Consider the following 60,948-nt stretch of genomic DNA (forward strand, 5'->3'; position numbering starts at 1 on the left):
ACCCTCGAAACGGTATTTATGGGGAAAAATCGTGTAAAAACAATTTTCCAACGAATCTGCTAAAGTTCTGTTCACCCGAAAGAATAAAAGAGTGAACTAGAGAGAGAGAGAGAAAAAAAAAGAATACGCAAGCGTGGTTTAAAATGAAGAAATTCCCAAGTGCTTGATACAACAAAATCCTGTGTTGATAGATAAACCAGGTTAGCTCGGGACGGCTCACTCCCCCTCTAAGCGGGTGGTTGTTTGATTACCTTCTCTTCCACCACCCACCACCTCCCACTGGGGGGGGGGGGGGAGGGGAAACCGTTGCGAAGGGTGCGTGGTTTCGGCGTAAAGTAATAAAATTCGATCCCTTTAAGGGTTGCCGCTCTTGCGAAGCTAATCGCCAAAAGGGTCGACACCCAATCTATATTCAATCATTTCTTCTCATTTCGAAGTCAACAGCCGCCTGTCCTCCCTCCTTCCTCCTTCCTTCCTCCTCCATCACCCCCCACCCGCAGCTCATCACCAGCTCATGCCGGCAAACGCGCCATCTTTGCCGTTTTCACTAGATTATCGCTGACATGAAAGATTCGCCCCCGTGCTCCGTGCGCGACAGTTGTTTGCATATCGCCCTCGTCCTTTCGAAAGGGCGAGAACGCTTCGAGAACGCAAACACCCTCACACACCCACACCCTCGCTGGCACCACCCCCAACACCACCAGAGGGTGTGCGCCAAAGCGACCACTAAAAGGTCCCGAGTGGGTCGTGAAATTTGTTACCACCCACCCCCACGATAAGGGTTTACGAGTTTCCGTGCTTTTCCGCACGGTTTTCTGCACGAACTTCCCTCCGTTTTTCGTTCCTGACCCGTGCGGGTGGTGGCCCTTCGCTTCGGCAAAATATTGTGAACAAGCTAAAGCCCAGGCGCGAGTTTCCCGAGAACCTATTGTTACCTGAAAATTAATTGGCGGTAAAAAGGCTGGCCTATTGCCGTGCCGGGATGGTGCTGGTTGGCGTTTTTTTTTCTGTGTGTCTCCATTTTTCTTCTTCCCTTCTCGAACGATTTAATGACAAAACCATCACGCGGAAAGGTACGCTAAAGGATCCCTAAGGTGATGGATGGGCTTGTTGACTGTGGGCCGTATTTAATAATGAGAAATTATCAATCATCCTTCGCTCACCGCAGCATATTCTTCCTTGCGCCGCCTACGCAAACAGGCGCCCTTTTTCCGCGATTTTCCGGGCACTTCCATTCGTCGGGTGAACTGTTTTGTCAGGTAGAGGTCACAAACAAACGCACAACTCGAGTGAGCTTCTCTCGAGGGATCTGTCGAAGCTAATTAGGTAAACACAGCATCTGCGCCACCGGTCTAAGGGTTGGGCAATGTTGTTCCATTTTAAACATTTGTCGTACATCGTTTGGTCCTGGGTTTGGTGGTCGCTTATTTTTCTATTGCAACAGTTGATTTTCCGCGAACACAACACACGGTTTTGCTTCACCAGAACTCGATTAGAGATGTCAATTTCGGTTTGGCGAATATTTTAGGCATAGCAATCAGCGTGTGGGCTTATGTTTTGCGCTTGAATCGTTCAGTAGAAAACGCTGAACGTCGTGTAATGAATTCCATTCGAAAATAATTGGATACACACGCGCAGGGATTTCCTAGTGGGTTTTTTTTCCTTCTTCGAGCTCTATTAGTAGGCATCCGAAGAGCGAGACAACGCTGCAGTGAGTGCATTTGTGACTAAGAACAACCACTCGGCATGTAAAAATCGATCGACCTTTCCGGTGCTCCGGATGTTCCTGCCGGTGTTCGTATATTAAAAATTCAGTCCCATTCCTCGGTCCCAGTGGGGCGCGTTTTATTTTCGCTATAGGCACGTTCGTCCCACCGAATCAATATTTGCCTCTAAATATTGCAAAGCAGGTGGGGGCTTTCTTCTGCTCGATTGCGACGGCACCTGGCCGTTAATCCGGTGGAGAAAAAAAAACCTCCGTCAGGATGTCGACATGCAAGCCAACGGAACCGGCTTGAGCCAACGGAGTGTGTGGCTTGAGCAAGGACGATTTTTTTTTGCTGCCTTTTATTGGTGCCTATCCTTCCATTTCTTAGGCCGGAGACGGATTTTACAGCAGCACACCTCACCGTTGTGGATTTGGCAACCACGAGCGTGATTACGATTCGTTCGTGATGCGTTTCAAGTTGGTTGCCATCGCGCTTCCTGGCGAGCCGCGAGAAGTGGATCAATATTGATAAATTGATTTTCGATTGATTTTCCAAGCCAAACGTTCTGGCTGTTTCGCGAGCCCCACGTCAGCGCGTTGTGAAACAAATCCGTCCGATTGATTTCCAGCCCAGGTTCGCGGAACGGAACGGATGGGTTGGGTTTTTTGATTTATTTCTTTCGATCTCAAAACAAGCCCACTGGCCAGTACGTGGGTAATTGCACTGGGCTGCGCTTTGTACGACACCGCGCACACCTCCGTCCGGCAACTTCAATCAATCATTATGCTTAGGGTGGAAAGCTCACCGAAAGGAAAATCGATCGGCGGTGAAATAATCGATGCCCAACGGCAGCATAATCGCTCTCAGACGGTTTAGCTAAACAGGCGAAAATGGTTCGCCAGGTTTGCGACTACTGGGCCCCTTTGGTGTTACCGAGCCGTGTCGGCAAGCACATCGCATTAATGTATGCAGTCCATTAACCGAATCCGGTGCATTCCGTTTCTCATTGCATTTAGGGTGAAGCGAACGTGCTCTCGGCCATTGAACGGCGATCGAATGGATGGTGCGTTGGAGGTGGAATTTAACCACCAGGATGCCGGAATGGGCCTCTTCTAAGGGTGATCTTGCTGTCCCTAGTGGACGCGCATAGGAACATTGCGTAATGCAAGCGCAAAATGCTTAGCCGCAAGCCCGCTTAGGAGACGACGAGATCTCATCTCTTCGCAGGGCGACTCGGAGACTCAATTTACGAGGTGCCACTTTTCACAACCGCGCCACCCGGTGACAAATGGCGTGTGTTTTTTTTTCGTCTCCTGCCCTTACCCACATACACACACACACACAGAACTGACCCTGACCCAGAACGGTGGTGGTACACCAACTAGGCAGACGAGCTCGGACACCTCGTGGGGTGCAGACCCCGATATGGTTTTGGCCAACAGAACGCACGTGCCTTGGACCGTGTATGGTACCTGCGATGGCAAGAAAAAGGGCCCCTGACGCTACTGTTTGCGGTAGAGACGATCAACGTGAGAAGATTCCACCCTGATTTGATCTGATCGCTGTACGGTGGCAATCTCCAGTGTCGCGTATGTCACTAGTGCACGTACATGAGTGCGGTGTTCGCTTCTTTAAGCTGTTAGTTTCGTCACATCACGCGATAGGACCTTCGGTGCTTGTTAGAAGTAAAACGAACTTGGAGGCTACAGCTGGAAATTGAGCCTTTTGGAAGCTGGAAGATATACGCCTTTATATGTTAGGCTTTTGGAATGATAATTTTCACTATTTCTTATCTTTTACCAATCGTATAAACTGGTGAATTCAAGACTAAATCTACTGTACCTAATTGAATAATATATTTCTATCAATATATGAGCTATATATGAGAAATAAATCTATTTTAGAGGTAAAAATATGAGAGATGAATCTATATAATAAAACAGTAAAACAAAATTCCACCAGAATTATGTATTTAAAAAGATTGTTTTAGTATGAGATGAGCATAAACTGAAGCAGCCCGCAAATGCTGACCCTTTCAATAAGTTATTACACCAAAGAGACATCGAATATATTGCTGACGTAGACTCGTTTCCAAACCGGCAGATAAAGCGTGTAACCGAGCTTTAAGACGGATGTAATCTGACGGCAAAATAACAAAAAATAAGTACCTAACTAACATCTCAATTCGCTTTGCTCCGTAGTCCTCCTCGGAGGGTCTCAAAAGCACCCATCCGGCAGCAAACGTCCACCCGAACGGTCTTGCAGTGGAAAATGCAAGCGAAGAAAAAAAAAACACCAGCCACCCATAAATTGCGCCACGCAATGTGTCTTCCGCGAAAGGAAATGTACTGCCGGCTCCGGATGGGCTCGTTTTCCGCGCGCTCTAGAAGGAAAACCCTCAGCCGATTCCGTGTGTCACATGCGACGTGTGCCGTTCGCGCCACCACTAACAAACTCCCGTCCAAACCGCCATTACATCGTAATGCATATTTATGTTAATGTCTTCCGGTGGCAACATAAAAATGACTAATGTGAACCAAACGGTCCAAATGCAACCCAGAGCAAGCGGTCGTGGTGGAATTTTCCACGCGGTGGAAAACTCATTTCGGGCCTGTCATTCACCGCGATCGATTAGCGTTGCGACGGATCGACACTCGGCAGGTGGAATTAACTCCAAGCACGCCAATCCCACCGATGCACCCGAGTGCATCGATTCCGAATTTCCTTCAGGCGCACGAGTGCGCGCCCGGAAGTCGTTTCCGGTGAATAATTCACCAGCTCGCGACTTGAAGGGTGGGCATCCAGACAAAGCGGCAGCGAGCAGATCCTACAAATTGCTTCATGAATTTGTCATACATTAGCATCGGAACCGCCCTCGTGATCAGGTCCTTGCGCGAGGACTCAACCCGCAGAACACAAATCCATCTCGAGCGTGTCTCGGGAGGTTTTAAATCCAATTTCAGCTCACCGCACTTCGTGGCGCATTCTTGGTTCGGCTGGTTTGGCTGTGCCCGGTTTTGTTCGTTTTATTGGGTCTTCTTTATTGGCGCACACGAAGCGGAAGAAAGTGATGCTTTACGGCCCAGCAGTGTCCATCTTGTCTCGTGATGTAATTTACATTCCAACCGGGTACGAGTCTCAGAAGCACATTGACTGGCAGGTGTTTCGTTCGTGAGACGGAAAATCAACGACTCTGCGAGTCAGATAAGACGTTACATTCACGCTCCCGATCCGGATGGCTTCTCAAACATGGCGTATTGGTATCGCAAACCCCTTCGCAGTTAGTCGTCGGAGGTTGGAAGCCCTTTCGCGCCAGCTACCTCACGACCTACCTATGCCAGGGCCTCTGTCACAGACTAGGTCACCATATGAGCGGATGTTCCAGCGTCCGAGCTGGTGTGGAAGGGGCTCGCTCAAGGTTTTCAAGGGCGACCGGTTTCGGACGGGCAAGTCGACAAGCTGATCTCAAGTACACTCGGTTTACCCACTGCTACTCGGTAGTACGCTGGGTGGCCGCAGCTGATCACGGGGGCGCTGTGTGTTTCCGTGGGTTCGCGAGCCCACGACAGGGTGTCGAAGCGTTTCCAGGTCTTTGTGTAGTTGTTTTGAGGCGGAACAGGAGCGTTGGGTGGTTGGAATGTTACCGAAGCCGAGGCATCGGAAGCAGTGCACGGATTTGCATTTTTCATTGCTAGAAGATAAATTATACCGACTTCTAATCGTGACTATTGTGCGGGGTATGGGAATATGTGAACTTGTTTTATATAACATTTCGTTGAAGGTATTTTTCTTTATAAAATATCGTCCTTAGGTAGTGAAGTTTCCTATAAAATTACTTGCAATGATGGCATTCAGCTTAGTGAGTCTGATTAGCTATATGATTTTATTTAAAATGAGGATTTTTTAATTTCAGTCTTATTCTTAATCGAAAGTGTTGAGAATAAAGTCTAGGACCTGATCTTAAAGGGATTCACATACCTAAATTTTTAGATTTACAATAAACTCTCATTCAAAACGTAGATTTATCACGATCACTATTAATACAAGTAGTCGAATTTTATTCAATTTTAAGTCACCTAGTGAAGTTTACGAGGATTTTGCTCCACAAACCAACAACTTCCATCAATCTGTGGTCGGTACACTATTTTTTTGCCTCAATTTAACGCTTAATGAAACATCAATTCCCAATTTCCAAACACAACATACATTCATTGCAATGTCCCTCCCACACAAAGGCAACATAAATTTGCGTGAAATGAAAAAGATGACTGCTTCGGTAGCAATAACTGTTTATCTGCCAACCGCCGGCATGTAGCTGCACCACTCGAACATGTCGTTCAATTGCAGTCTAGTTTCGATGCGCTTCCAAACAACTCCCGGGCCCCTACGCTTGCCCACGTGGAGCTCGGTTTGCGTGACAATTTCAGCGCAAAATCATCGCAATTTCGGGTATACTGCTACAACCCACAGCGGCCACTACGGTGTCAAATGCGCACGAGAATGCATTCGCTTGATTGCACCCGTTCAGGTGTAGAACCGATCTCACAAAGGAACCTCACGTGGCCAAACGTCAATCAGGGAGTGGGATTGTTGTGTGTGTGGCTGTGCACCGTGGTAGGGGGTTTGGCGTTCAAACGTGCGCAAAAGGATCTCAGATAAGATACGCCACCGTAGCGCCACACCACACGTGTGTCGGGGGACATTTTCGGTCGCCGTAGTGCCACCGCTGGCAAATCAGGTCAAGTGTGACTTCTGTGACTTGAAAGTGTAATTATGTTACGCTGGAAGCACATCACGATCACGCTTGCGTTCGGTTTCCCGGCGGCGATGTGCCGCCGTACCGCAAATAATCGCACCGCTTTTGCTGTTGCGTAAAGGCCAAAGCTAGCGTGTGTTTTGGCACCGATGGGTGGTAATGTAAACGTATTTTCAAGCGCGATATCAAAATACCATTAGAAGGATCCTGTGCCCGGACCGACGATTACCGAGATCGGATGGCAATTTGGCTCATTTCGGCGGTTGATTGTGATTGTATGACCTTTTCGCGCGGGGGAGAATTGTTCGCAAAGAGGACACTGCTTATTGCAGGTTTTCGTCAACCGGTGATAATGGCAGGAAATAATAGCTGATAGCAGTTGTGTTCAGAGGAAGGTGAGATCTTCAACAAACCGCCCTACGGAGAGCGGTAAGATGCAGAAGTTCTCGGATTGCGAGGCACTTCGCTTTTGTTGCCATCAGACTACTCGAATCTCGAAATGCAAATCGTGTACAGGTGCCCTTGGTGCACCATTCTGATGGCAAACGGCACCAATAATGTGTTAAATTATATTTCCATCTCATTGCATGCGTAAGGAGTCATCTTCAAGGCAGAACGCATCCCGATGCGGCATTCGAAAGGCGAATGGTGACTAAATCAATTCCAATACCACACTTAACAAGCTTTATGGAAATGCAACGTACTAAATCATTGCATTTATTATGCAACGGATTCGTAGTAGGCGTTGACTTTTATTTTATTTGTCGTGGGAATTTATTTGTAAGGACCTTTCAGTTTACAAGCGTATTTCCGTTTCTGCAATTGTTGTGGCTAAAACACGTTGTACTTTTTTCAGTGAGTTTTTGTACAAGTAATTTTTACGAAAATAAAGCAATACATTTGCTCAACAGTGTATGGATGTCAAATCAAAGAGAAGGAGAAATAATATTGTTTTTTTAAGCCTGTAATCAATATAGTAATAGCGTAACCGTAATCAGATCTTCTCGGTTTTTGTGCCATTGATTTTTGTGCCCGAATCTCAATCCTTACATGACTGGCTGTTAATGCCTTCATTGAATTACGGCCGTAATGCTATCACATGTACATCAAAGATGCCCCATTAATCCGCTGGTGGTTTGAATTGTGAGCTTATTTTGAAGCACTCTTCCCATAACACAGACCGCTCGAGTACCAGCTTCGCTGTTGTTCAATGACGCAACATGACGAAGCTTTTAGCCCAAAGAAGCGCGCTTTTCGAGATTGATTTACCATTTAGCGACGAATTTACCGGCCGGACGTGTCGCTTTGTCTCTCTGGGACGCCCCTGGCCCTTGGCTCCATGGCTCGGCGCTCAAAACCCGCACCCGAAGGCCAAGGAAACCCTGGCCGGGCCGTATATTGTCACACACGGTGAGCTGCAGCCTTAACCTAGCTTGCCTACGCGCGCAATCATCATTTTAGGAATGTTGCAATACCGCTCTCATGCCGCTTATGTCACTGCGCCGGGGTTGCTATTTATTCTTGACATTAAAAGAAGGTAAAAAAAGGCGCACCGATAGCCCTATAGCGACCCGCGAGTGGCCAGGTGAAGATCGAGCCGTTAACTTGAAACAATCCTCGTGCGGCCGAAAAACACACACAAAAACCGGTGCGTCTTCGATGCGAACCGGTGTCAGGGGGAAAAATCATCCGTGGGGGTTGCTGTCGATCAAAAAAGGCACCCCATCATGTTGGGGTTTCATCCCGTTTAATTCACAACCAATTAGTTGTCCGACCAATTCGATCCGATGCCGTGCGTTTCCTTTCCCGAACCGCACGACGGCCAACGAGCGAACGAGAATTAAATAACCGTGGTTGTATCATGTGAGGAGCATTTTTTTTTTCGTTGCTTACTCTCATCTATATTTTCCGCCACGGATGATGGGCCGTTACAGGGCCACACCGTCGACCGTGAAAGATGACCAATGTCAATGTTGCACGTGAATGGAAGCGCTCACGGGCTCTCTAGGGGTCAGCTAATTATGTGTGCTGTTGGCGAATTTTCGTTCTGAAGGCAACCCAAACGACCCACGTGGCTTTAAGGGGCAAACATTAGCAAACCCATGAGCACGTTGTAAGTTGAAGCACTTTTTAGTGAATTAAATCAACGCACACTTAATGCAGGTTTTAATGTAGTTGGAAGTAAAATATTTAACTCGACGGGCCCATCTAAATCGCATCCTTTCAAAGTTTCACTCAACTATTGATTGAAAGCTTTGATGTTTATGAATCGTTTACGTAAATAGTTCATTGAAAGTGCGCTCGTTTGAGCGTCCCGTTTTAATCGGATTCCATACATCCCATGTTGAGGTACCGGGTCCTTAAGTTTCCGTTCAGAAACTGCCCTTGTCGTCCTGAGCACTCAAGGACACGTGCTAACGGATCGTGCAAACGAATTTCCACATCCCAGGCGCCGAGAAGCAACAATGAACCTGTTCCAAAATATACGAACCAAACCCACCCACACAAGGACGGGTGTAAGTGTGCCCGAAGATCCCGGTAGTAACCCGGAAAAAGGGACCTGCAAGCAAAAAAGGGGATGGTTGGTGACGATTGTTTAACAACACGACCAATCTGCGGTTTGCCGAGGCGAGGCGACTTCAAACGAGTGGCATTTTGTTGGAAAATTTATTACCCTGCTTTCTCATCCCCGCGTCCGGAAACTGGCGGAGGAAAAATCCACAAAACCGGCGGTTGTGCGTCAGTTAACGATTTGCACGGGAAGGGCAATAAAGTTGCCAACGGCAGCGCCAGCGAAAGGAAGCCCGGGTGCCCGAAAAGCCAAAGCATTCCCACGTACTGGGTCATGCGCGGGGTAGCCGGCCATTCGCGGGTTATTGGCATCCTTGTGTGGTTACATCCGGAGTCCGGAAGTTGGTGGGATCCTTTCGCAGAGTAGGGCCAGGCGGAAATCGCACCCTAAAGCCACGCGCAGGTGGAACGAGTTTGGGAATCTAAACGAACCGCGGTACCGATAAATCTATTGCCATAAAAATGCCATCAAGCGGGTACCTTGGTGGGGTTGGTGTTTTTTTTTCTTCCGCCAGGACTCTCGCTCCAGGAACGGCTGTAAAACTAAATGCCATTCGGGGGTTTCTTTTTTTTTTTTTTTGGGGAGCCCTCTCGTTACTTTCCATTCCGTATAATCAATTTCATGCGCGAGAAAATGAAAGGTATTATTGTGGGGTAGAACGATCTCGACGGTCGTGCCATTGCTGGGGATCGAGCCACGAATCGAAAGCTCCCAACAATGGCTGGTTGTGCAGCTCTCGTAAAGATTTATTTGTTTTAGAACAATTTCAACCCCGAGCCATCGGTTCTTCTCAACCCTTGCCGAGTATTTTCTAGGACGATCGTTTTACAAAGCTTTTCGCTCAAAGTTGCACCACGATCTCACCAACACTCGTGTAACTCGTCCTTTCCTCTGATTCCTCGCAAGGACCTTCTGGTTGGCTGAGATTTCACGAGCTGTTAACGTGCTTGTTTTGCACACAACATTCCAGTTTCGGCTCTTTGACGAATATTATGACGATTGAGCGCTTCCCACGAAAGTTGCAACCCCCGCGCCATCGAGGGCTGTTTGTTTAGTGCGAAAGGTTCGCCTGGCGGTAGGAATGCTCGGCCCTGACGGGTTGGTTCGAAAATCTAAGGAATTAATCGAACTGCGCTACCGAGCAGAACAAAACCTCTCTCAAAGTCGGCGAGTTGCGGCTTAGGTCGGCGGAAAATACCAAACCAAACAAAAGCCCTTTCCCGGCTTGCAGCATGCCGGGCGGAAGATTTATGCCAAAACGCGCACACACACACATCTTGCGGACTTCACATGCCACCGAGCCGGCGATGAGGGTCCGAAATTGTTGGCTCAATATTTTCCAAAACCCACCCCCCAGCCCGGAGATGAAAACGCAAAAGCAAAACAATAACCGATCCCCCTTTCGGATGGGTTGGGCTAAACGTGAAATCGTGCGGCTTCTCGAGCGCTCGATCGCATAGTTCCGGCCGAACTTGTTAAAAGTTTTGTTTTCCTCCGGCAACTCTCCTTTTCTCCGGGCGAAGCAAGCGCGTCCCAAGCCTCGCAGCAGTGAGTTATGGAGTTTTCAAGGGTATAAAAGCCATCTCTTTTGGGACCCCAAGGCGTGTGGGGTAATGATATGTTTATGCTGGTTGCGAGTCGAGCTCATAATTGGTGCCGGCTAAGAACACGAAACAATGTGCAGCACTCGAAGCGGGAGCAAGCATTTGTTAGTTTTCCATTTCCACCCGGCGCATAATCTAAGCGGCGACTGGGGTATCCTTTTATTTTCTACCACTAATTTCGCTACAATCAAGATCAATTAGCAGAAATAATGGACGTTTCTTGCAGTTGAATCGTACCCAACAGTTCTTACCAACAAACGTGTGCTAAAATACGCCTTCACAATGTTGTTTTCTGTGTTTTTTTTCATTGCTTTCCTTCTCAGGTGATTGATGAGCGAACGGGCCCAAATATAGCCACCGAACGCTGCAGCTCGTCGTGTACGGTAGGTAATTAAAGAGGTACCTTGCACCGATACCAGCGATCCGGTTGATCGCCCACGGAAGAACGCGAACAAAAATAGGAGCCCACCGAAAGCTACGATTAATTAGCATGATCCTTGCGTGTTTGGTCGCTTGCGCAACGTCCTTGCGGTTCGTGACGGGATGCGATTAAAAAGGCGAAAGAAAAATTGGGTAGCGTCACGCGGAGTACGACAAAACAATCGTGATGTGTTTTTGGCAGGAAACCTCGATTTGTTTGAAATAATTTACGAAAACAAAGGCGAAAGGTTTCGCAATTGCTTGTTTTCGATTCTCTGGACGGCGAGTGGAAATGTTCGTGAGGCATTGGGTTGGTGCAAAAGTTGCTGCAGGTGTATGTTGCAGTTAAATGAATCATAGATCCATTTATATGAGCTTTCAATGAATCAAGGATGATTTTGGGGGAATGTTTTTGATGTTTCAAGAAATAGCATCTTTACTCTACAGTTCTAAAGTTCTATAACTATTCGAGTCTAAATCTTACTATATAAATTGGGCGTTAGTTCCTGTCAGGTTTAGCTAATCTTTATTCTCCTTTATTAAACGTCGCTCATCCAAACAATCTTAATAAACAAATCATGCACATACTACGTTATCCTTTACCAAACAAGGTTTACTTGCCTATCCAAAAACAACCCAATACAACCTGAACAACGTAGCGCAAGATGAGCAGCTTGAACGTACGAAATCACGGTCACTCGCAGTAAACCCACCGTACACCCAAAAACGGCGTTAGTTTGGCGTGCTACAACGCTTCCACCGCATTCCAGCAAACCGACGGCGTACACGCGGCATGCCTGGAATAATAATGACCCCCCAACCCAGGCGTACGGAATGACGATTTTACGAAAAGCGGCCTCGACCGCACGCAAACTTTCGATAATGAACGAAGCGCCTGTCTCGGTCCTGCCCTCTAATTTCACCTCTAGACCTTAACTTGCATCTTGCGACCCAGTCACCTTGCGCCTCCATCGACTCCATGTGGCCAAAAGCCAGCTGTCCGATGTTGTTGCGCCCGAGGACGTGTTACCCGAGCGGTGTTGCAATAGTGGCGCCAACGTTACCAAGCTTAACACCCACGAAAGGTATTAGAACTCTTCGAGCAATAGCGCTGACATGCCGCTCGTTCACGTACAACGGGATACGCCAAACGCGCCCGAGCGAGCTCATAAATAGAGCCGTGAACACGTGCCCTTGTCACAGTGTCCACGTGGATGGGGGTGGTGTGCCTGTTGATGAAATTGTATTAGCGTATATCTTCGTCGTTGGTAGACGAACCACGATGAAGGTTTTGTGTTGGTTTTTTTTTCGGAAAGCACACTGGTAGGGTATGGAACGTGGTAAGCTAATTTAAAACGCTTATTTCATTTTGCGGTTGATTGAGCAACGATATCTTGCGGTTAGATGTTGATATTCCAGAAACGGTCATGTTCGTTTGTTGGCCATTACTGGTTTCTTTATTTCAAACACACGCTTTGCGACAACAACGGAGATGTGGATGACTTTTTTTTTGAGATCGGAAAACAGAGATCAATCCCATGTTGGGCACATTTCAATAAAGAATAGCTAGCTCATTCGTTGCCGGTCTTTTGAAGTGATGTTCATTGTTTCAATGACAACACATATTTTTAGTCCACTCGAGTGATGTGTTTCACAAGGCTGGTATTCTTGTAGTTAACCCTGTTACCTAAATAAATGGCCTCGAAAAGAGTTAGTCTGCAATTGCCACATATATCCTTTTATTCAAATCATTCACTATAACAGCTTACAGTTTTATACTTATTTCTATTTTAAATCGTGTAGGATGAATTGAGATTTTGCTACACTAAAAGCTCAATGTTGCCACTCGTAAAACCCAAGGTTGATGGATTTAATTGACCCTCGTTAAACTTGTTCAAATTTTAATTTCGGTCCAAGCAACCGTTGTCTGTTCTTAACCCCGACACGAAATCGAGCCGTTCAACCTGCACTACAAACAGAACCCACTCGCCTACAGCCTACTGTGTTGTGGTAGGAAACAGACCAGCTGCTTCATTTACCTGTGTTTGCTCCTAAGCAAACATTACGTAACAAAACGCCGTTCGATGGTTTAAAATCACCTCACCACGGTAGGAAGTGAACGGCACACGAGAAGATGCGCCTGTTTGACGGTCAAGGTGCTCGCAGGCCACCGATCGATCATTAGCATCCATCTATCACAAACCGGCCGGCTGGTTCACGTCACCACCCCACCAACGGGCGTCTTAATTAATGAACGACAGCACAGCCCGCGTCCCCGGCGGTCCCACACTTAATTACTTCCTTTGTTCTCGCCTCACCACTCGACGATAAACGACACCTTTGGCTTTGCTCGCGGGGTCTAATCGCTGGACACGCGAGATTCTTTCCGCGACACAAAAACGACCAGAAACAGCCACAAACCCTCCTTTTGACGTTAGCAGGGGTTGCATTGTGTCAGCAGGGGTTGCACCTGACTGGTTGGTTGGTTGGTTACTCGCGCACCCACAACCGCATTGTCTCGTACGCAAATCCACTCACTATCTCACGCCGATTTGCACAAAGACACCCGTCCAAGATGCAGCTGCAGGGCTTATATAACGCGCGTCGGTTCGGTGCAGTCGCGTGCGGCCACCTGAACAATGTCGATAAATTAACTCCTCACGTAGCCGGTTCAGGGTCGGCTGGTGATGGCTGCTGCAGGTTGGCCAAAACCGCGACCACGACGTGGCGTTATGATACAATGGCTGGTGATGGCCGATTTTCCTGCCCTCGAAATCGAACGACCGGTTTGGGGTGGGAATTGGTGCAGCAAGAAACAAATCCGCTTCGGATTTAGCTTCCGTTTGTGGCGTCTTAGAGCAACGGTCGATCAGGTCGTCCGTACAATACCTTGACTTGTTTGGAAGCGAGGTAATTAGTTTTGCCCCACATCATGTAATCCGGTAGCCGTCCATCGCCAGCAGGGGATGAATGTTTAAAATTAAATTAGCCACCCTACGGTGGACTGCAATAGGTGGCTTAAATTGCCAAAAGCATGCTTCATTTATTAGCACTTACGAGCGTTCGGGAATGCGCTTTCACACTATGTCTGTGGTAACTTGATCGATCAGCACCATTTTGAATCTCAAGCTCATAGCCTTCCGACGAGTGGTGAGGAAATTAAATTGGAATGCACTTCCCAGGCTACTTTGATGCTCTTCCAAAGCACATCTCGAGCGCGCTGATTTGTAAATTCTAAATTAGCTTCGGAAATCCCAACACCGTAAAACAACCAGCCCTTTTTTTCAATACGTTCTTATACTCCTTTTTGAACCCAACTGGTGTGCATCCTCAGCTGGCATCATTCCTCGAAATCCAACACCAACACACTGTCTAGTGGTCTCGCCTTTTTCACGCAAAAAAAACTGCAATATTCGGCCAACGAACGCCCGGGGTGCCTCGAGCGGTTATTTTATTTACCTCCCAAATTCATCATCAATCACTCGGCCACCTCTAACAGCAGCCCAGTGGCACTGTAAATATTTGAACTGATACCCTGACTGGCGGCAACGTCCACCGGGCTTTTTTTTCCTTCCCCCTTATGCACTTCGATCGACTCCGGAAAGGGTCGATCTCACAGCGCCACAAAAAAAACGGACTCCTCGCGCGGCATTCGAACCAATAGTCGCACCATCCCCGGGAGCGAGCTTTGAAGTGCCTGCGCCATGCGATTGCCGGTTGCGAAAATGTTATCTAGCAAAGTAAACCGACTAACGAGAGCTAGAACGAGAGATGGAGGCGCATTGGGAAGGGTAAAAAAATGGAGTAAAGGATGAGGGAACCAACAAAAAAAGCGCACATGAAAGGGATGTGAATATCAAACACTATCGCGTGGTGTCGTTGGCTGTCGTTGAACGTGGAAACACTTTACCGAAGAACACACCACCATGACCGGGAAAGTGATAGTTGCAGGAAACGAACCAAAGGCAAGCGCACCGACCGTCGGTTGATCCTTCTTTAATGGAAAGATCGGCAGACGTGCCCGCGGAAAAGGAGTGTCATCCCTTTTGCGACGGAATATCGGGTCGTTTTTGCTTGCTGCCGCTGTTGCTGGCTTTCAGTGCTTTCCTTGCGCCTTATAAGTGCACCGAAGGACAAAGAAAAGATGCTCAAGAGCTTGGGTCCATCGGCTTGTACACCGGTGACTTCCCGGCTTGCTTCAGGGCAGCATACTTCATCGGTCCGATCGCTGTGCTGTGGCTGTGGAATGTTCATAAATTTTTAATAATATCCCCAAACAACCGAAACCCCCGGAGCATCCTCCGAGAGCAAACAGGACCGAGCTCGCACCAGCTGCAACCCGGGAAGATGGCTCGGCCCGTTGACACGCTTTCAAGCAACCGGCCAGCAGCAAATGGGCTGCGAAAAACGAACCAAACCCCCGGAACGGTCACATACATCACAGATTTTCACCCAACGCGTCGCGACATTGTCAGTTATGAGCCGAACCAGGGCGGGACCGGATTGTTTGATCTGCGTGATTGAAGCCGATTGGCCCACCGGGTGTCGGTGATTGAGCCGTGGCTGGGTCACGTATCTCTGACCCGACTTGTTGCCGGTGGTGTGTGAGAACGCGCGGAAACGCTCGACTCAGGATTTTGCATCCGTTGGCCGCGTATCGGATTACGTGGCTTTCGTGCGTTGGGTTCTCTTCGTCGGTTTTGGAACCTGTTGGATGGACGATCGGGCAGATGGCACCCGTTCGAACGCCACGTGAGACAGTACCGCGAGGAAATCAATTACCTGCGTGACCGCTGAAGCCGATAAATAGATTTCCAAAGCGCGGCTTGGACCGCTGGAACCGGTTGGGTTGAATTTTGATTTGTTCTTTGACTTTGAGCGGCCCGCGTGTTGCTGCACGCCAAGGTGAAACTGGTTTTTTTTTTAGTTTCGTTTCGTGCATTTGCAGGCCTCCACGGTCGGGGTGTCCATTCAGGCTCCCCGGGAACGCCTGGCAATGACACCGAGAAGTTGCGCTAAACTGCAGCAAAAAGGAGCGAAAGAACAAGCGAAACCGGCTCACTCTGGAAAAGGTGCCCCCGTAGGAAGGAAACTCGCGTTGCAGTCACGGTGCATCGAATGCACCGCCGGTTGTGGGCGTACAGGGTGCAGCGTGCAACCCCCTACTCGAGACCGGTCGTGTTGTGGTTTGGGAGCGGGTTTTTCTCTATTTCTTTTCCTTCGCACACTCCCCTGCGTTTTGCGGCAGTTTTTAGTTGGCGCAGGTGACGGTGGTGTCGCCGGCAGAATGTGGTTTCGATTGGGTGCGATTAGATTTCTGATTTTGTTGCACGCTTCCTTTCGGATTATCGCTTGGACGGGAGGTTCTCTTCTTGTGTTGCTTGCGGGCTCAATTTTGGTTGATAAATTGTACTAACAAAGTAGCCATTGGCAGCACAAAATGGGCGGCAGGACTACGTAATGCGCGCTGTCAAAACATGTGAGGAAATAAATCTCTCTTACTGTCTGTTCGAAAATGATACAAATTAATCTCCCGATTGGTATTACGTCAGTCAAATATGCTTGTGGGTGTAAAAGAAAGACAACCATTCTGTTATGCTTCATACAACATCAAAATCATACAAAAATGGGTCAATAAGTTACCCGGTCTAACTAATTTTTCATAACACATTTGAACTATTCGTTATAACAATTTTGAACCATTTATGACTTAGAACAAAAGCTTTGCGCCCAATATCACACTAAATTTTATTTAAAAAAACCTTCAGAAATGTATCGTTCATTTAACCAAAATTGAGAAAGCTTCGATCATTCTAATGGTAGTAAATTCAAAAATATACATAAGTTTATATAATAAAAGCCGTGAATTAATATTAAAAGTTTGAAAAAATGGGAAAAATCCTTGACATAACTCAATCAGTTACAAAAATAGCGGCACTAGTATGCCAAAGTTTTACAAGTGTTTACCCTAATTCAATTCTAACGGTTGAATAGAGTGCATTCAAACAAAAAATAACACTATTTAAAATATACTTCTCTGCCCCAACGAGGCTCGTTTCAAATTCCGTTAGACAAAAAACAAAAGATCGTTCCAAAACAGCACCCCAGAATTTGAATAGCAAATGGTTTTGTTTTTTTTTGCACTACAGACGTGCTAAATGCAAAATTACGGCTTCATTCTTCTAAATTCATATTTCACACGCATTGTTGCCCTCGGGTTTTGCCGAGGTCCGAAAAATGCCATTTCATAATTTACCACCATTTTTCTGCGTCAAGCAAAAAGCTTAAACTGAAGAAAGCGTTAGAAAAAAAGGCGTCACAAAATCCGACCCGATTATAACATGAATGGCACGGAAATTGTATTTGCCAAAGCGACCGGGCAGTGGCCAGTTTCTATGCTGGCAAGGTTTTTCCTGTGGCAGGAAAATTGCGATTTCGCGAACATAAAACACTGTAAACACCCGGTTTCACATTTTCCACACCCCGGAACGCAAAGCACACCACATTTCAATGATCCGGAAAGGTGCAGACAACCTTCTGCCTGACGGTGGCTCATTCTTGACCCAAATAGACACCTACTACCCGCGAGCCGCTGGTAGCCTTCTGGAAACGACCTTTTGCGAACGCCAAGCGAAAGGGCTACAGCACCGGGCGCGGAAAACGAATGCCGCCCTGTGATTCCATTTTCTAAACCCCCTCCCTTCGCGTTCGCCATCCGGCCGTCGTGCCGATAACCCGAATTTTCTCCAACCCCTCCAGTGCAGCCCAGTGCGGCCATTGCAATTTTCCGGCCCCGGAATCGAAAGTGGGCAATGAGCGTGCGGTGAATCTAACCACCGTTTTGCCACCTTTCGGTCAGCCTGACCGACACCAAAAAGAACACTCATTACAGACAGGTCCGTTCCGCGTGCACGCCTTTCGAAGCCAACAATCAACGCCACACCGGAGGCGTGATTGCCGATCGACGGCACTTTATCCGTACCGCGGGTCACGGAACACCCGGACCCGGACCCGGACCCGATGGCATATGTAAACCTTGTGCGCCCCTTTATCGACCCGACTCGGATGGTCGCCGAATCAGTGGCCGGATGCGCGAAATATCTGCAACGATCAGCCCACCAGCGGTTCCCGTGTGGCAGCGGATGCGGAGTTTGTTAAATTTATTGAATGCATGCAAATTCCGCGGAAAATTCCGCACCCATCTGGTGGGGGGTGGAGGGGTGAGTTCCACCTCCCACCCCCCACCCCCTCCTACTTTTCCTTTCCATCGTCGGGGTGATGGTTCTGCCGCTGCCGGTGAAATATGGCTCGTTCGCACTGCAGTTCGATTTGCGGCCTTCTGGCCGTTGCCTTTCACTTTTTTCCTACTTCTTCTTCTTCTACTTCTTCCCAAAGCCAACCCTATCCGGCCTATGGGGTGGGTTTTCGGGGTTTTCGGGTCGGAAAAATGTCAAGACCATCGCCTGGCGTGCAGTGCGCCCATTCCGTGCTTCCGTGCTGCAGCTCCATCCAGCGTTTTGGGAAGATATTGCGAAAATAAATCACCGAAGTGCAGCGGAAAAGCGGTACGGTGGAAGCCCACCCGGTGGAAAAGCGCCGGCACGCGATGACAAATTGCATTACCTTCCGCGTGGAGCGCGATGCAGCGAGCGAGAGGCTGAAAATTTGGGCATTTCAATTTGATCATTCCAGCGCGAATAGTTCGGCCCTGTTTTTTTTTTTGGTGTGGCATTCGCGAAAGCTTTCACTAATTATCGGGCGAGCTGCGTGCCGGATTGATTTCGGGGGAGAGGCCTGTGGAATGTTGGGAGCAATTTTTATTACCCTCGTTACATGAGCCGATCTGATGAATATCGTGTTGAGATAATTGATTTACGAGTGTCATTCGCAATTAGGTTTGCACAATTGCTGCAAAAACTATCGGATTTGAAGAAAACTGTTCACAATTGGGTTTAGCTTTTTTTGAATGCTTGTAATCTTGTTCTGTACTGAATAGACATGATTCATTTTATCGAACCATTCGACTGTAACTTGAAATGTAATAAAACTCACCCAATGCTATCGAATATTCCGAAAAGCTTTCGCTAGACTTGATGTATAAAGCTCTTCCATCAAAATGAGAGTCAATTTCGCTCCTACCGTTGTTTTGCATCATGATTTTTTATTTGAAAAAATTCTTTCTTGAATGACCAGGACCTGCTCTAAACTTGCTCTAATTTCATCTAAAATTACTTATCACTTCACAAATAATTTCAATAATGCTGCAGTTTATCTGTTTAATTTTTTTTAGTTCATGAGCTTTGACGAGCTTTCAAGAGCTTTTAATCCAAAAACAAAATTAGTGAACTGCTATGAAAAACACTAAAGCAAAGAAAAATTTTTATAATAGTAATAATACATCAAAGGTTACCCTTACATCTTACAATATTATACTTTCGAATTCATCGTCATTCATAACAAAAAATAATTCATTCATTTTATTCCCCGGAAATATGAATACTGCAAATCCGTTTATTCGTGTTGAAAGCTCACCATCGTACGTATAAAGCGGTGTTAAAACATTTTATCGCACATTTGTGTCTTTGCTCTGGGTTTGCACGCAAAATACCATTATCTACCACCTACAGCAGCACGATAAGCAACGCTCACTTTTCACGTAGCCTTTGAAGCGGGACCATACTTTGCGACATATTCTCCCGAAGCCGTCATCAAACAAAACCAGATTGCGAATGATGCAACCGGCGCAATCCGGACTGATCATCAGCACACATCCACGGCGAGCTAATATCAGTAAACCAAGGGCACCACATTACGCCGTCCCAGGAAAGTTCGCTTCCACGCCAAAGCCTCGACAAACAAGCCAACCGGTGGTGATGTCGTGATTTCTACCCTATCTCTATCCCTATCCAGCGCCATCTTCACCCGATGGGCAATCATAAAAGCCACGTATCACGGCCCGTAATCCCATTCTGTCAGCCCGTCCGATCGTAACCTGAGTCAGGCTCGGACGAACGGACCCGATATGCGATTTTGACGACTTTGTATCGCCACTCCCGGGATCTAGCTCGTGCGCCAGCGCCAGGTGACAAGGAGTGCTCGCCCAACGTTCCAAAGCACCCGGCTGACATACTACCATAGACGCCAATTATTATCGCTCGATTTTGTTGCGGAAAAATCGATCCCCAGGACGCGGGATTACACGTGCGTGAGAAATAGCTGCATCGGAAGTCGAACAGGGTGGCCTTGGCGTTTTAGCGCGTAGGGCTCCCACTGCAAACACGAGCGAACGTTACGTTACGTAAGAATTAGAATCGATAGAAGCTATTAAAACCGCGTCCCTTACCCGTTTCATGGGCCGCACACACGTGGCTCTTTGCCACGCGGCTTTAACGGAGAGTGATTTGACAACTACAAAACAACCCCCACTTCGAGGATCCCTTCATTGGTGGGTGGATGAAGGTGGGGTAAATAGCACACCCTTCTTCCTCTGCGCGCACCGCTCGCGTTTGCGGTTAGCGCTTTCGTATGCTAATGATGCGTAATCCGTTTTACCTTTTCCGGTCCCCTAAGGCACCCTCTAAGAACGTTTCCCGGCTGTTGTTGGCTTTCGGGTGAAGCGAACGAAAACGGAAAACTAATTTCCAACCCGACACCCGTCTCTGCGCTTGGCCTCGACACCGGAGGAAATCTCTTTGATTCGTTTTGACGCATTTCCACTCGGTGGCGCACCGGGAATGGGGCCACCACACGGACAAAAGAACCCGGCCGGGGGTCAGATTATGAAATTATTCAATATCGATTGCACGCGACGCCGTGAATGGACACCGGACTGTGTGTGTATCGTGCGCTCTTGCTCACACGGGTCCTTTTGTCGTCGTCGTCGTCGTCGTCGTCGTCGTCGTCGTCAAGCCAAGCAGAATGTTGGGAGGTTGTTGTGGTGGTTTTTTTATGGTCACTTCTCCGATCCAGCGAGGGCGCCAGAATAAGAGCACATTTTTAATAGTAACACGCCGAGCTGATGAGATATTACAGCCGGGATGGTGTAATGGCATTCAAATTGGGTGCCACCCGTGTATGGGAATAGGCAAATTGGACGCGCTGCCACGTTGGCGTGCCATTTCGAAATGCAAATCTCTCGGTACGGGCGCATGATCCAATTGCATTTGTAATGGAGGGAAATTTTGGAGCATAGCCGCGCTTGGTCAACCGAGGGCTTGTCCGATGCCCCGTAATTAGGTGGCTGGAATGAAGCGATCAAATTACTGGCTCACACCGTACGGTGAAAATTTAGCCGAGCATAATTTGATTCGCTATTAATCACGCTCAATTGTGGCGAGAGTTTAAAGATTTTTTGGAGGAAAAAAGCGTTTGCGATCGACAATTGTGGATTGCGTTCTACGTAACCAACTTTGCGCTTGTAAATTGCTAGTTTATGGATTGAAAGGTGTTTGGCAAGTGTTTTCTGCCTATTGCTTGTCAAGTTAACATTAATGACATTCAAAATAAGGCACGCATTGAAGCTCAAATATGTACTAAAGTTGGTATTAAAGCATTCAAAGCTCTACTTTTTGTATGATATGGTATAATCCAGCAGCTCATACATCTTTCTTTCAACGCTAATAAAATAACAGACGTTAATGCAGTTGCAAAATGCCACAAAATCTATGATGGTGATAAGTTTCATTTACATATTACATATTTAATATAAAATATATAAAATACAACTAGACCTAAACCTCACCTACATTTCATTCCATGTTGAAATCTGAGTGCATTTTCTCCCATTTCTAGCCATACTCCAGGCAAATACCATTATTTAAGGGCAATTAGATAGGTTTAGCAGCTTTCGTGACTTGTAGAGGAAAAACGCTGGTGAATAATTGATGAGAAAACCTTCATAAACTCAAAACGATAGAAGTGGCCGCAGGGCTATATACTTAAAGCTAGTAGGTCAAAGGTTAGCTCTACATATTGGAAGCTTTTTTTCTTATTTCGACCAACGAACAAGAAATTCTGATACGATCTTGCGATGGGGACCCCACAACACGTCCCAGGCGATTAGGGAAAATACATAAAATGGCGAAGTAATCGTTATTTATCCTTGAAAATTTATTTTTATAATGAACAGAATACAATTGCTAAAAAACACGTGTTCAAAGCGGAACAGTTTTTGGAGTATTTAAAAATGTGTATTACATTAGTATCATTTTTGTTTCTCACATACAAATGAAGAAATACTTTGATGAAGTGTTTATAAACGGAATAATTTGAATGACATTGATCGCTACTTTGTTCCATTTATGCGATTGCTTATTTGTCATTCCGTCCGAGCCAATCCAAGATGTCCATGTCGCCGCGAAGCCATCGTGCATCGTGTTTTACGTTACTCCGGACACATCAGACCGGCATTTGCGATTCTTCCGGGTCATAAATAAAGCCACATCCAGATCGAATCCGCGGGCAGAGTAGTCAATCCGATTGCTAAACACGAAGCACACAACGCAACAAGTTAAGGCGGTCATGGGACAAAAAGCCAATATCGACCGGTTCGCAATTAGTCGCCCGCACCACGTACGGGTACCGTGCGTGCCAAAAGGGTGGACTTTTGTGGGATCCTAGCAGGGCCTTCCGCCCTATTCCATGTCCGACCTTCGGTTACATTGTAACGGTGACTCGTTTCAAACCCCCGGCTCGAAAAAGGGAAGGCGGCCCGTTTTTATAATTTCATTTAAATTCACGCGCACGAACACGCAATCAGCTGTTTCTTTGGCTCGTGATCGGAAAGATAGATGCCACTGCGATGCATCTCGTTGGTTGGCGAGCTGCACGCCGGTGGTGATGAAATCGGACGGAAACCTTCGAATCAGCCACCGCTCAATCTGCGGCTAAATGCCAACGCGAGCTAAGATGCCACTCGCCGGATCAGGCGCGAGCTTTTATCAGAGCTTTTATCGCTCACTGAGTCGGGGCAATCTCGTTCACGAGACGCTTCAATCAATTCAAGAGCACCATCGGAGGCGCCTGTTGAAACCGTCGTCCATAGCATTGTTTTATAATCAATTTGACTACGAACGCATATCAGATTGAAACAAATTCGTGCAATTCCGCGGCGAATAACGCACTCCACGATTGCGGCCCTTCAGATGGAGGGGCACACTCGAAAGCGCGATTTGTCGGTTGCGCCCGAGTCCGGACAAATTATGCCGCGCTGAAGCAATCGAGTACGATGACGGTACCTCTTGAACCTGCACGAGCTCATCCACCCGGCCAGCCAACCAAAACCAGCCCCATCCGAAGAAGGCAAACCCCAAACCGGCCGACCATTGCGCCAACCATCGCGAACCGGGCCCATGCAAAATTAAATAAAAGTGCAATTTCGACCCACCCCCTACTCGAGCTCAGGAGGGTGGGCTGGTAAATGTCGCACCGGTCAAAACTCGAGACGAGTTTCACGAGCTTGTGCTAGGGCAAATAGCATCAACGTAGGCTTCCTTCTCCGGCCGGTTGCGTTTTGCTACGCAACGCGTTTATGATGGGTCGTTAGGGGGTTGCACGCTGCAGTGCGGCGTTGGATTGCAGCTCGCTTGCATCTGCCCGCGTGCATCGTGCGTGTGCATTTTTAGGAGGGCAAACGTACCGCGTGGGCACGCAGCCGGATAATAAACTGTTCTGTGAAACGGCGTGCGCTATGCGATTAGCGATTGCGGCGTGCCGTTGCAAAATAAGACGGATTGGGTAACGCGTTACATTGGTCTTCAAGAATGTTTCCCGGTAGATAATAACGTACACGAGGCATCTAATGTGCGTTTAAAGCCCAATCCAACGCAATAAGGGGGTTTTTTTTCGTAAGGCAGACTTTGGTTTAATAAATTGTTTTAAGCCAAGAACGAAAGTTGAAATGAGAATGTTTATTTTTTGATCGAAAAATTCCTACCCATTCATCTTCTGCGTCCTACTTGCATTTTTTTATTGCACGACTCCTAAAACAACTCCGGTCGTGATAGCATCAGAAATATAATACATATGTTAGCATCCGCAGAACGGAACACCCTCGACCGTTAACGTAACGTTATTTTAGGCTCTTTTTTTAAGAGTCAACATGATTGAAAGATGTTTGGAAAACAAATTCGAGTCGAGAGATGTTTTCTCAGGTTGGGAAATTGATATCGAGGAGAAAACAATAACTATCTATATTTCATGCATGATTTATGCTCTTTTGTGTAAACATTATCCCTATGAAATAGATGTTTGTAAGTACCAAAATCATTCAACTGCCTATTTTTTCAGTCATCAATTCAGTTCTATTTCCTGTGTAAAAAATATTGTTTTTTAAATCATTTGTTAAGAAATACTGCAGCATTCCAAATGGTGAGATATTCAAACGATGTGAATAGTTTAAATTGACATGACATCATGGCATCATTACAATATGGCTGTCTTAATCAGCATGAGCTAAGCAATCCTTTTTTGATTAAAACATCTACCCTGCCGTTTTTTATTTCCTTGTGTGTAGTCATTACAATGCGCAAACCAAACAGCTGCTAGAGCAAATTCCTTCCAGATGGCGGCAGTTAACGAGGAGCGAAAACAGACGGCGTGCATCGTTTAAATACACACCCTCCGTGTTCCGTGACCGGGCCAGAGACGAAACATTGGCTGGGCTTTAGCTTTTCCACCTGCACCAGGGCTACTGTAAACAAATGGTAGTTCATCTTCCATGCAGTCGCGGAACGCTGCTTAAGGTGTTTATTTTTGCAAGGCAAAGAATGAAAATTTCAACCATAAAATAGAAAGGAATAACGAGGACGACCGGGAACACACTGATTTTTTTTCTCCTATGCTTCACTTTTCATACCGCCTTACTTTGCCAGTGTCACTTTTGCGCAAGGCATTAGAATACTTTCGCCAAAGGAAAGGCACGTCAACTTACCCACCACATTTTGCCATCTTTTGAGCATTACTGGAGGGTTTTTTCTTTGGTTGTTGTTGTTCCGGAACCACCTTGGAACGTATTCTTTTCCGCTGCGCCGAGATGGAAATTATTTTCCTCCAACAATCCGTTACCTGCAGCTGCTCGGCGAAGGATTCATCGGGCTTTATTTGCCCTGTGCCAGCGTGTTTGTCTTACGTTTCGTGCCGATTGTGGAAGATTTTAAATTCAAACAAAAAGATATGGATTATGCGTCGTACGCCGAGCCGAGTTCTCATCAGCGTCAAATTGACGCCGCTGCTCGCGATGGAAGGACTCATTTTCTTTTGCCCGTGTTCAACTGTGGCTCCGTACGTTGAAGGTTACGATAAATCGAGTGTGATTTTTATCACAGCTTCCATTTTATTTCCATTTCTTTGAATTACCGGCATATCCTTCGACTGGGCAAACAGCTCGTCAATGTCGCCGCTCACACATCATTTTGACATGTTTTGTCGGCTTAAAAATCGCACTTATACAACAAAAAATGTACACCACATCGACAGTGTGCGAGCGTACGCTCGATTGTAGCGCTATTGTTTGAGTTGTGTCGCTAATCCACCCAGCAAAAACCACCCCAACCTAATTAACGACCTCCTGAGGGTACCTGAGCGTGGTTCTGATACATAGCTCCACCGGAAGCACGGAAGCACCTCCGCTACTTCCGGGGGTGTTTCCCCCTAATCCGCACCTCGTTTCATCGCACTAAATGCGAAAACATCAAACAGCTCCCGCGGCAAAACCGAGCGCAAAACGATCGCAAGGACGAGAGCAGGTAGTGAATGTGTCCCCCGTTTTTACCAAGCATCATTTGAGGTTAGGTTTCGGGAAAAGAAAAAGCGAACAGGGCCGGGGTACCTTCGCTGCCGGTACCTCCATGGCCGTAAATTATTTCAGCCGATTAAAATCCTCTTCAAATTTTCTTTTCCTCCGCATTTTCCTTCCCCCCCCCCACTCACGGTGCTTTCTCCTGTCCGCTTTGCAACGCCACCGGTGTTTTATCTTCCCGTTCGTTAGCGCCGTATCGCAATTTTCCGAGCCCCTCGTCGGTGGGGAACATCAAAAAACCCACAAAATCTGTTCCACCGAACTCGAACCGCAAGCAGTGCCATGGACCGGGACCGGGGGGGGAAAAGCAATGGCAAAAAAACGACCCCCCCGGTGGGTGGGTGGTATGGCCGGATGCAGGATTTATTCACCACGCCCGCCTCTAGCCAGTGACTCGTCGCCGTTTGACAAATTTAAATTGCATTGTTGGGTTTGGGGAAGCTCCAACGGCCCCAAAAACAGGGCAAGACGGGTGGTTCACTTTCTTCCCACCCACCTTCGGGTGAGCTGCTTTGCCGACGAATAATGACTCACTAAATACCGCCCTTTTTTGTGGGCGGATGTGTGATGCCGCTTTTGCGACGTTCGAACTCGATCGAAATGTTTCTTGAGCAGCGGTGTGAGCTCATTTTAAAGCACCCAGTTTCTCTGTTTAGCGTGAAAAACGATTCACTCAAAAAGCACACTCCTCTCGAGCAGAGGATAAAGTGCTGCTCGCTAATAAGCACATAAACGCACCGTAACTTTCCCGAACTCGAGCCACCCTTTTGTTACCGCAACTTATCCATCCGGCGATGACAAACGAGCGGCGTTTCGTCCTGGCGTTGGGGAAGCTGTGACGGTGGTGGTGGAAAAACCAGGAAATCTTACCGCCACTCGCGCGATCACGTACACCCTGGGACGACTCGCGAACGGTAAATGGGCTTCGGTCGGCCAAAGACGGCGTGTATTCGATGCCCTCAGGGAATGTGTCTTCTGCCGGTTGCATTTTACTACACGTGGGACGTGCCTTCGTTGCGCACGTAGCACTTCCGTAACCGCGCTACCGACGACGACGACGACGACGACGACGTTGCCCATTAGCATGAGGCGTACGCTTCATTTCTACTCTTTTTTTTTCACCGCCACCGGTTGTTAAAGACCTTCGGCTGGCCTTTAAAAGCGTGCTGTGCAATATTAAAGCGCCACTCTCCCTCCTAGATGATGAGCCCGAGTGATGGGCCCGTGTTTTAAAGGATAATAATGAACCGAATCATCCAGTGAATGATGGCAGAAGAAAAAAATGGCGGCACTTCCACACCGGTGGCGGAGCAATGGCCAGACTTGACGCATAAACGAGCGTGTATCGGAAGCGGAAAAGCACCACCGTTGGGTTGCGTTCGGTGCATCGGTGCATTGGCTTGCATTTTAGCGCCACCCACTCCGCCCAATTGTGCTCAGGTGCAGTTGGTACGCGAGCAGGAAACTCCTGTACGGGGTTCCACCCGGCCGCGTGCTACTCATTAAGAGTGTGTGAGACGCCGCGTTAATGGTGGCACTGACCAGCCATCGACCGGTGCTGCAAGCGGGCACGAAAAAGGGGATGTGAGACAATTCACGCAAACTGCAGCTGCGATGCAAAGTACGGCTATGAAAGTGGCATAAATGTGATTGAAGGGGATAAAGACCGGCTCAGTGGCGTTGGAGTTGCTACTGTACGCAACGCTAAAGAGGCTAACGTTTTGTTAAATCACGGCTTTGATTGCGAAAAAAAAGCGACACACACGCAAACGATCATTGTACTGAAGTGCATTTGCTGGATGTACATGAGCTTAGGATAGCGTGAGTTATTTTAATTAACTTTTTTATCTTTTATTTATTTGCAGATTAGTTGAATCGGCCGACGAAAAACGCTATATGTAAGTATAAACGACGCTCTGTTCATATACTATTGATTTGATAGTGGGAATTAAACGCTGCTAAGCAAGAATGCAATATGCAAGAGCTAACCGAGAGGTGAATGATTTGTTATCTGTACAAAATTAAACGCCACAGATCGTAAGGATATTCAAACTCAAACAAGATCGCTTCAATTGAGAGCATTCAAGTTTATTACTCCCGTAAGCGCCTGAAAGGTATGCAATTGTAACACCCTGGTTGACGTCTTTGCTAGCCTGCTGTAAACGAGCTCGAAAACTTGCTGATGCATTCAAGCTAGTGGGCTTTTTTATGGTCGTAAATATGCATTGCCGAGCATTATGTATGCCCAGCAGCATAACACAGCAAGGATAGAGCGAAGGATTCTCCATTAATTTCAATTGCTCTAAAGCTAATTCAACACACACTCACCCTCGGCGGCTGTTTGTTTACAGCATGTAGCACATCAGCTAAATATCCATCCGGGATGGTGTTTGAAATCAATTCTCGCCCTCCCTCCCTCCCCCAGCCGGTGTTTCAATTCAGCAAACACACCCACGTACAAATAACGCTAAATAAGGTGCTTCAGCCGAACCGTCTGTGGTCGGCAATCGATACGAAGAGTACCGGTAAGGAACAGGATACACAACAATGCACCCGCGTACCTTATCTCAACCCCGTGCCCGCGGTCTAATCGACTGTTCGAGTTCTCGGCATTGAGTGTCCGCCTGGTGAATCCCGGGACGTGGCAGCGCACATGCCCGTGAGACGGAAACTTATCACGTACGTGTAGCATGCCGAGTTCTTATTCTGCGGGTGAACGCAAACCGATGATTGCGCAATCGAGCTCAGCCGCGCCTCGCCCTTTGGGGTTGTGCTGAATGCGGGAACCGATCGGGAGACGACCGGGAGGCAATTAAATTATTCAACGGGAGAACCGCAACCGGGGTAGCAAAGTGGGGGGAGAAACAGGGCAGCAACACTGCAACGGACAGGGGCGGGCATCGCTTCCCACGTGCACGTTGCAGCGCATCATGCCTGATGCAACTTTCGACCGTTATTGGGGCATTTCGTTGTGGCCACGACCAACTGCGGCGCTTCGTGTGGGGTTTAGAAGCGGCTTTCTTGCATAATTCTGACGGTTGTACGTTATTCCGTTTGGAATTAGGGATTCGTCTGCTTTCGATACGATCGCACTGCATGAATACTTTGTCATGTAGCCAACGTCAACATCCGATTATATCATTTATGATGGAATTTACTCGCGGCGTTTAAGCGCAATTAATCCACGGCCCAACCGAGCTTTCATCCCTCGGGCGTGAAATTTCCACGCAGCGAGGATCCGCGGCGGGGTGGAATCGTTTAAATTTCCACTCCTACGGACGTCCGTTTCCGTTTCCAACGTCCGATAACCCAAACCGGGGTTGACGAAGGGCTCCCCGTTTGATTCCTCGAGCGTCGATTAGCCTAATTGTTATTCAATTTAATCGCACCACCGAACCGCGGGAAAACATCCCGATACGCGGGCTCAGGGCGTGCGATAACGGGCTTTATCGTGCACCAGCACCAGCAGAACTGTTCCCCAAAAACGAGTCCTTTTTCCCGCGCTGCTCCGTACTCATGCAGGCCTTGATTGATGGGTCGGAATGTGGGCTTTAATTTGCATAAACCAAGTCAACCAGCGTCGTCGCGTCGGTTGCCATTAATGTTCAACATGCCAGCGTTTGCGTATAAATGCATGTTTGCATGCAACCGTGCGCTAGATACGTGCTAGTCAGCGACGAAAAGGACACTGGCCATGCACGTGACGCAAAGCCGAAAAATAGATGCAAATGAGCTGCTTCCTCCCCCGAAACGGAAGCCACCCGCTATGAGGGTGATGTTGCTGGCTGTTGCCTGTCTACAGGCAGGGCTTGAAAGTTTAACCACATCGAGCTCATGTTTCGAGGAAGATCACCGAAGAGCATAATTATAACGCAATTTACTCGACCGCATTCAACGGCACCAGTAGCAGCATCGCCAGCAACGACCGAACGCCTCAAGGGGGCGCCCTATTTGGAGTGAAATTGAATTATTAACTACCGCACAGTACCCGTGCACGGTGGCCGTAATTAAAACGATACCGCCGCCGGCCTGAATGGCATGAAAAAGTTTACGCACGTTAGTGAAGTTTCCGTTTCCGCAGTGAGTCGGTCCGGTGACCTCCAACGAAGTGATCTCGTTGCCGCACAAAACCTGATGCACCTGTGCGGTGGACCCTGAATGTTGGCTCCCGGAAATTCACCTACGGCGGGACACAATGCGAGCGAGCTTATTCGCCGGATTCGGGTTTACTGGGGTCGCCAAACAGTGTTCGAAACTTTTATCATTCCCAGTACCGGTCCCATCTCGAGGCTAGTGCCGGCAAAGGACAACAGGTTATGGCGATGTGGTAGCGAAGCAAAAAAAAAAAAGGCAAAGCGAAAGCAAACAAATTCAATAGTTTTGCGGACGAGCGAGCGGAAAATAGCTCCCTCTCCGAACATCGGTTTCAATGTGATAAGACTGAGTGGGGGCAGAGCTAGGAAAGAATCATGTGTAACTTTTAGCAGCCTTCGAAATTAAGTTATGTGCGGCGAACAGAACAGTTCTGCTCGGTAGAATGGCACTAGATTGTCACGGGCGGTAATTTATAGCGTAGAGTGCTATCTGACCTCAAAACTTCATCTATTCGCCTACGCAAAGTACGTTATCTGATGGTCGGATGAGCCTTTTACCGGGCTTTTGCTGCTAACCGAAACGCTTACCTCCTAAAGCTCCGTGACATTTGCTTGGATGCTCGAAATAAGCATCCAGATGGCCATGGGAATATTTTCCAAGTGAAAACACCATAGCAACCCGTCGAACAGTCAACATAGGGCTTTTGAGGGACCGATACGGTTGAACTTGACCACCGACATGAATTCCACTTGAACGATTTCGTCGAAACCACTCGCAACAGCTGGTACACCACTTGTCTGATCTTGCGAACACGCTGTCCTGAAGACAACCGGCAAGAAGCTGAAGGTTACCGACGTCCCACCGCGAGTTACCGAGTGCGAATACCGCGATTTTCGGTGGTCTCGAACGAAGGCTGCGCCCGCGAATGTTGAGGGCCACAACAAACAGCGCCGGGTCTCGCCACCTTCAGATGACGTCTCGATGATTTATGATCGAGTGGAACGCGCCCGCTCTGACGTAGCGCACTCGAGGAACGCAAGAGAACTGAAGCAGTTGTGTGTGGAAAAAAAAATATACTTTTATTTTATTCATCCTTAAAATCGACGATTCTGGTAGATGGCCTCGCTTGCTCGAGCCGCTGCTAATGACTTTGCGTAAATCCTTATCTGCTAGCTTAACGCGAATAATGAAGCAGTGGATCTCCACTGCATACACACTTAGTTCGACAGATGGCCTGTTGGGGATGATGTGATGACGCGTGCTGCTTAACCGCTACAAGCAAGCCCGTCACGCTCGAAGGACGAGTCCAGCTCGAAGAACTTCTCTTTGATTTCGTGCAGCGTGAAGGCGCGATATTCGCGCTCCCGGGTCGGTTGGCTCTCTTTGGTGTCCCGCTGGCGGTCAGGACCTCGCAGGATCAAATCACGCGTGTGCTCCAGCTGCTGCCGGACACGCCGGCTCGTCGGCATAAGCCGCTGGGCCAGCTCGAGGGCAGCTTCGGCATGGCGTAGAGCCATATCAAACCGCCCGGTCGTGTGCGAGCGCAAATAGAGACAGTGCGCTAGGTAGCCTTCAAGGATGACGGCGTGTGGGCTTGCCATCCCGTACACACGTCCGGTGACATCGAGACACTCCGTGAACGCGGTGATAGCCGGCAGGATTGCGTTCATGCGCAGCAACACGAACCCGTACTGTTGAAGGACATCCGCGTACCGTCGGTGCAGACTTCCGTACTCGGTGCGAGCCCGCCGTACTGCCTGGCTGATCAGCATGTTACCAAGGTCGTGGCGTTCCTTCGCGATGCAGAAAAGTGCGATCAACTGCAGGACATCGATCGCGTCCCCGTTGGCTGGAGCGTTCCCGTCCACGGTTGCCCCGAGAGCTCGCAGAGCCCAGTGATGGCAGCGATCGTAGTCCTGCACGTGGTAGTAATAGCTGCCAAGCTGCAGGTAGGCCTTGACTAGAGGAACCGGCAGTTGTTCGCCGGTGGGATCGCCACCCGGTCCACCGACGAAGGTGAGCAACCGGTCGACGGTGGAGGCCGCTCGTGACGTCAGACAAGCCCCGATTTGGGCACGCAGCAGCCGCACTAAGCACTCCATCTCGAGCTGCAGGCGAGATGTCGCCATGGGCAGCAGTTCGAGCAGTTCGTGGGCGAGTGCGAGCACGTCAGCTCCACACCGGCACCAACCGGCCTCGTACAGATAGTCCCCGAGACGGAGTGATTCTCTCACGCGCGATCTAACCGCATCCGGTTGCCTTTCGGCCAAGGATCCGCCCTTGCGCAACTCGACGCGCAACATATCACAGTAATTGACGGCGAGGTCCTTCAGAACCGCCGGACGATCGCTGACTTGGGCGGCTTCACGCAGACACCGCTCGAGGGTGTCAAAATCGGCCGCATACCCGTTGAACAGCCGCATAAACAGCACCGGATCCGTGAGCTTGTCACGCAGCCTTCCACGAAGCTCCGGATGGCTGCTCATCCGGTCCAGGATGGGTGTTAGCAACGGTGCAGGTAGGAACTGCAGCTGCTCGAGCCGATCGTCACAGCTGGGGCCGTTCTTCACAACGCGGACACTTTCCGCCACGAATGCACGCACGCACGATTGCTGCAGTGAGGGCGAATTTTCCGGCACAATCCGGATGCCGCTGAACCGCGCCTTGTGCATGGTTTGAAATAGTTCCGAAATCATCGTTTACTCCCTCGCGATCGCTATCATGTACACTGAACGATGTGACAAACGCACCGTTTAATCGCTATTTATCACTCCGCGACTCGACGCCAATGTTTTTTTCTCCACTTCACAGAAAATTAAGCACGATCGACTGTTTGCTTGCACACACTGGCCAGGGACGTTGCGCGTCTTGGCTGCATTCGTCTCTGCTTGAAGAAATCAACTTTCTGACCTTTAGTACGGCGTCGGTACTACGCTTTATACTGACGCTTTGTCCCACGGTTCCGTCGGCGCGCCAGATGACACTCACACGCACGCGCGGTGATCGCTTGGGTGTGTATGTTCCCAGGCGCCAGAGTTGTTTACACGATCGCGCAGGTAGCGATCGTGCGGAGCCGTGCGAGCGAGATGGAGGGAGGCGACTGATCGAGATTGTTGAGGAGGCGCGTCACCGGCTGGACCGCTTTTTGTAAACAACTTGCTCTGACACACGCACACACACTCACACACCGCGAGACAGACACGCCACACGATCACGCACACGATCATACGATCGATCGCGGTTGTGCTTTTTCGTTTTGTTGTCTTGCTTCCCTGTCCCGGCCGTTCCGTTTCCATGCACGGAAATGTGGGTGCGCGTGTCATGCGCTTCGTGTTCTTCTTCCTCTCGTCCTGTCACACTGATCCGTCGCGAAAAGCTCCGGTGGAATGCGTTTGCGTTCGTCGTAAACAAGATCCTCCCTGCACCTTTCCACCCCCCTTGCACCAAAGAGGGTCAAACACCGCGTAGGAACCACGAGGCGGTCGTGAATCATGTGGGGAGGAAAATTTACGCTTAGCTGATAAAAATACGCTTTATCGCTGGTGGAATTCGAAGACGCAATCGGCAAACAGCGTTCGGCAAATACACTCAGTCATAGAGAGCAACAGTGAAAGTGACAGTTGACAGTTAAGGATGCTGCAACTGGGAGAGATTTCGATACGCTTTTAAACTCAGCGGATAGAAATTGACGTTTTGGTAACGTTACAGGAAAAAAAACTTCAATTTCTTTTAAAAACAATATCAAGCTTTTGTTTTTTTTTTCCTCACCGGAGGATAAAAGATACATTGAAAGTTGCAATTTTGTCCCATCCGGGACAATGGTGCCACGTGGTTGGTAACAAAATCATCCCTCACTGGAGGTCACTTTCACACGACACCAATAAAAACTAAGCGACATTGAACTTTGCCCGCCATTGGTGGCCAGAGCAACTTTCGCGTCAATAAGCAGAGAAGTCAGCGAAAACCTGTGCTGTTATTTGCTCAAAGTTACGGGCGGGACTTTTGTTTTGTTTTATTATCTTCGCCATTGACTTTTAAATCACATTGGGAGAAGCAGTCGCTTGCAAAACAAGGCTCGAAAGTGTCGCTTCCAAAAACAAAACAACAAACTTTGTTTACTTCTCGTGCTCAGCCCGAGTGCGGATTTAATTTTTTGCTCACTCCCCATAAATCGAGGGTGAGGTGATTTTGCGTCTCACTTGGTGGGGATCCCTTCACTTGGTTCCGGTCACAGAGGAACACCCGCGCAACGTCATTTACGGCGACCAGCAAAAAGCTGCGCCATCATTAAAGCGCTCTCCGTGAGAACAAAATGAAGCCACACCAAAGCAGAGAAACGAAAACAAAAAAAAAGCAAACTATCGTCAACAAACAAGAGCTGAACGAATCGGATAATTGGCCGCACGGGAGGGAAACACCAAACCACAGTGAACCAGTTCGAGCCGGTTCGCGTTTTCGGTTCGCCACGTGGGATCGCGTGATTGATTGAAAATCGCTGCCACTTGGAAATTGACGCCAGGCGCGAGTTGAACAGCCACCGATTACCGCCAACGGACCGCACAATCGTTAGCACTCGCCCTGATCTGATCAACCCTATCCGGCTATCCGGTTCTTGCGGGCGCCATTATCCCACGGAAAGGGTTTTCCCTCTCTCGAGACGGAAAACATGACGACACCATGGCTGATTGTGGCATCAGCGGTATAATAGGTCGGGCATATTAGGTTCCCATTCGCGCTTCCACGTGATACGGAAGATGCCGTGGTTCTGCGGGATCTGAAGCCTGGAGGGAGGTGGTTTGCAACTGCTAAGTGCATTTCTAACCCGGTTCCTGGGGGCCTCGGACACGAACACGACTTCGCCATAACTGTCAAGCTGATGGTGTTGCCGATATGTAACTGACCGGTTTCGCCGGACCTGGTGCACCATTTATCAAACGGTGCTAGGTTAGGGGGTGAACCGTCCCCTCGAGCATGCGAGCAAGCCAACAGGAGTCCGATCCTAGCAGGCGTCGAGGTGTCCACAACGGTGACGTCATCGAACGGTTTGCCTTTTTTTATGTTTGCATCTTTTGATGGCGGAAAGGTAGGCGTAGCTCGTTACGATGGGGTTGGGTTGGTTTGCGATCTTCAAGCGCTAACGGTAAATGTAAGCTGATCATGCTGTCCGAGCCATATTTTATGTTGCTTGTGAACGTTAGAAGGGGCATTCACACGCCCCAGTTGGTGCAAGAGGATCATATGTGGGCTTAGCACGATGGTTAGAGAGTGTACCTGGAGCTAGAGTAACTTGGACAGCTATTTTAAGCTATAATTAATTACTTTGTTTGAATAAAAAATCGTAATGTGCAAACATTAACTAACAGGACATAATCTTCTTCATGGTTGTCTTGAAAAAAAAATGGCTGTCTTCAAAAAGGGCAGCCATTTTCAATGCTTAATTTAAAAGAAAACTAAATTTAGCGCTTTTCAATTAACGATTATGATTATCATAGGTTACGGTTATGACGAGTTGAAAATATAAGTCAATGTAAACAATTCAATTCAAGTGAAACTGCCGCTGAAACAGAAGTGCCGATAACTTGGCACATAGCTACATCTCTTATCAGTTAAAACCGCGAATCTTGGCCCTATCCACCATAAAGCAACAAAAACCATGCTTCCGTAATTTCGAGAATAACAGCCCCCACGTCAATGTCAAAAACGGTTTGTCTGAGCGTCGGCGCGAAAGACTTTTTATGGTCGTGCAGCTGATCTCAGCGTCTCTAATCACCCCCAGAACGTACCACAAAGCGACAAGCCGCCAACTCGTTAACGATGACGCACTAACGTGCTCTAACATGTGACAATAGGCTTGGCAAATGGCGGGCACGACTTAGAACAAGCCCGCCATTCGATGACGCCAACCGCGACGCTGAAGGTCAGAAAAGATCCGTAGCCATCGCCGTCCGGGGGAAGCCAACAATGACGTGTATGCTCCCAGCGGGCGATCGCGTCGATCCGCGCGGATTATCGTTGATGACCTTCGGGTGTGGATCTGGCGTGCAAAAACCAGGAATCGAAACGATGCCGCGCTGTCAGCGGTACACGCTCGTGAGCGGAATATTAACAAACCGTGCCGTTTTGTTGTCCGAGGCACCATCCGGAATAGAAGCTGATTTATAGACGATCGGTAGTGGCGGCATTCGGTGTTGCGATCTTTGCTGAAACAAGCGCTCGATCGGCGAGTTCTTTTGCTGCTGGAGTTTGGTTTTTGCGCTCGTATCAACCATCTGGACTGTCTGTGAGTGTTAATCTGATTTGCGAACTAATTTTGCGTAGTGGGAAGTACCTCATCACCGACTCTAGAACTTGCAGAGCTTAAGTAGAGTTCTTTCTATTTGTGCTGTCAATAAAAGGACAAGGCTTGCTTCGATCAGCACGCTGGTAGCAAGATCTCTTCCGTGGCGCATACTATAATAACTCGCCTTCCTGCATGTCAAATTTCACGTGGTCGCGCGACTATCGGCTAATCAGGCGAGTAGAACTGGTTCTACCGGCCAGCTAGCAATTGTCCGTTGAAATTACATTAGCCAATCCAGGATTTAACCGGTTCAACAATGCGCGTTCGGCGGGATTACATTAAGCAAGGTCGGGTATGGTAAAAACCCACGCTCCAGCAAACGGTCGGCACGGCTACGGGTGGGGTTGGTTATTTGAATTTAAAATCAATCAAAAGGTTACGGTTAAGGGTGATTAAAAGGGTTACACTTAGGCGCAGTCGAGACGCGCGCCACCTGAGAAATGGGTGGGCGAGCTGGCGCTGCCTTAATTATGCAGGAGGGTTTCACGCGAGCCGCGAGTAAATATTGCGATTTAAATATTGACGTTTGTAGCCGTTAATTTGTAACATTCAAATGACCGCCCCATGGGAGGAGGTTGTACGCGCGTTTAATCCTTGGGCTGATGGAAGCGTGCATGGGAAAGGCGTCCTTTCCAAAGTCGTCCAAACCTGACTATTAATGGCGTGTGCATTGCTTCTAACGTAGTAGGGAAAATTTGGGCGCATAATTTGCCGTAATTGTGTTCCCTTCAAATGGTCAATAAAAACACGCACGTTCGTTGCTCCTCACATTTTTACGCACGTTCGTGCACTCCGGGCCGGTCTCGAAAATCATAACTAATCCTTTCCCAGACCCGGTTTTTGGGTTCGGTTCGACAAATCATTGACCTTTCTGGTTGGTTCGGGAGTAGATAAACGCTTAATGCGCAAAATAGGCCTACGTGCCGTCCGGCACACGGGTCTGCCCTGGAAGCAGTTCCCCGGGTCACGTAATTGGTGCGTCCAGGTAGGTTCGGGTTCGACCAAAAACCAGTTCCGGTTCACATGTGCGCGGGATCGAACCCCAGCCGACATGGTCGCCATTGCAAATCAATTAGCTGCCAATGGCGTACGTGATGGACGCCGCTAGAGCAACGAAACGATTCGACTAATCTAATCTGTCCGGACGGGCGGCAAAATTCGTCTGCAGCCACATATGCTCTAGTAGTAGGCTTGCACGTGGACCTGAATTTGAATTTCATACGCTTGGCACTCGATGCTCCGGTATCGTTAATGAATTTAGCGTTTTTTTGGGCTTCGCTTTATCGACTTTTCACTTTTTTTCTTCTAATTTCATTGCAGGCACTCCAGCATTGGATGAATTATCACGGGACAGATTCACCGCCACCGTGTGCTCCTCCGAACCCTCGTGACCTGTTTGGCAACCCATTCGCAACCAACGTACGCCTTTTGTGTCCATAGAACCGTCCAAAAAAAACGATCACAATCTCACGAACGCACGAATCCCTTCAAGCGGCACACAAGCGCCACTCGAGCTTTGGTCCTCACGGCAGGACAAATCGGACGATGGTGATGGCTTCCGACCAGGCGCGGCTTCTTCTGCTGCTGGCCGTGCTGTTAACCGATGCCGGCCAAGCCGCAGACCCCGTGGGTAAGTCAATTGGGCCTTACTTCGTTAAATATTTATTATCCCAACTCAGCGCCTCGACATCGACCGTCGGCCCATCGGGTTTTCGGGATGGGCGGCACCGTGGCGAACCGCGTCTAAAATTAGCAATTTCCGCTGCGAACCGTTCAAACCGGGCGCGCGAAACATCCGGAAGCGGTTTTTGGTCGGGATCGTTATCGGGTGGGCTGAGCCTTTGCGGAAGCGCAAAGTTTGATGGAATCGCGATAACTTGACCGGCCCCTTGCGGGCGTAGCTAAGTGGCTCCGTGACAAGTGCTTCATATCGCGAGGTTTTCGTACATTTTTTACCCACTCTCGTGTCGCTTGGAGGCAAGGATGTCCTTTCCGATTGGGCCGGGATTGAAAACTCCCGATTTTAATCACCTTTTCGCTGGTGATTGGTTGGCGGAAATTATAATCATAATCACATTATTTGCTTCACCTGGCTTGAATGGAGCAGCACTGGCAGCTGGAAAGCTTGACGCTGTTCAATATTAAGCCATTGAGTTTGCATCCTATATCGTCCTTTGATCGATCTGTAAACGACACATGCACTTGACGAGAAGCGCAACTGCTGCAACGCAAAAACCGCATGCAGAAACCTTAGCGAGGAACTTTTGCTTAACGATGAGAAGTGAAAAGAAATTCCTTGCAACAAGTTTCGTTGCAACTGCCTTTGAATACCCCTTCACACATGCTTTATTCAGGGAGCCTCCAACGGAAGCAACCATAAAACAGAAGAATGTAATATAAATTAATGCAAAACAGGCTACAAGGATGAGAATGGTGGCGTTTCTGTGAAGCATCCGTAGTGCTGCTGCAAAACTTTCGTGCCACAAAACTGCACCTAACAAACAATAGTATGCTGACCTAATGTGGTAATTTGGTATGCTTTAACGCTTGCTATCCTTTGAACGCATCCCAGTGCAACCGACTGCCGATGGCTGCTTAAACTTTCACAATTACCAAAAACGCTTGTTTACGCGAAACACATTCAAACGTCTCCCAGCCAGCGATCCTTTCGGGTGTTCCGTAGCATAAACTCCCACCACGATTTGGGTTCCGTTTGAAGTCGTGCGTTTTTTTTTTCTGCCGACCTAATTTCATGTAATCGCAGGATAAAGCAACCGCTCCTGCGTGCCCGTTCCGTGGCATGCCAATCAAAAAGTCACTCGGAACACAATACCCAAAAACCCGCTTTAAAAGGCGGTTCTGCCCCGGAAAACCGAACCATGCATACGTCACTCGGAACCGGGGGGAAAAGTTTGTCCTTGTACAACGCAATCATTAGGCGGGTACGCTCTTCGCCCGGGAAATCGCGCTCATGCCTTACCGACCATACAGGCCGGGTTGCGTGTAGGAAATTAAAAAAGTTTCATTAGTAGGCGAACGATACTCCCTGGAAATGAGGTTCAACATCCTGCCGGTCGCAGCTGGAATGCAAACCTGGAGCCGGGGAAACACGCCACACCGGACAGCAAACCCGGAAGGATATGTCTTGTTGCGATTCATTCTTAATCAGCGCCACCGTATGCGCATTGTGTTGTACATTTCCACGAACACACCTTCACGCTGGTGGCCGATGGCCGCTTTCCACCAGCCAAAGCGGGTTTTGTGGGAGTCGAAAGGATTATAGCAGTCAGAGAGAGGATTTTGGTATGTCTGAGCTATGTCAATTTAAAGCTGCTACTAATGATCGCTGCTCGGGAAGTGTCGCACGGTATTAAGCACACACTCGCACGGATACCTCTGTGTGTGGGAGTAAAAAGTTTCACTCGAAACGATTCCTTGAAGCAAACGCTCACTCGTAGACGAGCCCACCCAACGTGTTGACTTTGCGCCCACCCAAATCTGCGGGAAATCTTTGAACACATCGACCCTCGTCAGAAGTGAAGCCTTCCTAGCTACCCTGGGCGCTGTTGTCGACACATGTCCTACATCGAGTCGTCTTAATTGAAATCTAAAAAAACACGATACCATGACCGGGTGACCCATCTTAAAGTATGTTGGTGGCTTTATTTTCCGGCGTGCTCGCTTCTTAAAAAGCTCAATGTCCTGGCGTTTTTAACATACCGATCGCGTGCGTGATGTTCCGGTCATAATTTCTTGTCAAATCATTCGAGCGACAAACCCCTGTTCGACCCCTTACCGACTATTTCCGGCAAGCCAATTTTCCAACGAACGTTGATTAAATAAATCTTGCCGGGAAAGAGAGGGAACGATCAGCCGAAAAAAAAAAGCTAACCACATCCCGGAACACCGAGCCGATTTATTCCAGCGCGATGCGTAGACCCCAAAATCTAACGCACCTCTAGGGAATGCGACCGGGATTCCGCTTCCAGGGTCGCGAATAATTCCCTCCGTCCGATAAGAGGTGAAGATATTTATGCAAATTGGATTGCTCCCCGGGTCGAACGCCCTTCGCACGATTTCACACACCCACTCGCATGCTTTCTCCCGTTGAGGGCTTTCTCGCACTTCAACCAACGGGCCATGTGTTATTTTTGGGGTGGGTGAGTGGGTTTGGGTTTATGAAATAGTAATTTGTACTCGTTACTACACGAATCTCGGCGCCAGGGTTGCCGGTCGCACTAGGGACCCGGTCGGTGCCATACGTTAGCGGGATGTAAACTAGTAAAGTTTGGTGAAAAATGGGCGCTCTTTAAGAGGCCAAACGAACCATATCCTAATCGTGGGGTGGTGGTACGATCCTGTTTTGGGATAAAGTTTTAACCCGATAATCAATTCTTATTGCCTTTTGTTGTTGTTGTTGTTGTTATTGTTGCCAGTGCGGACACGGCGGCGGGTACAACTTTGAAGGTACGCCTTTTTGCCTTTGATCAAGGGGTGCCTTGAAAAGGGTGCACAATGCACGTTGTAAACTGTGCATATAATTATGGAAAGCGGTCAAAGCAGGCGAGATACGAGCAAGTTAAAGGACAGAAAAGAAGCTTCACAAATGGAAGAAAACGTGACTGCCGTTGGGGTATGTGAGAGAGAAGGTAAAAGAAAAGGGAACGCGAAGGAGTAAAGGTAATGTTGCAAAAACAAACAACTGATCAGCTGTAGCCCGTTTTTTTTTTATTTTCGTACCCATTCGGAAATGATTTCTCGCGTGCGAAGAAGCTACTCGAAGGTGTTCAGGTAGGTGTTTGAAGGGGTTAAATGTTGCATACGTATGTAATAAAGCTGCTTAAAAAACATTGTTAGAAGGTTTTAGGACGTAAGGTTAGGACGGTGTTAAGCAAGCGGACAACTAGACAATTTTAGGATAAATAATAGGCAGTCAAATATTGGTTTTAATACACACATTTTGTTTGCAAAAATGGAACAAAATCAAACTATGTTAAGCAGAACTATTCTACCTTGACGGCTCCAAAATGAATCTGCATACTCATTTTCATTCTGTAAGTTTGTGCGCCTTTTAAAGTGCTTTTTACATGGCGCACTTGTCGGAATCCTGCCACTCTAATTAAGCTACGATCCCGCCCCGGAACATCTTCGAGCCGTTCTCGATAGTAAAACGTTTTATTGGTCACGGTTCGGCTCAATATTCCGGCTAATCGCTCGCAAATGATCCCATCTCTTATCGCTCTCTCCCCCCGATGGGGAACCGAGCAGAACTCATTACCGAGCGCGGTACCGGGTTCAACTTGAGAAAAATCGTTTTCCGGTTTATCTAGCACATTTCCTTAGCCCAGCGCGCTAATGGCAGGAACCGCTTCTGGAAGCAAATGCCTGCCCTAATGGGCCTGCACGAACGAATCATTGACGCCATTGATTGGATCGTTTGATTCGCTTCCGTAATTAGAATGATTGAAAATAACAATTTTCTCCCGATCCTGGCCACTCTGAGGCCTGGCTTGAAGGCCAGGACCCCTTTTGTCCCAAGCCGTACCATCCCGAGTCGATGATGAATTGCGAGGGGAATGGCCGACGCGTTCAGCAGCCTCTGTACGACGCTGGAGAAGGAAATTAGCTGTATTTTCACTTAATTTCCTGGACTTCCGCTAGGGTTGGGCCCCCGGGAGTGGTTCCCGACGTGGCACTTCCGCCGCACGGCCCGGAACACGCTCCCATCTCCGGTGCGGCTCCGTTCGGTTGGATATTATTTATGTTCACTCATTTCTCAGGCTGTTCGGGAAGATAAGATTTAATTTGTTATGCCACGCCGACACCACAACGGCGGCACATCACGGGCTGACGGTGATGGTGCCGTGTCCTTTCCACCACAAGGGGAAAGATCCGGTTACACTTGGCTGCGCAAAAGCGGATGCCAGGATTGACAGTGTGCTTCCCTTTTCCGGCTTGCTGCCAGACCGGGCAGATGGCGTGTAAATTTTTAAACCAAAAACAGCGCTTTCGGTTTCGTGCTTGTGGAAAAACACACCACCCACTCGGGAGGGTAGGCCGCTGAGGGACGTAAACGAAAAGAAAAAAAAAGGGGGGAGGAAAAAGAAACAAATGGAAATAATATATTTGAAATGGGAAAGAAGCGTACACCGTGTTCCCGTCCGTCTTCGTTGGGCGGACGTCAATCTTGCACGAACCAACCGATTATGCGGAGGTTGTCCTGCGATTTGTCGTTTAAATTTCTTCCCAACCGAAAGCAACGCAGGTACGCTGGTGATGATTGTGCGCTTATGATTGTTTAACCAAGCAGCGGCTGCTAGAATCTGTAACAACAGACATACTAATTGTTTCCACTTTGCTCAAGCGAAGGCTGTTTTTTTGTTTAAGAATTTCCACTCACGAAACATCTTCGAGACGTGAGGAAATTATCACGCCATGATGGCACGGATAGCGAGGCGGCAAAAACATGCTGTGCTTGTGGGAATAAATGTGAGCGATCATACGAGAGAATGAGCTAACATTTCGTGCCATTAATATTACCTTACTCTAGGGTGTCTACTTTTTTCTTGTTTTAAAATAGATTTTTTCTAGTTGAAACAAGCGATTCAACATAAACAAAGCTCTAGAAGGAAACAAGAATATAAAAATACCCTTATCAAAAATAATAATCATCCCGTTTTTTTATAAAATAGAAAGATTATTGTTATTTAAATCCGACTCCACGTTTAATACCTACATGTGCTTCAAAACATCACAGTAGGCGAACGTGTTCGACACCCTTGACTGTGTGCTCGAAATGTGTTACAGTAAACTTTACCAAACGCGCAACATTTATTCATGAAGCTCTTACTTATGATTGCAAAATCAAAAATAATATGCTACAACGTCGGTGGGCGCCTGCCAGAGCTGGCTTCCTTCGTCACTTTGTCCCAGCAAGGAGCAGCGCGTTGTGCGTGCGTTGAGGACATAATTTCTGAGCCGAAAGTGTGCGCAAAAAAAAACAAATGGCGCACTCCCCCATTGCTCCACCAGGGAAGCGTTAACAACGAGCACGCGCTCGTGTGACTACACGGTGCCGTACACATCCGCTTGGCAGTGATTTATAAACTCGTCATGGACGGGTGGTCTTTTTCGTCAACATTCCTCCCCAGAAAGAACGGAAATCAACCGGGTACTTTTGCGCATCGAGCCGGCTGGGCCGTTACCGAGCCGCTCACGGATGGCAAAATAACTTATTTGTGCATTAGTGTGTAATATTTTTTTTTTTCGTGCTTCTTTTCATCACAAAATTTCACCCACCCCCATGCAATGCGCCCAGCAGACGCACTTACGTTGGCTCACGTTTCTCGCTAACCGTTCGACTGTGAGTGAAATATTTCGACAGCTATTTCAACCCACCTGCAACAGATTTTTGCAATATTTTGGCAATCGCACATACCCGCGTTGGCATTCCAGAGCACTCGGCACTTTTTTTTAATGGAGCACAGCAAAAAAAAATCCCCCAACCACCCACATTCGAGAGGCTTTTTCTCCGTGTCCGGGGAAGAATTACAACCTTCTAAACGTCATCTCGCTCTCGTTCTTTTTCATGTATTTTTTTGTTGCGATTGTGCCTCCGCCCCCCCTTTCGAGCGAGAAAATAATAATCCTATCAAACGACACCGATGCTTCCACCGTGCAATCGGTTTCCGATCCGGTTCCGGAAAGGTTCCGAGAAGGAATCTCCGAAAAAAAAACTCATCCCCAAACACCGGCGGAACAAAGCGAACAAACGGGCCTGGAAAGCGGAAGCGCGACGATTACGGTGCGGTCGAGCGGGAACAAATAAAACCGAAACGTTTCTTCTTCGGCTTCGTCCTTTTCCTTATCCACCCCCGGAGGATGGCCCGCAAATCCTTGAACCGCGCGGCCGAAAATCGGCCGGCTGTCAGCAAAAACCCGTGCGGAGCGAACGTTCTTAAAGCTGTCCGACACCGAAATAGCTCTATGCAGTTTTTCTTTGGCGTGGGTTTCTTTCTTTCTTTCTTTTCTTTTTGGCTAGTTTTCCCTATTTTCATTTCCCCCCGGCTAGCCGTTATTTTTATAACTGACGCTAGTTGCTCCCAATTTTCTCCATCTTGTCCTCATTCGGCGGCCCCAGTCTGAGCCTATTGTGGCGCGTTTCAGCAAGGCCAGCTCTGGTGTTGGAATTCATTTCTACTGCCCCAACCACACCTTTGCCGGGGCTGTTGGATGAAAGGGAAAATAAAATCGAGGAAAATGCGACGAAGCCAAAAAAAACCTTCCCGAGACACATTTCTGGCACCGACCTGTGGGCTGAACCGTGCCGTGGTTGGTACTTCAAATATTTCCAACACCGTCTCGGGGCGTCCGGAACACTAGCGCTGCCGGTAAGATGTGATTGTTTCGAGCCTTTCGGCTAGTTGGGCGAAGAAACTTTGCCAATTTCATGGTAAACATTAATTTTGCAATCAATTTGCGGAATCCTGCGACTCGGGGGCCATCGCAGCCGTTACCTTCAGACCTACCGGATTGAAAGTTGCAAGCTAGACAGGCAGTCCGTGATAAGTTCAAATGGGTCGGCATGATGGATTGATGGTTAATAATTTATATTAAAATTAGGGCCGCTTCGAGCCTCCAAATTGCCTGCTATTGGTGTCTGTGGTGTTTGGATGATTTCATTGAGTCGATTATATACATTTTTTATTTTATACCCTTTTTATTTAAACTAGGCTTCTACAAGCCTATAAAATTGCGTGACTTTGGTGGTGTTTGAAAGATTTCATTGATTTCATTGTATTTCATTTAGTTTTTGTACCCTTTTACTTTTTAAAATTAGACTGCCACAAGTCTCCAACAAGTGATCTGATATTGAAGGTGTTTGGAAGATTTGATAGGGATTTAGTAAATTTTTTACTCTTTTTATTACAATTGCCAATTGTTCAAAAGCTTTCGAATTGTCTGACATTGGTGTACGTGGAGTTACGAAGACTTTATTGGATATTAAAAACCATTCTTGTGCACTCCACATTTGGACTAATATTATGTCCAACAACGCTTAACATTGTCTACGAATTATCGAGATGTTCAAAAGGAATAAGAATCAATAAGCATTAATATGAATAAATATCAATTAATATATTTTTCTCACTACATCACCTACGAGCTCTCAGTAAAGTTTCTTAGTTTTAAAAGTTTTAACCAAGGAACGTTAGCGGAGTAATTAAATCAATTTTCGTTTGCTCACCGACGAATGAAATCCTAGAGAACGCTTGCAAAACCCTTTACAAATAGCGCAATAAATGCCGTTCATTGCGCGCCTTATCACTTGCAGCTTAAACCCCTAATTCAATCACCCACCGAATAAAAACACCCATTTTAACAACCAAGTAACCAATCACCGTCGGCAAGCAAAATGGCTGCACAATGGTTTAAAGAGACTTGCGTAATCCGTACCGGCAATCTAATCGCCACGCGAACAACCACCCAGAGTAGGCGTTTTCAGGGCTCCGGTGTTGGCCAGAAATTTACAAGAAATTTTACACAACGCCCGCCCACTCGCCATTCCCGAACCATTGGCATTGGGGCGACTTCCGAGCAGTGGGTGGCTACCGGTGCGAGGGTGGTTGCCGGTACGCAATAAACATTTAGCTTTATTGTGATGGCCGACATTTCTGCGCCATTCAATTCGCCGTCAACGTGAGCGCCATTTTCCCGTGGCCACCCGAGACGTACTCTCTCCTCCATTTTCTACGCGCGGCTGTAAAATGTCTAATTATGCTACCCCTTTTTTCGCTTTCTTTTTTGTGACCCATCTCCCCCGAGGGGATTCTTCTGCTATGGCGTGCTAACCGTGTCGTTTGTGCTATTTTTCACCTTCCTTCCAGGCACGGGCGGTCCTTCGATGGTGCACGTCGGCGAGGACGCGCTGCTGACCTGCGTCGTGATGACGCCCTTCAACAACGACACCGTCCTGTGGCGCAAGGGACCGCACGAGATCCTGTCGGCCGGCATGAACCGGGTCACCGGTGACAAGCGGGTCAGCGTGCTGCACGACGACTGTAAGTACACACAAACACACATTAACCCTTGGATGGGTTACATTTTTCCGCGCGAAGGAATGTTCCTTCCCATTCCCAGCCGTCGTTCGGCACAAAACGGAACATTGAAAACATTTCTGTCGCTCGTTTACCGGTGCGATTATTTCGGTAATAATCGCCTCTCATTATCAGTCAACCTGGGAGCGTTCACCTTCGTTTTTTTTTGTTGTTGTTAGCCTTCGCCATGTCGATAAAGCAGGTTAACGAGCGCGTGCCACCGTGGATCCTTTGCAAAACCCAGTTTCGTTCCACCTCATGGTTTGGCAACACTGCCGTACGCTCAATAATTCAGCAATTTAATTAAGAAACAGTGAATACCTCGCGCGTTGCTTGCGCGACCATCGTGAGCGTCTTCACGCGTTCGTTTGCAGGATTCAAAGCCATTCCAACCTGTGTCCTGGGAATGTGGCCGTGCCGTCACGCTCGAAGCTCGCTGTCCTGTCGCTGGCAATCAACGTCAGGATATGTTTGTGAGGGGGTTTTTTGGGAATATTTTCCCCAATTTTCCACCCAAACCCATCCAACCACCGCGTTCGCTAGTGTTGCTGGTGAATTTTTGGGGAATTCGGTCACATTCCACGCTCACTCGACGGAACCGGTGGCTTCATTTCACCGGTGGAAGCTGAGAAGCTTTTCCTTCGTTTTTCTTCAACCCGACGAGTCCTGCTGGCATGGCACGAGAAGGAGCAACAAAACAAAACCCAAAAAAAAACACCCACACTCTCACGGACACCTAAAGGATCATCGCACGCTTCACCTGCAAAACCTACTAGCACCTCGAAGGAGTAAATAAAGTGAAAACAATTGAATTTAAAATTGTTTCCCCCAACGAGGGGACCCATTCGGGGACACACGCTACTGCTGCTCCGGGTCCTACTCTTGGCTCATGTGTAGTGCCGCCGTACGACGAACCCATCGTTCCTAATTTTAATTAGAAAGTTTCGAGTAATTTATGCTACGCTCACTTATTAGGGCGCACCCGAAGCTCCGTAAGCACAAAAGTTAAAGATACTTCCCAAAACGCGCGCCGTGCAGCAATCCCGAAGGGTGGCAAGAAACCCTTGGGCCGCAAGGACCTAAGGAACACCTCCACCGAACCGACGGTTGGTGTGTCTTTCGAGGACAGCCTCGTGTGGTATTTGGCTTCGGTTGGCGCTTAAACACACTGCTGTGAGCTTGCAGCGTGCGTGCCGTGCGTGAACGGATGCGAAGGTGGAATTTATACGCTTTTTGCACGGGTTTTCGACACAGCCACCACCCGCTCGAGTTCCTGGCTTCCGGTCGAGAAGCCGTTCGTTCGCACGGAGCTTTAAGCGATCGGAAGGGCCGGCGGCAAAATTCGGCACCAAATTCATTGCGCCTTCATTACTGCACGGGCGAAGGTGGATAGTTCGTTTCGGGTATTGTAATGGCTGGCGATAAAAGGATTCGGAAGTTTTAGAGCTATAAATATAAGTGCCGCTTCGGGGTAATGGGTCGCTAGCCGTTGCGCAACCGGATCGTGTCGGTCGTAATTTGTACGACGGTAGAATATTGCTCTTTTTGGTGCGTTTGATTAGTATCGGGCCGGCGCTTATGGCTAAGAAGACGATAATTGAATTACAAATCAGCATAATAAACTTCTTCGCTTTTTTGTGCAATTATTTTACTCAGCCAAACTTAAATACCAGCCACGATAATATGACAATCATATCGAGGAAATCAAATATAAATTCACCTTTTTTAACGATTTTCCATTGCAAACCACCAAGTTCTTGGTTCTAGACACAAAATAGCCGATAAATGTGGGCGATCGTTCCTCTTTTCATGATTACAGTGATATTGCCTGCACCATTTTGATAGAAGCCCCTTTTTTTTTGCTCAACCTTTTGTTAACCAAACCGGATCCTTTTTTCATCAAGAGCCTCTCATCCGAAATGGACTGTTTTCGTTTGTTTAAAAGTCAGCATGATGGGAAAAAAAGAATGTCCGCAAATTATAGCCCAAGCCCCGTTTGACAAAGTACGGAGAGTGGTTTTAACCGATGATCCTCCTGAAGCTTGTAATTTTAATGTAAAAACCGGAAATTTGAAGTTAATTAGGTGAGCTACCACATTCGCTTGTCCATTTACAAACGTGAAAAGCCGTTGGGTGGGCAATGAAAACGATAAATCGTGCTGAAAAGCCAGTTTAACTGAGCAGTGATAATGAAATTCCACGAGCAGGGCTACGATACACGTGTTCGCCGCGCTATTTCATCGTGTAAATGTATAACTCAATGTCAATCACGATGTGTAACGCTCCATGGTCGAATCTTGCCCGCATCGCGTTGGGCTAACGGCGAAAAAAAAAGGTCCACTTTCAACGCCCACTACATGGCGCTAGCTTTCTCCGTTTCCACCGCGAAGAGACGATTTTTATTTCTGCCTCCCCCTTACTCACGCAAGGATCGTCATTCGTCACTCACTTCAAGCCCGGGGCTCGACAACTGCGCGTTGAGATCAAAGGCCCAGTCATTTCGGTGGGTCCGTTTGCACCAACGACCTGCTTCAACGGTTGCTTCTCGGTTGGTTACACTTTGTGTTATTTTCACTGCTTCACGACGGAAACGGAGAGACCAAAGCGAACTGTAGGCGGTAGTTTCCCGGGACCCAGTCTCCGTACCGTAAATCAACACGTAAGACAGACGGACAAACAGAACGCCCGTCGTTAGTAGTTTTCTGTCCCAGCTGGTCGTCGGGTTCCTGTCGCTACGTTTGAAGCTGCCCCATTCGACGGTTCGTTCATGTCCTTGCTGAAGGTTTCACTGTGCTTATCTTTCACCCAACAGTGACGCCTGTAACGCACCAACCGAAGCCGCTATATGAGGAAGGTGAACCCAAACGAATGGAGAGTTTTTCTCGTCTGCTCTCAACATAAAAAAAACCCAACACCCAAACGGAACCTTAAAAAACGAGCCCCACGCAAAACTGAAGCTTTTCATTTTCCATTGTCGTCGGTCTGTTGTTCTGTATTTCCCGCGCGTCCAACACGGCGCTAACAAGTTGCAGTTATTGGTGTTGTGGCGCACTGAATGCGAACACAGTTCACGTTTCGATGGGGGCTTTTTTTGACCGGAAATCTGGCCGCTAAGCGATAGTTCCAGCTGACGGCTTCGCATTTTGCTTTTTTGTTTTCTTCTTTTGCTGGCACGCCTTTTTTGATTTGATGGTGAAATCGGTTTTCCACAATTTCCTTTCTACACAAAGATCTCCTCATGAGACAGCTGGCAATGGTTGGTGTTTGTTCTGCATAAGCTGCTGATAATAATTAATCCGGTCTCTCTTCTAACGTGGAATATTTAACGCCTTAAATTAAAGCATAAATTAACGCCTTTGTGTCGTGTAAAATCAGTTAAAGTGAATAAACGATTTTTTGAAAATCAACTATTCCAAATTCAAATCGAATCTTTTGATGTCCCAAGTACAAGTACATTTTAAATCATAATATTTTACAAATTATTTACAAAAATTTCCAAACCGTTAAATTGTTTGGCTAATTGTAAAAATAAGAAAATATACAAATTGTCTTATCGTAAACAAAAGCTCCTATGGTAATGAAGTAGGCGCATTTTATGCTCCTATTCACGCAAAAAAAAAAGCTTCCAGGTTGCTTTGATGCTTTTCAAATTTGTGTATTTCATATCATAGTGCAGCAGTTCACCTACACCACGCAGTATGAGTACGTTCTTGAGCTAAGACAATATTGTGATACAACCATGAAAGCAAGAACTAGCAACTCTTTGGTCTCCACCCTCCAACGGAACCGGAAGCAACTTTTAAATTACTAGCAAAATTAAATTTCATTCGCACCGCACATTATGTGATTTCTTTCTCCCAGTCATGGGAGTCACCCTGTGGTCGACGCTTCCACCGAAGAACTGCTAAAAAGTCAGCAAATCCCAAGCGTCCAGCAGCGTAAAACACCACGCCACCCGGCAGCGAAACGAAAAGCCACCGAACGGGCAAAAGGTGCAAGACGGTGATTAAAAAGTATAAAAATACGGCTTCCGTCCGTGCTGCTGCAACCGTGTTGTGTCTGAGCCTTAACCGACGCCATTGCTCCGTTGGCCGCTCCTAGCGTGGCAAGGTTCCCACCGGGGTTCGCTAATTATTTTCCTCCCTTTAGAAGGTAACCGCGGCGTGACAGAAACCATAAGCGGACAGCACGGGTCCTTTGAGATTCCGCTTGCTCCTTGCGCGGCTCAAGAACCGGCGCCATTACTCGTCGCAGCTAGCGCGAGTAACAAACGCCATCCACCGGTGAAGTGATACCTACGTTCCGTGTCCAACTACGGTTTTTTTGCTTCCTTCGGCAGTTCGGCTAGTTCGCGCAGCCTCTTCAAACGGAACCAACCATCTAGGAGCTGCAGGCGCGATGACTGGCACACTGCAGCAACCCATTATCGTTGAGGTGGCACGCGTACTGCTCTCCTGTTCTAGGATCTCTTTCGTGAATGGTCGAGCTGCGCGAAAACCGTTGGTACTTTAATTTTTCTACCGACTCTTCCGTGCCAGCTGGTCTTGGCGGGATCCGCTGCTTGTGTTCCGCGAGCGGCAAAATGGCGCTCGAAGTGAAAGTTAAATTTCACTTGCTTTGATCTCACCGTTCAGGTTCAAACGCGCGCAACAAACGTCCTTCTTTTGGGGGGTAGCATGGCAGTTGAAAAATGATCATTTATTTTGTACGCCCGTAAGATGTACGGTTTTTGCTTCCCCCCTGTGATGCTGGAATTGGACAATTGGAAAGAGAAATTGCATGATGTAATCTTTCCGAAGAGGAAAAGAAACTACTCTGTGCTACGTTCAATTTGACATTCGTCCTTGTATTATTTAGACAATGTTAGTTGGGCTATTTTAAACGTTAATAAATGTATAATTAATTGAATTTCGGGCAAAACATAGGACTATAAAATCTTTATACATAATTTTTGTATTCGAATAAAATTTGTGTTGAGTAAAGAGAGTGCCCTTCAATGCCCTAGTGCTGCTGCAACTCCGTCCTTTTTTACAGGCATATTATATATCCCGCTTTCTTTCCATTTCCTTTCCAGCACCCAAGGGCAGAACTCCACTCGGCGGAGACGTGTGGGTTCTACTCATTAAAGAGGCCCGCTTAAACGATTCGGATGTGTACGTGTGCGAGGTGAACAGTGACCCGATTGTGAGGAGTTTCCATCCTCTGACAGGTAATTATGCCGAAACCACTCAACAAACTGCGCCCTGGTGTGTCGCCTTTGTGTGCTTTAGATTAGAAACTCATTATTCCGATCTCCCTGGGAAAGGATGACAGTCGCGGAGTTTTCCCACGGTGCGGCACAAACCGTGTACTCAAACCCTGAAAAGCTAGTTCCTCCGCGCAAGATCGCGCGTGAGTGTTTCGCTAGTATCCTTTTCCATAACTTACGTGCTTGTGTGATCGCATCGCATCGAAACCATTAACCGGGCGTGATTGCTGCAGGGAAAGTTGCCCGAGCAGTTCGAGCGCAGCACGAAGGAAATCATTTAAAAATGGTGAAAAGCGCATCAATTTACGCACCGGAATATCACCAAAGTTTTGCATTTTCCCCCAGTGCAGGACGCAAGCAATCAAAAGCGAACGCCACGAGCCCGGCAGCCAGCTTCCTCGGGCGCCGTTTTCCGCCCGTGCAAAGTGCCTAATGGAACTTTGACGCAGCTTACGATGGTGGGAAAGTTTTTCGCACAGGATGCACGATCCTTGCGCCCTTTCGGGTGGGGGAGAACGAAAACGCGTCGCACATGAAACGCGGTGACAACTTTTTCCATTAAAACCGATTCTTAGCTCGCAAACTATCGCGCAGGAAAATTGCCGCAACACTAATCTTTTGCGTTTCGACACCGGCACCGTGTTTTGTTATCTTTTTTTCGTCTTCTTCTCGATTCTTCCTCTTCTTTCTGCAGTTCGTCAACCTAAGAAGAAACCAACTTCCGGTTCGAACGCGACGGAACCGGGAGCGACTGCTACGAGTCAATCGACGTCACCGGAAACGGCCACCTCGGAGGAAGACGACTCATCGGACGTTTACATCGACTCCGAGGAGGAAGTAAGCCCTGACGGTGTACCACTTGTGACGCATGATTTCACCGACTGTTGCCATGCCAACAACGTGTCCGAAGGTTGTATGGGTTTTTGCGTGCTGCACAACATCCTCGACGGATCGGCCGGTGCTGAGCCGGAGCAGTGTGAGCGAGATTTCCCGAACATTGTGCGATGTATGGCGGACGGACGCAACCACGTGCCGTGTTGTGTTGAGAAAGGCATCCCGGATCTCTGCCAGGATATGTGTCGCGGCGAGTACACACCGTTTACGGATTTGCTTAAATCGCGCGTGTCTTGTGTGCAGCACACTCTGCCCGGGTTGCAGTGCATTCTGGACAACATCCAGCGGCTACCGTCGGAACCACAATCGGTGTCCGTCGAGCCACTGACCGAGCGTTCGCTGCAGGTGAGCTGGCAGGCTCCGGAAAAGCTGGGTGCAACCGTTAAGTACTACCAGGTGAACGCTACCAGACTGCACGCGTTTGATCAGGACTTTTTGGCGAATGCGACCGACGCGAAGGATGGCCTGGTGACGGTGAGGGTGCCCGCGAACCAAACGATGGCTGTCCTGTCCAACTTGAGCCCGTTCACGATGTACACCGTCACTGTGAGTGCACAGAACGATCATGGCACTAGTCTGCCAAGTATGCGCATTCGTGCTCTCACGCTCGAGGGTGGTGTCGTCAGCAAACAGACCAGTGTCGCTGTGGTTCCAGTGCTTCCAGGTAAGTGCAGTGAGAGGTAGAGATTTTAGTGGATAGTTTTTTAAAAGTCCCTTTCACAAACTTGTACGGATCTTGTCAATAGACTACTTGAGGTTGTAGGAGGTTGAAGGAGGACCTCGGTGAAAAAGGGTTTTAAATAGCTTTAGTAGGGCAATTTTTTGCATTAAATCTTTCCTTTTTTTGCATCATGTTAGCACTGTTCTTAAACAATTTAAATTCCCAAGAAAGATCAACACTACTACTACTGTAAGAAAAACGCCCGAATTAAGCATAGGCTACTTTGTTCGATTGTCTTTTTCAAATTGTCCAGAAATGCTTTCTGGTGGTTTAATTCGATCAAACCCAATTCGGTGGTTAATCAGCTTACCATCAATTCGTCCTCATTTCGAACGTCATCGCGTCCGCTATCGACAATGGACGCCGTTCGAAAGAAGCACACAATTTTTCAACAATCTGATCGTCGTAAGCTTGCTGCTAATGGTAGATTCATGTTCCCGAAAGTACGTGCAAACTGAAAATTGGGGTGAGGAAGCAAAACTTAATGACGAGAAGAAGAGCAAAAGAACCAACTCACTCCCCCATCGTTTGGAAAAACACTGGTCAGCATGGCGGTTTTTGTGAATCGACGGTACCATCGCCATCCCGCATGACACCACGATGTGGTCTGGCGTTCCGAAAACCATCAAATCACAGCCAGAAAGAATCAGTTCCGTTTCCTCATCCGCGTGAGTACGCGCATCAGTTACAATTTTTTTTTCGTGTGACATGGTGGACGAAGGACAAAAAATCCTCTACTACCGTGGCACGTACTGACGGGACAACATGACTTTTGCATTTCGTGTGTCAAACCGGACCAAACGAAAGGAGATAAACATCCCGACCGGGCGATGATCAATCGATTATTTATCCATTTATAAGCATTCTTTCCGCTTCATTGTTGACCGACTCGGTATACGCTGCGACAGGATAGCGATTGTTTCGAGGATCCAAACGAGCGAACAAACGCTGAGACAAAAGATGTCCTTTCGATTCTACCAACACAAGGCACATCTGACTCCAATTAGCTCTTGTCGAATGTCAACTGAAGTTTTAAACCGATAGTCTTCTTCCAATGAGCCATCCTTTTGTCCTCGTTATATTTTGCTGAAAAAAGCAGCATGATTCTTGTAGCGAATTATTTATAAAGCCTCGCGACATTCGATATTCCGTTCCCTATTTTTGTCTTTCCTGGACCATTATAAGCCTGGATTGGATTTAATTCCCCAGTGGGATGAAAAATCGATAAATAAATTGTCGAATCTAAAGGGCGCTATTGGATGATGGAAAGCGGATGTTCGTTGTTATATTTTCTTCCATTACCTTGGCTCCATAGGGCAAAGTAAACGAATTCAATCGGGAATTGTTTCAAGACCAGGAAGCATATCAGTCAAAAATCACTGCAAGTGAGATCTTTATGAGGTTTTTTTTTCTACAAAATACATGTTAAAGGTACAAGAGCTTTTAGCTATAAAGATGCTACAGCATTCACGTGGTTTTCATGCCACGCGCGTATCCGACCCGTATGAGCTTGAATCTCATTTCACCAATCCTTCGCAGATGTCCGCGGTTGCTGCATGAAGAAAGGCATCACGCACCGCACCTGCCTAGAGAAGATGTGCGATCCCGTGAAAGCCGACTTCACCGAAGTACCCGATCTGATGGTATGCGCCCCATGGGCCAACATCACATTCGCCTGCCTAGCGAACAACATCGATCACACACCGTGTTGCAAGAGCCGTGGCATTCCCGAAGGATGCCTGTCATTCTGCTCCGGCACCGTGAAAGCGATCAACTTCAACTACTTCAAATGCCTGCAGTACATGTCCGAGTACAGCAGCTGTTTGCTGCAGGGCTACGGTGTCCTTTCGGGTCCACCATCGAAGCTAAAGGCGCCGCTGATCGCGAGCCACTTTGTGGTGCTTGAGTGGAAACCTCCGAAGATCCTGCCGGATACGGTGACCGCGTACCATCTGCACTACCGCAAACTGGGCAGTGGCGAAGAGTACAGCGTGCTCGAGAAGGATCAAGCCCCTGTGATCGTGGAGGATCTTGAAGCAGCTACCTACTATGAAGCGTTCGTTGTTGCGGTCAACGCTCACGGCAAGGGTGGACCATCACCTCGCTTAGTGTTCCAAACGAAACGCGACTCACTGATGGAACCAACGCACACGCAGTACAACATATCAGCTTGCTGTCATGCGTCAGGACTGCTGCCACAGTGTGCACCGCTCTGTAGCTACGACGCGAAGATGTCCGACATCCAGAAGTTGGGTAATACCTGCCGTGGACAGATCGGAACCATCGTCCGGTGTAGTGCTGGTGGGCGTGATCATACGTCGTGTTGTGCACGTCGTGCGGTACCACCGAAATGTCAGTCACTTTGTCGTGGCGTTATCACAAGCTCACCGGCCGAATGTCTCCCATTCGCGGGTAACATCATCCAGTGCTTCGAGGAAGGCATCGGGCACATTCCGGCACCGATCGAGGATCTGCACGTCACCTCAGTCACGAACACGTCGATCTCGCTCGCTTGGGTTCCGTCGGAGATGGATGCGAACAACACGGAAAACCGGCCCATCGATTATCTGGTGCAGTACGGCAAGGTGAACAACATGACGATGTACGAGACCGTGATCAAGCTGGAGCATGTAAGTGCGGTGTTGATGCTGTGCGCTATGTGATGTACTCACTTCAGTTGTTTTGTCCGCAGGAGCTCAACACCACGGAAACGGACGTTGAGCTGAAGGAGCTTGAACCGAAGGCGTTGTACCGTATCACGGTGGTCGCTCGTGGTGATCACGGTACCTCGCTACCGTCTTCGATGTTACTGATCAACACCTCCCGGACGGATTCAGCTAGCACGGTGTACGGTGCACCATCTCCACCACATTCGCTGTCGGTTTCTGCACACAGTGCCACCTGGATCACGGTATCCTGGCAGCCGCCCGAGTTCTCGCATCCACACGAGAGCATCACGTACCGTGTGATCCACAAGGTGGCCAACAACTACACCGTGATCGACACGCGGTTGCTGTGGGTGCGTGTTAACAATCTGCTCCCAAACACGCAGCACATCGTGTACGTGGTGGCGATCGGCTCGAAGGGAACTAGTCTGCCATCGGAGACGCTTGTCGCGTGGACTGATCCTGCTTTGCCGGCTTACGTTGATGTGAGTTTGAAGGTTCTGGGCGTGAAAAAAGGGATAACGAACTATCGTCGTTTGTATCAACTAATTTCCAACAGCCCCCGACGGTACACCCATCAGACATCATCTCTGAGGGTGGTTCGATGACCATTCTCTGCCTGGCGATGGGTAATCCTGCTCCAACCATCTCGCTGTATGTCGGAGGACACCTGGTGCGGCAGGACACCTCGCGACACATGATCACCGTGATTCACAACGTCACCACCGATATGGAGCACATCTCTTGCTACGCGGACAATGGCTACGGCATTCCGATGCAGGCTGCCAAGAAGGTCAACATCAGCTGTAAGCATCCTTCACCCTGAAGTCGACATCCCAAATTATTAAAACATGCGTTCCTCTTAGTTGCGCCACGTATTCAAGCATCGGGCATTACGGTGGCATCCGTGGGTGAGTCCGTTGACTTGCGGTGTACTATCCGTGCGCGACCGATTCCGAAGACCATGTTCTGGCGAGATCATGACGGACGCGTACCAGTCATCCAGGGTGGCAACTACGATATGTCCATGAAGAACGACGTTGATGTAAGGATGGGACAACATGTATAATTCGTGTGTAAATAAGTCAATTCTGTTTTATAATTTCTTCCCCCAATCAGGACAACTCCCTGTACGTGATGACACTGTCAATCGCTAAGCTGAGCTCACAAGACGTTGGGGACTACTTCTGCCACGCCGAGAACGCCCTGGGTTCGTCGACACGTGCGGTGTCAGTTCGCATCCGCAATACGGCCGCATCGTCCAACATATCCGAATGCTGCATGGCTCAGAACGTGTCGTCCGCGTGCATGAGCGCCTGTTCGTTCTACATCGACATCGAGAGTGTGATCGATCGGCCAGAATGTATCGTCGACTTCGACAAGCTAATGCGTTGTGCTGCCGATGGTTCCGATCATCGTGGTTGTTGTGCCTCGAAGGAAGTACCGAGACGCTGTTTGAACTGGTGCCGTGGTGAACCGATCACTCCGCCTGGTATCTGCGCGTTACAGCACACGCGCACGATCGTCGGTTGTTTCCAGGAAAATCGCGATCGTCTCCCAGGACCACCCCAGAACCTGAAGGTGCAAGTACTAAGCGATGAGGAAGTTCTGATTCGGTAAGTGAATGAGCGTATTACAGCGCGTAAGTACGACGTACTACTGTTTCCAAACATCTCTAGCTGGGATCCACCGGCCAAGAACCCAACGACCGTCGAGGGATACCGAGTGTTCTGGCATGATCTGGAACCCGTCACCGACAACCTATCGAACGTGATCAACGGACTAGCGACGAGCCGGTTGGACGCGAAAGAGACGAGCATTAAACTGGAGGGTCTCAAACCGAACGTCATGTACGAGTTGGTGATCAAAGCCGGCAATCATTTGGGTGCGTCGGTGCTTTCGGATCCGCTACGGTTCACTCTGGGCGATCAGCACATCACGAGTGCGTCTCACGGTACCAATGCCGGTGTGGTTAGTGGCATCATTGCTGGGTTGCTTGCGATTATGCTCGCGATCGCGGCGATCTTCGTCGTGAAGCAGCGAAGATTTGGCCAGAAACAAGCGAACGGTGGTGTGGCGTTTGAGAACCCGAGCTATCTGCGCGAGATGAACGTTGAGCATGTGCAGGTAAGTAGCGCATTTTGATCCTTTTTATCAATCCACGTTTGTGAGGTGATCATTTAATAGGGCGTTGTTTGTGATCCTTGTTATCTTGTGGCATGAAACCGGAACCAGCTCATGAACGGAGCAGAGCAATAGGAAAAAAGGTTCTGCAACTCAAGTTTGTATGTGACCTATAGCCTGAAAGGAATTTACGGTTAAAAATATGCAAAACCCCAAGCGCATAGTTTTCTCGCTCTTCAAGGGGGTAATATAAACATAGCAATGTAACAAACGAAGATCGCAAATTTAAAAGTACAAATGATGCATCCGTTTTGTGCCCAGGCTTCAAATTTAGTGTCCAGAACCGATGAAACAAATCATCGTTTATCCAATTTATATAACGATTTCCTGTGTGGATCCGGTTCCATATCACAGATCGATCAAAAGGTGTCTAACATCCTCTTTAATTTACCCATGCTTTTTAATCCCACACTACGCTAGATTCCGGCCGTTTCCGGGCAAGGCGTCGGTAATGGAGCCGACTGGCGGCAGGAATCACTTCACACCGCGAACGGAACGGCCACGACCGGGCTGAACCACGATAATGCCGTCGTCCCGATGGCCACCGAGGTCAACCCGTCACTGTACGAAGAGCTCAAGCTTGGCCACGATCGAGCCGGCTTCAAACGACTGGTCTCCTAGGAAACGATGATGGCCGGTCCGGATCAACCAGCGACCGGAGGCAACACGGTACTTGTACATACCAGCGGACAGTTTTAGATGTGATCATCGGCCTTCAGTGGGTTGTGGGTTCGATTCGTAGAGGAAATGAAGCCGATTTGTATTTTGTACTCACGCGTCTGTGGCACGATGTGGGACGAACCGATCGTATCGTAGTTTTGACGCCCTCTTCGCATGATGCCTCCAGTGTGATAGAAAATATGTCTTAGAAATGAAGCCACCATCTCGTTCAAAGCCCGTAACCATTTGATGGCAGAAAAAAAGGGACAGTGCAGTTGCGGGTGTGTTTTTGATCGTCGAAGTCGAGAGCTTTGGAAAGGCACGGCATCTGCTCCATCCAATTGCTGCAACCAAGAAAACAAGTACCGCTCTAGTCAAATAAGCAAACAAGAAAACCCAACAACTGGCATAGCTCGGGCATTACTTATTTCCCCTTTCAAGCACGAACGCGGGGGCGTCGTTTCGTGGCTAGTTACCACTCCGTTACATTTGCGTTTCACGAAACGAAACGTTAGCCCTTTGGGCAGAAGATCTGTCGATTAGGATCTGTCGAAACACACACACACACACATTTAATCGCAGCTCACGAGCAAGCCAGAACGCTTAACGAAGCACGATTATTAGCGTGACATCTGCAGGCTTGTGGTTTGCGAGTTCTTGCAGTAGTTTAGTGCACATCCTCTGCGCACAAGCGGAAGGATTCCCAGCAAAACGCCCCTTCAACAGTGCACGCTCGAACGTTGGTTGGATTAAGGATACGATATTTAGCAAGGAAGGAAGAGTGAGTTTAGAGTTTTTAGAGCAGTTTGATGACATACCAGCCCGTCTCGGCAGGTGAGGCAGACTTGCAACCAGACAGCGCGCCACCGTACGTTGAATGTTGGTTTTTCAACCGAGCGCGGGAACTTATTTACCAGTGCACTGTAGTTGCGAGCGGGAGCCCAAAACGATGGCGCACGAAGAAAATGCGTACAGTTATTAACACATACACAGAAGAGACAAAAAAAAACATACACGCGAGGGAAAATTGTTTAAGCCATTTAGCGGAGCCAGTGTGCGCGTGAGCGTAATGGCGCGAAAAAGTTTCATTCGATCGGCGCAAAAGTGAACGACGATAAGGGGCAGGCTAGGGCGAAGAGTGTAGGGGATGGAAGCAATAAATTTGAGAATAGTTTTATAATAAAAAAAATATATATATACATATATACGTACACGGGGTGTTTTTCTAATGCCATATAAAAGAGATATCACAAGGCGGTTTGTTTTTTCCCGGAGTTTCATAAGTTCAGTTGGATGCATTTAAATATTTCGATTAAGGATTTAATCGACAAGGGTACAAAAATACAAGCCATAAAAGATCCCCTCACTTTGTTCTGATAAAGTAAAAGCATTTTTATGAACAAACGAGTCTACCTCCATGCGAATAAAGCGCTACAATCCCTGCATGTAACGGCCAGAGAGTCGAGAGCGCATTTGCGTTCGATTTTCAATGGCTTCGCTCATCCTGCGCCTTCCACCTGGCCCGTTTCAAATGTCACAGTGATTGCTATTGAAAACACACATCTCCCTCGAATCTTGCGACAATCCAACCGATAAAGCCGATGTCGATGACAGCCGTAACGCGGGAGCGTAACTTTTACCGGTCGCTCGATATCCCTGTTTTGTCTTCTTCACGAAAAAACGGATCGTGTTTGCAAACGGGGTGGGCGAAACGCGCACCACCGTGCCCGGAGTTTCAAATGAAGAAAAGGGAAACGTTTTTTCTTCTTCTTATATCTTCGTGTTGGACAATAATGCAAGCCCGTTGTGCAAGCTGTGCCCCGTTCCGAAACACGAAACAACTTTCAATCCCCCGTTGGGGACACGCTGCTCCAGCAGAAGGTGGGTGAAATAGTGGGAAAGAGAAAGGAACCCCTGCCGGTGGGAAACACCCACACACGTATCGAAATTGCGGAAAGAATGCAACTTTCACACTGCATCCGGTGCCCGGGAAGGGAGAGAAATGCACCTTGCAACACATCCCCCAGTGGTTGGGAATTTTTCCTTCGCCCTCCAAACGCACGCCCACAAGGGAAAAGCTCGCATTCGGAGGAAAGTTTTGCGCTCTCAGCAAAATGGAAAGTTAAGGACGCTTGTTTATGCGCTTCAGCAACCCGCTCCATGTGTGTGTGTGTGTGTGTGTGCC

General features: G+C 48.1%; 2 protein-coding genes across 2 annotated transcripts; one reads left to right on the forward strand and one right to left on the reverse strand.

Annotated features, from left to right (window-relative positions):
* Positions 1 to 31,078: 31,078 nt before the first annotated feature.
* Positions 31,079 to 32,742, reverse strand: LOC128731847 (amyloid protein-binding protein 2-like). The gene has a single exon (XM_053824995.1). It carries the CDS (start codon positions 32,647 to 32,649, stop codon positions 31,219 to 31,221), a length of 1,431 nt encoding a protein of 476 aa, XP_053680970.1. The 5' UTR covers positions 32,650 to 32,742; the 3' UTR covers positions 31,079 to 31,218.
* A 5,096-nt stretch (positions 32,743 to 37,838) lies between these two features.
* Positions 37,839 to 59,905, forward strand: LOC128730612 (Ig-like and fibronectin type-III domain-containing protein 1). The gene is made up of 11 exons (XM_053823685.1): positions 37,839 to 37,923; positions 46,181 to 46,354; positions 51,465 to 51,599; positions 52,333 to 53,196; positions 54,793 to 55,883; positions 55,946 to 56,404; positions 56,479 to 56,725; positions 56,786 to 56,964; positions 57,039 to 57,535; positions 57,599 to 58,046; positions 58,524 to 59,905. The coding sequence occupies exons 1-11, from the start codon at positions 37,839 to 37,841 to the stop codon at positions 58,722 to 58,724; spliced, it is 4,380 nt and encodes a 1,459-aa protein (XP_053679660.1). The 3' UTR covers positions 58,725 to 59,905.
* Positions 59,906 to 60,948: the final 1,043 nt, after the last annotated feature.

Source organism: Anopheles nili, chromosome 2 (genome assembly GCF_943737925.1).
Source record: "Anopheles nili chromosome 2, idAnoNiliSN_F5_01, whole genome shotgun sequence".
NCBI lineage: Eukaryota > Metazoa > Arthropoda > Insecta > Diptera > Culicidae > Anopheles > Anopheles nili.

Excerpts from the sequence above, each read along its gene's own strand:
- LOC128730612 (XM_053823685.1), top strand. The coding sequence starts at position 37,839 with ATGGTGATGGCTTCCGACCAGGCGCGGCTTCTTCTGCTGCTGGCCGTG. Across the intron at positions 51,600-52,332 it reads GAGTTTCCATCCTCTGACAG|TTCGTCAACCTAAGAAGAAA; the intron begins GTAATTATGCCG and ends TTCTTTCTGCAG. Across the intron at positions 55,884-55,945 it reads CCGTGATCAAGCTGGAGCAT|GAGCTCAACACCACGGAAAC; the intron begins GTAAGTGCGGTG and ends TTTTGTCCGCAG.
- LOC128731847 (XM_053824995.1), bottom strand. The coding sequence starts at position 32,649 with ATGATTTCGGAACTATTTCAAACCATGCACAAGGCGCGGTTCAGCGGC.